The sequence below is a fragment of the Zingiber officinale genome, chromosome 5A (genome assembly GCF_018446385.1).
Source record: "Zingiber officinale cultivar Zhangliang chromosome 5A, Zo_v1.1, whole genome shotgun sequence".
Classification (NCBI taxonomy): Eukaryota; Viridiplantae; Streptophyta; class Magnoliopsida; order Zingiberales; family Zingiberaceae; genus Zingiber; species Zingiber officinale.
Genome location: NC_055994.1, coordinates 18,500,445 through 18,572,533, shown reverse-complemented (window position 1 = coordinate 18,572,533; position 72,089 = coordinate 18,500,445).

Genomic DNA, 72,089 nt, shown 5'->3' with positions numbered 1-72,089 from the left:
GTGCCTCCATGGAGCTTGGAGTCGCCTCGGGTGCAAAACCTGAGCTGGCTGCGAAGCAAGCTTGGAGGCGCCTTGAAGGAAGCCAAGGCGCCTTGGACAGCTTGATGAAGGCGCCTTGGAGAGGCTGGAGGCGCCTTGAACCTAATAAGGTTCGACCAGTTCAGCACTTATCTCCGCGGCTGACTCGGCTCATTCAAGGCGCCTTGGTGAACAGTAGAAGGTGCCTTGAACACCCTTTATAAGGGATCTCGACCAGCAGCTCATAACAAGAATTCCAAGCGATCCCTATACGCGATTAGCTGCTAACGAAAGGTTCCCGAAGTGCTGCGACTACTTTCCGACGACCCTGAGCTCCAGAATTCTTATTCTCTAAGTGTTGTCGGTATTTTTAATTACTATTTTAATTTGTACGTAGATTGTAATAATTCTCGTGCTTATAGTTGTTGTCTAAGGAAAGCGATCAAGGATCACGGACATTCGAGTAGGAGTCGATCAAGGCTCCGAACGAAGTAAATCCTCTTGTCTCTGTGTGCTTGTTTTCTTTATTCCGCTGCGGTCTTACTCGAGTGTTTTACGAATCGAACGAAATAGCCGCGAGCGCTATTCACCCCCCCTCTAGCGCGTCTCGATCCAACAAAAATGACCAAAACCCAAATATGCATCACAATCCTTAGAGCAAAAACCCAATCATCAATTCAAGATCTGAACCAAAAATTCCAACTATAGCCAACACAAGAAATTAAAGCACAATGGAAAATCATTTAACCACTTCATATCTGTCCGAAAATCCAGCATTAACACCAGGAATAAGATCGTGATAAAGGAACAAATCCCCATGAAGACGCACTAAAATCTACCGGATCCATTCTCAAAATCCACTCAAGACCACAGCAGTTCTGTGAAACAAAACAAGATCGAGTTGAGTCCACACAATTCCGCTGCATTTCAGTGAAACAGAATCACATCGAATGGAATCTATACCAACCCATGGCAATTCAGTAAACAGAACAGCATGAAATCGGACTCTTACCTTCCCAAATCAGTCTAGCATTTTCATAAATGATAGGTAAACCAAGCCATCAACATTATGTCCAAAACATTATGAAACAACCGGAAAGAGCACAACATCAACAAGCCTAGCTATAACAAAACATCATAGCGATCACAATTCGTAGTGCAATCACCACGATAATCGTAGACCGAATCAAGAACCTCACAGAAATCTCAAAATCGACTCGAAGGCATCGCAAGAACCTCAAACCAAATCTAGACTTCACAGGAAGCTCAAATCACAACTCATTCCACCAATCAGCATCTCAGTCAAGCATTTAAACAAACAAGTGTCACACAGAAAACTCAAAACATCAACATCATGGGAGAAATCAAGTCCAAACTCATTCGCAGCCAATTGAACACCACAAGAACCACGAGAAGAAAACTCCGAAGGAAATCAAGCTCCATCAAAAATAGAATGCACTGGCAAAAATCTAGGAACAATGCAAACCAAGCAAGAACATCAATGAAACCTCAAGCTGAATTAAAACTCAACAGGATAGAAACCAATCGCAAACCATTCCACCATCCGCTCACATAGATGAACATTTCACACCCCCTTAAGTTCCTACCCCTTACCTCACGATCTCGCACAATCATAAGGATATGAACTTACCTTCCCTTCCTCATTCCTCTGTCGGAGCCCTCGCCCCAGACGTAGCCATGTCGCCGATGTGGTGGTCGATGGCCTCCACGCCCACTTGCAGAAGTTTTCTCAAAATTAAAACCTCCTTTCAATCTACAAATAAGGAAAGATTTCAAATCTTTTCTTAATCTTTTGTAGAAAGCTATAAAAGGAAAGATTTAAATTTTAAACTCTCTTTTAAAATCATGATATCCACATAAGAAATAATTTTAATAAAAATCCTTTTTAATATTCTAGTGGCCGGCCACCTAAGCTTGGGACCCAAGCTTTGGCCGGCCACCAACTTGACTCATCCACTTGGTCATGGCCGGCCCTAGCTTGGGTTCCAAGCTAGCTTGGCCGGCGCCATTAGGATGGGTAAGAAGGTGGGAATAAATCTCTATATACAAGAGGGTACGATAGGGACCGAGAGGAGGAATTGGTTTTGGTCTCCCGATGAAATTAAGCTTCCTGTGTTCGCCCCGAACACACAACTTAATTTCATCAATAATAATTCATTCCACTAAAGAACTATTATTGAACTACCGCACCAATCCCAAATTACATTTTTGGGCTCCTTATTATGAGTGTGTTAGTCTCCCTGTGTTTAAGATGTCGAATGTCCACTAATTAAATGAGTTACTGACAACTCACTTAATTAATATCTTAGTCCAAGAGTAGTACTACTCAACCTTATCGTCATGTCGAACTAAATCCACCTACAGGGTTTAACATGACAATCCTTATGAGCTCCTCTTGGGGACATTATCAACCTAGATCACTAGGACACAGTTTCCTTCTATAATCAACAACACACACTATAAGTGATAGCATTTCCCAACTTATCGGGCTTATTGATTTATCGAACTAAATCTCACCCATTGATAAATTAAAGAAATAAATATCAAATATATGTGCTTGTTATTATATTAGGATTAAGAGCACACACTTCCATAATAACTGAGGTCTTTGTTTCTTTATAAAGTCAGTATAAAAGAAACGACCTCAAATGGTCCTACTCAATACACGCTAAGTGTACTAGTGTAATTAAATAGTTAAGATAAACTAATACCTAATTACACTACGACCTTCCAATGGTTTGTTCCTTTCCATCTTGGTCGTGAGCTACTGTTTTTAATTTATAAGGTACTAATAACATGATCCTCTATGTGTGACACCACATACCATGTTATCTACAATATAAATTAATTGAACAATTACATTTATCATAAATGTAGACATTTGACCAATATGATTCTTATTTCTAGATAAATGTTTATACCAAAAGCTAGGCTTTTAGTATACATCCTAACAATCTCCCACTTATACTAAAAGACTAAGCTGTCATTTCTGCTGCCATACATCTGATTCCCAACCCTTCAACATGCCCATCAAAAGCTCTTGCCTTAAGGACCTTAGTGAAAGGATCTATAGGTCATCACCTGATGCAATCTAAGCGACAACAACTTCTCCTCGTTATACGATTTCTCGTATTGGGTAGTACTTGCGCTCTATTGTGTTTACTTGCCTTATGGACTTATGGTTTCTTTGAGTTTGCTACTGCACCAAATTATTTTGGGCAAACTAGAAATCATATCTAAGTCTATCTTAAAGTATCTGAGCCATACAACTTTTATGGCTACCTCAGAGGCTGCCATATACTCAGCTTCTATGGTGGAGTCCGAAAAAGCACCTATGCTTATCACTCTTCCATAGTTATGACTTCACCTCCTAAAGTAAACACAAAACCCTGAGGTCGACTTACTATTGTCCCTATCTGATTGGAAGTCAAAATCCGTGCAACCCACAGGGACCAAATTAACTGCCTTGTAAGCTATTATATAATCTCAAGTGCCTCTATGGTACTTCAATATATGCTTTACCACAGTCCATTGTCCTTATTCAGAGTTACTTTGATATCTGCTAACTATGCCCTTGGCAAAATAGATTCTTGATCTCGTGCATAGCATACATTAGGCTTCCGACAGCCGAAGCATAAGGAACTGCCTTCATTTACTTTATCTCCTTTGATGTCTTCGGAGACATATCTTTAGATAAAGCTACTTCATGCTGAAAAGGTAAAAAACCTTTCTTGGAGTTTTGCATGCTTAAAACGAGCAAGGATTGTATGAAGCTCGGGATAGACACAACATTCTTTTCTTGCGATCCCTTATGTCTTTGATCCCAAGAATGTGTGCACATTCTCCTAAGTTCTTCATATCGAATTGTTTGGATGACCATACCCTTACCTCCGACAACACTTTGATGTTGTTTCCAACTATCAAAAATGTCATCTACGTATAGTACAAGAAATACCACCACGTTTCCATCACACTTCTTATATACACAAAACTCATTCGGTTATAAAATAAATCCATAGGTCTGGATTACTTTATTAAACCGGATGCACCAAGATCTTGGAGCTTCACTTCAGTCCATAGACTGATTGAGCTTATACACAAGATACTCTTTGCTCTTTACAATGAACCTTTCTGGTTGCTTTATATAGATGTTTTCTTCAAGACTTCCGTTAAGGAAAACTATCTTGACATCCTCTCACCAAATCTCATAATCCATATGAGCAACAATAGATAAAGGAATCCAGATAGACTTTAAGCATGGCTACCGGTAAAAGGTTTCCCTTTTTCAACAAGCCTTGCTTTGAAAGTATACACCTTCTTGTCTGTCCTTCCTTTTCTATTGTAGACCTAATGGCTTTTACACCATTTGGTGATTTCTCAAGTTCCCAGACTTTATTAGAATACATATATTCTAATTCTTTATTCATTGCTCTTTGCCAAGATGCTGCATCTTTATCTTGGAGCGTTTCGTCGTATGTCCGGGGATCAGGTTGATGTCCACCAGGGATCAAATCCAAAGACTCTCCCAAAGCATGAATCTTTTAGGTTGCCTAACAACCCTCCCACTACAACGAGACACTTTCTGTAATTGTGTATCATTTGTGATACGTGTTGCAGTTTCTTGTTGTAAGACCGTTGGGCCGGCTAGGAGGGGGTTGTTGGATATCCTGCTAACACAAAAGAGAAAACAAACCCTCCTCGAACTCTTTAGGCTAACACTTGCATAATTAAGTTAAGCAGATAAATTAAAAGCATAAAGAAAAGTGAGGCACAAAAGATTTACTTGGTTACAACCGATGTGGTTGTTAATCCAAGGAAGATTAAGCTCAATAAAACTCCTTCGGGCGGAGAAGCCTCGTACAGCGTTGAAGTGCAGAAAACAGAAGCTTAGACTAAAAGAGAGTGTGCAAGCACTGGATTTACAATCAGTGAGTTTTGTCTAAGCTTTTGGACCAAGGCTATATTTATAGTCTTGGTCCGGGCGCCTGGAAGAGTTCCGGGCGCCCTGGGGGGGATAAATTTTATCCCCCAACGATCGGATCGAGTCAAAACTCGATCCTGTTAAAAAGTCGATTCCGGGCGCCCCGGTCGGTTCCGGGCGCCCGGAATGGTTCCCAGCGCCCGGAGCCCTAAGGTCAACATAAGTTGACTTTTCGACTCCGGTTCAGCTTGTCTCGATCCGGGTCTGTTCGCTCCGGCTCCATTTGCTTGGGTGATCTCGGCCTTCCGGAATAGGGCTCACCTGAACCCATGTTCCGGCCTTCTTGAGCGTGCTTCCTCCCGTCCCTCGGAATTGCTGCGTGTTCCTTCTCGTCCACCGGCCACTCATCCGCAGTCTTCGCCCCTCGGTCCACGTGCCGACCTTCGCGCTAGCTGCGTCTTTTGCTCCCCGAGCAATCTTCCGCCCGGCCCCTAACCACCGCTTCCTTCTCGTCCCGGTACTCTTCCAGACTCGTCCCCTCGACGCACCGCGTGTCGTCCTTCTCGCTAGCTGCGTCTTTCGCTCGAGTACCTGTGCTCCTAAGCTCCTGCACACTTAGACACAAGGTTAAATACAACGCAAGACCTAACTTGACTTGTTGATCATACCAAAACAACCTTGGGGTTCCAACAATCTCCCCCTTTTTGGTGTGATCAACCCAAGTTAAGCTAGGGACAAAAATAGATATGAAATTAAATAGTTTATTGCAATAACATGCAACATGATAGATAAAATTAAATTTTAACAAAATTTAACAGAAAATTTCAATTTTCTCTACCTCCCCCTAGACTTGAATTTAACAGAAAATTTCAATTTTCTCTACCTCCCCCTAGACTTATACTTTCTCTTCTCCCCCTTTGATCACAATAAAAATGGGGTTTCAAGGAAAACAATCTAAGGGTTAAAGACTTAGAAAAAAAATACCTCTAAATAAAAGAATTTCTAAGTCATTAAGATCCTTTTAGAGCAATTTCGAGAACTTTGAAAATTTTGCAATAATTTTCACAAAAAAAATCATTCTAAGAAAATTTAGCAAAATTGATAACTTAAAAAAAATTTTCTTTGCATTTATTTAATTGTTGTTCTAATGCTCTTTATCAACAGAATTTAAATTTCCATTTTAATTTATCAAAACTTCTTAAATCACACTGTTTCAAATTTGAAGCCACAAATATTAAACATGCAACAATTTGTATCATGTTAATTTCTATTATTTTTTGAATTTCAACTTCACAAAAATATTCAAATAGCATAAATTCTAACTTGATAAAATTCCTCAATAATATAAAAAAATCTTTCGGCAATGTGCAAAATTCGTTTGAAAGAATATTTTGTAATTTGCCAGAATTTTTTAACAATAAGAATTTGCAGGAATCTATTAATAATAGGTTTAATCCGAAAATATGTTTCGATGAATCAATTTCTAATTCATAAAACTTTTTCAATAAAGTAATTTGTAATTCCAAATTTTTAGGACCAGAAAAAGTTTTCGATAATATTTCTAAGTTGCATAATTCTTTCGAAAAACTTCTTTGTGATTCACAAAAGTTTTTTAGCAAAGTTTCCAACTTGCAAAATTCTTTTGTTAAGATATTTTGAAATTCGAAGAACTCTTTCGATAATATTTCAAATTTACAGGATAAGTTTGACAATTGATTTTCTAATATAAAAGACTCTTTCGATGATTCGCAAAAATTTTCAGGCAATTCTTCGATTGAATCATTCAATTGATCAGAGGTTCGAGTCCATACCTGACTTACCTTGTGAGTAATTGATTCTCCCCCTATCGAGTTGCTTTCTTCCGAAGATTCTCCCCTTTCATCGATCTCGGGATGTACTTCGGCTGTTGTAGTACTTACCTCGATTTCAGACTCTTCTGTCGGTGGCTCGGTGTCTATTGAGGTGTCAGCTTCTGAAGGTTCTTCGTAGAGCTGCAAGAACTTTTCCCAAAGTTCTTTTGCGCTTTCATAATCTGCGACCTTTTTGAAATCTTCCTTTGGTATTACATTCAGAAGATAATATTTTGCCCGCCCATTTGCCATAGACTCCTTACGTTGCTTTTCGTTCCAGAGGCGTAGATCGAGTCCTTCTCCGTTCGTGTTCTTTGGTTCTTCATAACCAAATTTCATTATTAAAGAAATGTCAGAATCTGAGTTAAGGTATACCTCCATGTTTTGTTTCCAGATGGAAAACTCCCCCTCGAATGCAGGTGGGTAGTCGCTAGCTCCGGCCATCGTTTTTGTTGCGTCAGACGGCGGTTAGTCCTTCTGAGGTGTACTCGTCTCTGATACCACTTGTAAGACCGTTGGGCCGGCTAGGAGGGGGTTGTTGGATATCCTGCTAACACAAAAGAGAAAACAAACCCTCTTCGAACTCTTTAGGCTAACACTTGCATAATTAAGTTAAGCAGATAAATTAAAAGCATAAAGAAAAGTGAGGCACAAAAGATTTACTTGGTTACAACCGATGTGGTTGTTAATCCAAGGAAGATTAAGCTCAATAAAACTCCTTCGGGCGGAGAAGCCTCGTACAGCGTTGAAGTGCAGAAAACAGAAGCTTAGACTAAAAGAGAGTGTGCAAGCACTGGATTTACAATCAGTGAGTTCTGTCTAAGCTTTTGGACCAAGGCTATATTTATAGTCTTGGTCCGGGCGCCTAGAAGAGTTCCGGGCGCCCTGGGGGGGATAAATTTTATCCCCCAACGGTCGGATCGAGTCAAAACTCGATCCTGTTGAAAAGTCGATTCCGGGCGCCCGGAAGGGTTCCGGGCGCCCCGGTCGGTTCCGGGCGTACTCATCCGCAGTCTTCGTCCCTCAGTCGCACCCCGTGCCGACCTTCGCGCTAGCTGCGTCTCTTGCTCCCCGAGCAATCTTCCACTCCGGCTTTCGTCCCTCGGAACCACCGCACGCTTCCTTCTCGGACGCACCGCGTGCCGTCCTTCTCGTTAGCTGCGTCTTCCGCTTGAGTACCTGTGCTCCTAAGCTCCTGCACACTTAGACACAAGGTTAAATACAACGCAGGACCTAACTTGACTTGTTGATCACACCAAAACAACCTTGGGGTTCCAACACTTGTGATATTTCATCTTGTACAGTTGGTACTAGGTTAGACGTGTCCTTTAATTTCCTTAAAATAATTTTTACTCATGGGCTTGTGGTTCATAGTATAGTCTAAAATCGGGCATTGGTACCAATAATGAACTTTTGATTTTAAGGACTATAAACCTCTTCTCGTTTTTCTAGGATGACTCTCAAACAAGTGAACTCATGTTCAACTTATCAGTGTCTCTCATGTGCTAGACTGCCCAAATCCGAATATGCTTCAGACTAGGCTTATGCCCATTCTGCAATTCTGTGGGAGTAGAGAGTTCTGACTTTAGAAGGTACTATGTTCACTTCCATTTCCAGTGTATATCCTTAAAATGAATTTGGTAATTTTTCTGAATAACTCATCATCGATCTAATTATTCCATAAGAGCCTTCTACCTTCTTTCTACTACACCATTCTGTTGGGGTGTACCAGGTGTAGTTAGTTGAGATTGAATCCCGACTTCTGATAAGTGACTCCTAAATTTTCCCAAGAGGTACTCGCCACTATGATCTTACCATAGTGACTTGATACTTTTACTTTGACGTTTCTCCGTATCAGCCTTGTATTCTTTGAACTAATCAAGCACTTAGACTTACGGTGTATCAAGTAAATCTATCTGTGTCTCGAATAGTTGTCTATAAAATAGACGAAATATTCAAAACTACCTCTTGTCTGGATAGTCATAGGACCACACAAATCAGAATGAACCAATTCCAATGTATCTTTGGCTCCATACCCCTTATACTTAAAAGCTTCTCGGTTATTTTTCCTTCCAAGTAAGACTCGCAGGTTGGAAAGATTTCCACTACCAATGAACCCAAAAGTTCATCAGCTACCAATAAATCCTACTCAAGTTAATATAACCTAGCCTTAGATGCCAAAGATATAATTGGTTCATTTCTGAAGGTTGCTTTCTCTTAAAGTTAGAAGATGTGTTATTTATTTCCATTTATTGCATCGTGGGAGTTATTGGATTTATAAATTGTCAACCATCGTACCAGAACAGATATCTTTCCTATTTTCTTGATAATAAGTTTGTTATCAAAATAGATAGAGTATCTATTCTTTGATAGTTTAGAAACCGAAATCAAATTCTTTCTAAACTTGGTACGTAAAGATAATTTCTTAAAATCCATATTTTATTCCTATTAGAGGATAAGCGTCTCCCACTGCAACAGCTACCACTTTTGCAGTAGTGCCCATGTAGACGGTGACTTCCCCTTCATATAGTTATCAGGTTTCCTGGAACCTCTGCAATAAATTACAGACATGATTAGTGGCTCCCGTATCTACACACCAGGAACCGGCAGATAACACCACTAATCATGTATTAACTAATGAATGAAATACACCTATTTTGTTCTTAGTTCTAAGAGGACAGTCTACCTTAATGTCGAAGTCCTATTTCCAATCAATACAATTGGGACTACTAAGTCTATTCTATAGTATAACAACTAGGGGATTGACAAACATTTTAAATCCTAAGAATCACAAAAATATTTGGTCAAGACCAACACCTTAAAATCCCCATGAATTTTGTATGTCACGATAGTGTGGACGTATACAAAATCAAAGAGGAGATTTTATCCATTAATTTTATTATCTTGTCATCCTAACTTTATGACAAATAAAATTAGTAGTTGGTCTATCAAATATTTGGTCAAAAACTTTGAATTTGAAATAATATTGATTCCTCAAAACAATATCATTTAAATTCACCAACACCTCAAACACCGTGAATTTTGCATGCCACGATAGTGTGGATGTATACAAATTCAAACATTTGTAAGAGGAGGGTTTTACCCATTAATTATCTTGTCAATAAGTCTTTATGACAAATAAAATTACCTCAAATACCGTGAATTTTATATGCCACGATAGTGTGGACGTATACAAAATCAAACATTTGTTAGAGGGGTTTTTCCCATTTTATTTCCTTGTCAAACTGACAAATAAAATTACCTCATACACCATGAATTTTGTATGCCACGATAGTGTGGACGTAAACAAAATCTCAACATTTGTAAGAGGGGGTTTTAATTTTATTTTCTTGTCAACTTATCCTTTTGACAAATTAATAGTTGGTTTTCCTTTGGTCACACAAATAATAGCAGTGACTCCGATGGGGAGGATACTATTAGACGTGCCTAAGTGTATACCATTACTTGACATTAAGTCCATTAATAAGATTATGCCCCTTCCGATGGGGAAGATCACACGCTCTTAATTAATTTCCTATAGTCATCCAAAATGAAAGTTTGATCTAGTGATCCGCAAACAAGCTCATCCGATATGGAGGAAGGCACTCAGAGCCAACGCGCAAGCTTATTGCATCACTTACAAACCAGTAATGGAGATCGTGGAATTTATTTAAAATAAATCCCTCTCCCACTTAATTATTTAAAGTGAGGAATTTTAAACTATCCTAGCATACATCACATGCATACACACACATCACAGTAAATAAAAGCAATATATATGGAAATTATTTTCCAACTATTATGGCCTTTTCCTGTTACTGTCCTCCATGTGCTCCAACCCTAGCTGCTGCCATCTTTAGCCATCGCCATCGGGTCGAGTCGTCACATCCATCTTGCTTCTTATTCCACTGCGCCTCTGGTGCTCCAAAAGTACCATGCCTCACAAGAATCCGATCCACGACAAAAATAGAATTTTACATATATCGATCCTATATTCCACGAGAGAATATACATGTATTCTAGATCGAACAAAAAATAAAATTCTAAAAATAATCCAGCTCCTGCTGTATTTGATACATACAATCATGCACACAAAATAATGCCCTTGACATGTCCAAGGGTCCAATCACACACAATATCTAAAAGCCATAATAGTTGGTGTTGGGTTTTTCGGGCCGCGAAAACCGTGTTTTCACGTCGTCGAAACCCCGAATCACCCATGCCACTGGATCTCGTGCGAAGGATAGATTTCAAAAATAAATTTACATGTACGAGTTTCTACTTAGATCTACACTTAGATCTATATGAAGAAAAGGTTATACCTTTGAAGCGCGCCCTTCGCGAATCCCGCTCGTCCAAGGTGCCGGATCTCTAGACCGTCAAGCGTACGGTCCTCTAGAAGTATCCACACGAACAATCCTTGATGGAGAAGATCAAACAAAGGTGTGCTAGCACCTTGTCTTGTTCGGCCAAGAGAGGAGGAGAGGGAGAAGAGAGAGCTCCAAGAGGAAGAAGATGTGAATGCACTTTTTTTGAGAAAAAAAAATTCTCTTCACATTCAAAAGTGGCCGGCCACTTCCCAAGTGTAACCCCCAAATTTTGCATTAAGTGCAATTAATGTGAAGCCATTAAAGAGAATGACTTTGTAACTTCCATGAGGTGGCGCCCCATGATGATGTGGAGTAACATCATTAGTCCACATCAATGCCAATTCACCAATGAGGTGGCATAAAGTCAAGTCAAACTTGACTTTTTATCTTCCTCTCAAGTCAAGTCAAACTTGACCAAATCTCTTCCATGGTTGATCTAATCTAACCATTTGATTCAAGCCAACTTAATATAATGAATTTAATTCATTAAATTAAGTTGATCTAATGAGTCATAATCTAAATTAGACTCATTGAATACATGAATCAACTTGAGTCCAACTCAAGTTAGCCCAATTAGAATTACTCTTAATCCAATTTGATTCATCAAATGAATCTAATCCTCTTGGTCCATCATATGAACCTAATCTCCATCTAATTGTCCTTAGTGTGTGACCCTATAGGTTCTTGTTGTTGGCGCGGGAAGCATCCGACGATCGAACCTAAGTTTTGATAATGGCAAAGGATTCAAAGTTAAAGTTTGTGATGATCTAACATGTTGAATAAGTGTTTCAGAAAAGTCCTAGCAGCGGTTAGGCAAAGGGAAAATCCTAAGGGGTGGTAACCTTAGGTCCTAGGGGGCGGTAACCCTAGGTGAGGGAAAACCCTAAGGGGCGGCAACCTTAGGTTCTAGGGGGCGGTAACCCTAGGTGAAGGAAAACCCTAAGGGGCGAAAACCTTAGGTCCTAGGGGGTGGCAACCCTAGGTGGAGAAAAACCCTAGTTGGCGGTAACCCTAGGTCCTAGGGGGTGGTAACCCTAGGCGGAAAGTCCAGTTGGTCTGGAGGACCGGACTAGCATCAGGTAATCTCTCCTGAGGGGAGTAGGTGAGGACGCGTTGCTCGTAGAGGGAATAGTAGGCGTCGGGTCGACCTATTCCGGTTGGGAATCCGAAGTCGGACTCGGACAGTCCGAAGACTGTCAGTTCTTCTTTACTATGTTTTATCAGGTTCTAACACTATCTTGTAGGGTATTTGCTCGGACTAATCTTGTTTTGCAGGAGAGGAACCTGCTGGAAAAAGGTGGTCCGGGCGCCCGGAGGTCCAGGCGCCCGGAACAGGTCCAGGCGCCCGAGACCAAGTTTTATCCCTGCCGCGACTTCGCCACATGGAGCATCCTGGTTGGTTGGCCACGTCACACTCCAGGCGCCCGGAAGGGATCCAGGCGCCCGGAATGTCATATAAAAAGAGGGTCAAGGGAGCAACCAAAGAACAACAACACATTCTAAGCTTTCTTCTGTGAAGTGCTGCCAACAAGACGACCTTGAAGTGCTACTACTCGACGTCGATGACCCGAAGCTCAGACTCTTCGATCTTTTGTTGTCGGTATTAGTTTACTTATTGCATTAATTGTAATTCAAATTGTAATCTTTCCGATATTATAGTTGTTGCCCACCGAAAGCGGTCAAGGACCGCGGGCCTTCGAGTAGGAGTCGCCATAGGCTCCGAACGAAGTAAAACATCTGCGTCGTTCTGTGCTTGCTTTACTTTTTCCGCTGCGTTACTTAATTTTACGATTCTGATATTTCGAAAAATGAAATAGCCACGAGCGCTATTCACCCCCCCTATAGCGCTTTCGATCCATCAATTGGTATCAGAGCGAGGTCATTTTGAATCGGTGCAACCACCATTCAAAATACTTTTCGTGGTATTTTCAGATTTTTCGGAGTCAATTAGAATTTAGCCTCATAGCTAGATTCTAATTTTTTTTTTCGAATCGGCTTTCTGCTCGGAGTTGGTGCAACACCATCCGAGTTCGTGATCCATTTTCTTCCTTCCGCACTACTAAGCCAGGACCAAGTCCTGGAACATTTTTTTCCAGTTGTTTTCTTTTTTAGGTTGATCTGAAATGGCCCTTCAAGAAGGCTACAGCACAGCCCGCCCTCTGCTATTCACCGGAGACGACTTCAGGTACTGGAAGGGTCGGATGGAGGCATATCTCCAGACTCACTTTGAAGTCTGGATGATTGTCAAAATCAGACTCCAACTACCAACTGATAACGCCGGCAAACCACTACTATACGAGGATTGGGACGCATCTCTGATTAAAAAGGTGGAAGCTAATGCCAAGGCAACCTGCACCCTCCAGTACGGCCTATCAAAAGAAGAACTCAACCGCGTCGGCCCCTTCAACAGTGCCAAAGAGTTGTGGGAGAAGCTCATTGAACTTCACGAAGGGACATCCGACACCAAAGTAAGTAAAAGAGACTTGATTTTCAATAAATTATTTAACATCAAATTGCAGGAAGGTGAATCAGCTGCCCAACTCCATGCTCGGATTCAAGATCTGCTCAATGGTCTTTGTGCAATTGGACAGAAGGTAGACAACCGGGACATCATAAGGTATTCTTTAAATGCGTTTCCAAGGAACACCTTGTGGGCATCCATGGTAGATGCCTACAAGGTCTCCAAGGACTTATCTACCATTAAGTTAGATGAACTTTTTGCAGAATTTGAACTTCACGAACAGACTAATGCACGCCCGACCGAGAAAGGGTTGGCTTTGGTTGCAGGAACAGGGAGAACGCGCGAATCAAAAATCAAGCGTAGAACCGAACCTGAGTCAGAAGAAGAACCAGAATCGGAAGACGACGATGAACTTACAACCGAAATAGTCAACTTAGTAAAGAAGCTCTGCAAAAAGAAGGGCTTCAACAAAAAGGATGTCAGAAAGGCCATCCAATCTAAAGAAGCCCAACCAAGCTTGAAGGTTAAATTCGAAGTGACCTGCTACGGGTGCAATAAAAAAGGGCACATCAAGGCTAACTGCCCGAACCAGAAGGATCCAAAGAAACCAAAGAGAAAGAAGGCATTGAAGGCAACATGGGACGAGTCTTCCTCCGAGGAATCCGACGACGAAGAACTAGAGCATACTAACTTTCTCGCATTGACAGCCCGGGACTACACCAACGAATCCGGAAGCGAGGACAAATCGGAAGCCGAGTCCGAGAGAAGCCACGGATCCGCATCCGTTTCCGAAGGGCCAAACCTCTCTGTAAGTCAAAATAGGTTATATTGCATAATTAATTATTTAATGCATAAAGTAGCTAAGTCCAAAATTCGAATTAAGTCGCTTCTAAAGGAGGTAACACTCCTTAAAGAGACGACTAATAACGAATCCTTGACTGATCCAGTTCAGACTGGAACCTCAACTCAAGTTCAAAAACTTGAGGAAGAGAATTCCAACCTGAAAAGTCAAGTCAAGGATTTGAAGACAACCTTAGAACGATTTTCCTTGGGATCCAAGAATCTTAACTTGATTCTTGGAACACAAAGGGCAATCTACAATCGAACTGGACTAGGATACAAAACGAAAAACAAATATAGGTCATACCTATCTCTCATACAAAGAACAAATAGAAAAATGGTCCAAGCATGAGTTGCCAAGTCCAACCTGATCAATCAAGTTGGACTTGGACAGTATTGGGTCCCTAAGGATCAAATACATTACCTCAATAGACCTTATCGAGGCTATGATCCAGGGGGAGCTAAAACAATAAAAATTCGTAATTAATTATTAAAATTCAAAATTCAAATTCGAAATTAATTATTAAAACTCAAAATTAAAATTCATGATTAATTATTAAAATTCAAAATTCAAATTCGTGATTAATTATTTCAAATTTGTGATTAATTATTAAAATTCAAAATTATTAAAATTCGAAATTAATTATTAAAATTCAAAATTAAAATTCGTGATTAATTATTAAAATTCAAAATTCAAAATTTGAAATTAATTATTATTATTCAAAATTCAAATTCGAAATTAATTATTAATTATTTAAAATTCAAATTCGAAATTAATTATTAAAATTCATAATTCAAATTCAAAATTAATTATTAAAATTCAAAATTAAAATTCGTAATTAATTATTAAAATTCAAAATTCAAATTCGTAATTAATTATTAATTATTCAAAATTCAAATTCGTGATTAATTATTAAAATTCAAATTTCAAATTCGTGATTAATTATTCATTTGAAATTAATTATTAAACTTAAAATTCAAAATTATTAAAATTTGAAATTAATTATTAAACTTAAAATTATTAAAATTCGAAATTAATTATTAAACTTAAAATTCAAAATTATCAAAATTTGAAATTAATTATTCAAAATTCAAAATTCGAAATCAATTATTAAAATTCAATTTCAAAAATTTGAAATTAATTCAAAAATTCGAAATTAATTCAAAAATCCAAAAATTAAAATAGAAGGAGGGTCCAGAATAACTGGCAACTCCGAAATCTATTTACCCGACTGGGTAACCGAACTTAATCTACCCGAAATGGGTAAACAAGAGTAGATTACCCGACAGGGTAAGTAAGGATAGATTAAAAGGGTTAGATTTAACTTGAAACACAATACTGGTGAAGTTTTTGGATGATAGTACGTTGGGGAAGCTTGAGCATCGCATGTCTAGGAAGATATGACTTCGACCTGGTGCATTTGGCCAAGTGGAACTAACCGAAGCTACCCTTAAATGGATCCTAACTAGTTATACCAAGGTTCAGTATTAAGTTCAATAGGTAGGACTATTTGGAAAACCTCAAAGGCATGGTTACTTTAATGAGCTCCTTGTGACTCACCATAGCCCAGAAGTTTATCCAAAGAATGCTTACTTGTTGAACCCAAAGCTGAACCCGAATCTAACATAAAGTTAAACTAAACCCTAAAAATTGAACAAATTCATCTCAGAAAATGATAGGATCCCCTAATTGAAAACATACATCGGGTGAGATGACTAAGCAAATTAAAATTTAAATATTTTTCCAAATTAATTAACTTAATTATTTTTCAAAATCAAGTAACTTAGAAATTTATTCTTAAAATTAAACTCCTTTTTTTAAAAAAAAAACCGACCAAAACAGGGGTAAAAAACCAGGGGCGGGCGCCCCCGGTATCTGGGCGCCCGGACTCCCTTATAAATAGGGGGCAGGGGGCGCCCCCTACCCTTGCACCTCCAAGTTTTTCTTAAGCTTTTCAGGCTTCACTGCGAAAACTTTCAAAATTAAAATTTTTCCGCGGTTGATACGGAGTTGCGACTCAACCGAGGTCGTCAGTTCTATAATTTCTTACGATGGCTCCTCGGTAAAATTTCTATCCCTCCTTAAATTTTATTCCAAAACTTATAATGCTTGTTTATTTCTTAGTATAATATTAGTTTGAAATTTAGGAAGCGTTCTAAATCTGGTGCTGGGCCCTCTACACCTAGCATTGACCCAAGGTTTCCCACCGACGAACTTAGGCTTAAGTTTGAGTCAACGATTTACATGGCCATTAGAACCAAATGTATAGATAGAGCGTTCTTTCTACGCTCTTGTGTTCCAGCCGTCGAGGCTATAAACCACTATAGGTTGCGGAACCTTGTTGAGTATACCAGCTCGGTAAACATAAGTTTGTGTGCCGAATTTTACAACAACCTAGTAAAAATAGACGACTTTACCTATACCACTAGGGCAGCTGGGACGGATATCCCACTATCCCCCACTACCATTCGTGAGTTTCTAGGTTTACGAGAGTCACCCTGCACCTTTTTGTGCTATCCTCCCAGGGAGCTACCTTTTGGAGATCCCTACTCACATATTACCCTTGATACAATCTATTCATATTTTTTTGAGGACCAGCGTGATCCCACTGTGACCCAGTTTAGGTCAGTTACCCTTAGAGTTCAGGACTACGCCCTTTATAGGGTCCTAGTGTGTTGCATTCTACCGCTAACCACCCGCGACATTGCGGTGATGCGTCCATTCCACTCCTTTCTTCTTTATGCCTTGTGTCATAGGTTAGACATAGACATCAGCCTACACATCTTTTCAACTATTATCTACGCAGCTGGATACGTGACCAGCGGATGGATACATATGCCCTACTGTAACATTCTGACAGCTTACATGTCCTCCTTGCACATTGATGTCACCAGAGGTGACATCCGCTACATGACCGAGTTTGACATTATAGGAGCCAGGAACTTCTCCCTAGCTAGTATCCATATAGACGATGAGGGTACCATGTCCTGGCAGAGGGGGGCACAACACCAGCAGGAGGAGGAGGCAGAGCAGGATGAGTTCATGTTGGCACTATTTCCTGAGGACGCCGCTCCTGTCCCACCACCAGCTCGAGCACCACGCCCAGCTCCCCGCACTCTAGCCGAGCGAGTATCTTACGACGAGACGTACGACAGGAGATCTCCGACCTGCGCCGCGATCTACAAGAGGATGATCGGGCTCGTCACACTGAGCTCCTGACACTACTTCGGTCGCTGGGTTCCGGACCATCTCCCTCCTCATCTCAGTAGCTCGACTGTAGCTCTATTATGACAGCATGTAGCAACACCTTTTATCTATGTTGATTATTACTTCAGACTTGATTGATTTTGCCTTAATTTAAGAGATCAGGGAAGAATAGGTATCTTCAAATTAGTCCTCTTAATGTTTTTTGGTTTAACATTACATTTCTAAAATTCTAGGCAAAATTTTTCAAAATCCCCACTTTACTAGACTTTCTAACTTTGGACTTAGCCTAGGCTTTTCCCCTAGAAATCATGTTCCCCCAGGACTCAGCCAGAGCATCTCACAAACACCTAGGTTTACCTTGATTGTGTTTGTAAAACATAGAACGGTGTGAGATGCATAGGGTAAAGCTTGGATTCAAGAATGCTTATTTCTGTGCATCAATATGAGTCTGGGCGTTAAATACTTTATTAACAGTAATCAAATCAAGTCTTCCAGCCCTAGTCAAATCTAACTGGATCAATTGACTTGACTTGACTAACCAAGTGAACACTGTTGCTGTATAGGCAATCAGCAAGTAGCTAAAGGTTAGACAGTTGGTGAAGGAAATAATAACTTTAAGCATGTTTGTACTTAAGGGATCTTATACCTGATCAAAACAAATCTTAACTCATGCTTGGACCTTAGGGCTCTGATACCTTATTAAAACAAAATTTGCAAACTATTAAACACTAAGGTTAACGCTTCTCCTTTACCATAAGTATCTTTGAAATTCATTTATCTTAAACAGCTTTTCAAAAACTTTTTCAAATTTAAGACTTTCAAGTCTCTTCTAGTTAAAATTTTTTTAATTCTGTTAGAAAATTCACTAGGTCAAAAAGAGCTGAATATATCACAAAGAAAAATCTCCTCTAGCAAACTCAATGGTTTAAAGTTCTTTTTGCACTTAAACTATTTTCCTTAGCAAAATTTTCTTTCAAAAATGTCGCTATTAAAACCAATTCTAAGATGTTGCTTTTCACTTACCTTGATTTACCTCTTGCCTAAGTTAAGATTTTTAAACAAATGCTGCTAAGTTTTTTCTTGAAAATGTTAAGTTTGTTTTCAAAACTAGCTTATTTTTGATATATGGCAAAGGGGGAGAGTAGAGAAATTCAAAGAGAACAAAAATCCAAAGGGGAGGTTATATTAAGGGGGAGTTTGTAATGCTATTTTTTTCCCCTTGTACTTATACCTTACTGCATATTATTACTTAACTTTGATTTTCGATTGTCATAATAAAAAAGGGGGAGATTGTTGGTGCGGGAAGCATCCGACGATCGAACCTAAGTTTTGATAATGGCAAAGGATTCAAAGTTAAGGTTTGTGATGATCTAACATGTTGAATAAGTGTTTAGAAAAGTCCTAGCTGTGGTTAGGCAAAGGGAAAATCCTAAGGGGTGGTAACCTTAGGTCCTAGGGGGCGGTAACCCTAGGTGAAGGAAAACCCTAAGGGGTGGAAACCTTAGGTCCTAGGGGGTGGCAACCCTAGGTGGAGAAAAACCCTAGGGGGCGGTAACCCTAGGTCCTAGGGGGTGGTAACCCTAGGCGGAAAGTCTAGTTGGTCTGGAGGACCGGACTGGCATCAGGTAATCTCTCCTGAGGGGAGTAGGTGAGGACGCGTTCCCCGTAGAGGGAACAGTAGGCGTCGGGTCGACCTAGGGTTTCCGGTTGGGAATCCGAAGTCAGACTCGGACAGTCCGAAGACTGTCAGTTCTTCTTTACTATGTTTTATCAGATTCTAACATTGTCTTGCAGGGTATTTGCTCGGACTAACCTTGTTTTGCAGGAGAGGAACCTGCTGGAAAAAGGTGGTCCGGGCGCCCGGAGGTTTAGGCGCCCGGAACAGGTCCGGGCGCCCGGGACCAAGTTTTATCCCTGCCGCGACTTCGCCACGTGGAGCATCCTGGTTGGTTGGCCACGTCACACTCCAGGCGCCCGGAATGTCATATAAAAAGAGGGTCAAGGGAGCAGCCAAAGAACAACAACACATTCTAAGCTTTCTTCTGTGAAGTGCTGCCAACAAGACGACCTTGAAGTGCTACTACTCGACGTCGACGACCCGAAGCTCAGACTCTTCGATCTTTTGTTGTCGGTATTAGTTTACTTATTGCATTAATTGTAATTCAAATTGTAATCTTTCCGATATTATAGTTGTTGCCCACCGAAAGCGGTCAAGGACTGCGGGCCTTCGAGTAGGAGTCGTCATAAGCTCTGAACGAAGTAAAACATCTGCGTCATTCTGTGCTTGCTTTACTTTTTCTGCTGCGTTACTTAATTTTACGATTCCGATATTTCGAAAAACGAAATAGCCACGAGCGCTATTCACCCCCCCTCTAGCGCTTTCGATCCATCACTTGTAACATTGGCAATGCCCCTAAACCCATTTAGGAGCATAAGTAATGAGCGGTATCTAGCAATACATCATTACTACCCAAGTTACAAGAATGTTGAGATCCAACATCACCTTGTGACTACTAATTGTGACTCCTCACAATATATGACAAGTGTCCTTCTATCCTAGACATCTAGATTGATCAATGTGAGGCATAGACCGTGTCATCCTCTGATCAAACTAAATCTTGAACTCCAAGTAGACTCACTAAATCAAATGAGCTCAATATCTCATATTGACTCATTTGGGCATGGCCATGCACTTCGTGGTCTTACTCTATCAAGAATACCGATGTCTCTCCCGTCATATAGGAGGGATAGATCCCATCTACATCACTCACATCCATCTGCATAATTCGTTACATACCCAGTAATCGCCTTTATAGTCCACCGAGTTACGGGTGATGTTAGACGAAACCAAAGTACATAACTCCTTATGTAGGGATCCATGGTGACTTCAGATCTAAGGACTAGTAGTCATACTAATAGCCACATGAGAAAGTATATGACACTCATATAAAGATCCATGATACTTTCTCATGGCGGGTCATTCAGTATACATTCTCTAATGCATATCTATGTGTCAACTTGATATCTCTATATCTATGACTTGTGAGATCAAGTCATCGAGTTGACCTACATGCTAGTCTTATTGCATTAACATTGTCTCTGAATGTTAATACTCGACTAGGAATGATTAAGAGTAGTGTTCCCTATATCATCTCACTATCGGTTCAACTAACCGATTGATATAGGTGAGAACCGTCTACTCAAGGACGTTATTATACTTAGTTTCTTTGACACCAATACAAGTAAGTATAATAAACAAAACTAAATGCCTTTATTTATATAGAATATGATACAACAAGTCCAAAATACAATCATCAAATGATTGGCTCTAGGGCTCTAGCTAACAATCTCCCACTAGCACTAGTGCCAATCAGTGTAGGCTCTAAGCCCCAATGACCTAGTGTGACCATCATGCTTCCTCTATGACAAAGCCTTGGTCAAGGGATCTGCGATATTAGCCTCTGTAGGTACTCTGCAAATCTTCACATCTCCTCTCTCGATGATCTCTCGAATGAGATGGAAGCGCCGTAGTATATGTTTGGTCTGCTGGTGTGAGCGAGGTTCCTTCGCCTGTGCTATAGCTCCATTGTTGTCACAATAGAGCTCAATGGGGTCAGCAATGCTAGGAACTTGCGGATCCAAACTGCCTCCTTTGCCTCGATGCGAATGTACTCGGTCAGAATCGCCATCGTGTCCGCTTGAACTCTTCCAGCTCACAGCACCACCATTAATGCAAAACACGAACCCCGACTGTGATCTATAGTCATCCTGGTCGGTCTGGAAGCTCGCATCACTGTAACCCTTTACAGCTAGCTCATCACTGCCTCCATATATCAAGAAATATTCTTTAGTCCTTCTTAAGTACTTAAGAATATTCTTGATCGCTATCCAGTGACTTTCACCTGGATCTGACTGGTATCTGCTCGTCATGCTCAAAGCATACGAGACATCAGGTCGAGTACATAGCATGGCGTACATGATCGATCCTATGGCTGAGGTATAAGGAATCTGATCCATGCGGTCTCTCTCCTCTTTAGAAGAGGAACCTTGAGTCTTCGTAAGACTCACACCACGTGACATCGACAAAAATCCCTTCTTGGAGTTCTGCATGGAAAACCGAAGGAGTACCTTGTCTATGTATGTACTCTGACTTAGGCCAAGTAATCTCTTAGATCTATCTCTATAGATCTGTATCCCTAGAATGCGGGATGCCTCACCTAAGTCCTTCATTGAGAAGCAACTCCCTAGCCAGGTCTTCACAGACTGAAGCATAGGGATGCCCTTCCTAATGAGTAGTATGTCATCCACATACAATATGAGGAAGACAACTATATCCCCAACAACCTTCTTGTAGACACAAGGCTCATCTTCGTTCGTGATGAAACCAAATTGTTTGATTGCATCATCGAATCGAAGATTCCATCTCCGAGAAGCTTGCTTTAGTCCATAAATGGACCTATGCAGCTTACATACTCTGCTAGTATGCTGTGGATCTACAAAACCCTCATGTTGTGTCATGTACACATCCTCGAGTAGGTTTCCATTCAGAAACATGATTTTGACATCCATCTATCATATCTCATAGTCATGGTAGGCTGTAATAGCAAGCATGATCCGAATGAACTTAAACATCGCTACTGGAGAAAAGGTTTCATCATAGTCAATACCATGAATCTGCTTGAAACCTTTAGCTACCAAGCGACCCTTATAGATAAGTCCATCCATGTCAGTCTTTCTCTTAAAGACCCACTTACACCCAATGGGTTTTACCCCTTCAGGTGGATCAACCAAAGTCCATACTTGGTTGGTGGTGTACATGGATTCTATCTCAGATCTCATGGCTTCTAGCCATTTCTCGGAATCTGGTCTCATCACAGCTTCCTGATAGGTGGTAGGCTCATCCTCTATGAGCACAACGTCATCATGGTCAGATAAGAGAAATGAGTATCTCTCAGGCTGACGACGTACCCTGTCAGACCTGCGAAGAGATATGTCTACTTGAACTGGTTGTTGTTCCTCAACTCTTTGTGGAACAACATCATCCACAACATTTTGTGGTTCCAGTTCAACTTCCATCGAGGCTTCAGTGCTATTGTTCGCATCTTGAACTTCTTCAAGATCGAACGCGCTCCCACTAGTCTTTTTAGAAATAAAGTCCCTTTCTAGAAAGACCCCAGTCTTTGCCACAACTACCTTGTGCTGACTGGGAATGTAGAAGTAATATCCCTTAGTTTCCTTGGGATATCCTATAAAGTAGCACTTGTCGGATTTGGGTCCTAATTTGTTTGAGACTTGACGTCTAACGTAAGCCTCACAACCCCAAATCCTCATGAAAGACACCTGGGCATATTTCCCAGTCCATATCCTATATGGTGTCTTTATCATGGCCTTTGATGGAACTCGGTTGAGTATAAAAGCTGCCATGTCTAGAGTGTAGCACCAAAGGTATGTCGGAAGATCTGTGTGACTCATCATAGATCGTACCATATCTAATAGGGTACAATTCCTCCTTTCGGATACACCATTCCACTGTGGTGTTCTAGGAGGAGTGAGTTGGGATAGAATCCCACACTCAGCTAGGTTGTCACAAAACTCATGGCTAAGATATTCTCTACCTCGATCTGATCGAAGTATCTTAATACTCTTGCCATGCTGGTTCTGTACTTCATTCTTGAATTCTTTGAACTTTTCAAAGGATTCAGACTTATGTGTCATCAAGTACACATAACCATATCTACTGAAGTCATCAGTAAATGTGATGAAGTACCTATAACCGCCTCTAGCAGCGACATTGAAAGGGCCACATACATCACTGTGTATGAGTCCTAACAAATCAGTCGCTCTTTCGCTGTGCCCACTAAAGGGAGTCTTGGTCATCTTGCCTAGTAGGCATGACTCGCACGTCTCATAAGATTCAAAATCAAATGAGTCCAGCAAACCATCCTTATGGAGCTGGGATAAGCGCTTGTCATTTATATGACCTAAGCGACAATGCCAGAGGTAGGTTTGGTTCAGGTCATTTGACTTGAACCTCTTGGTATTTATGTTATAGATGGGGCTTTCAAGGTCTAGAATATAGAGTCCGTTTATCAGAGGTGCACTATAATAGAACATATCATTTAAATAGATAGAACAACATTTGTTCTTTATTATAAACGAGAAACCTTTCTTGTCCAAACAAGAAACTGATATAATGTTCTTAGTTAATGCAGGCACATAACAACAATCGACTAACTCTAGTACAAGCCTAGAGGGCAGAGATAGAAAGTAAGTCCCTACAACAACAACAGCAACTCGTGCTCCATTGCCTACTCGTAGGTCCACCTCGCCCTTTGTCAATGCCCTGCTATTTCTCAGCGCCTGCACATCAGTACAAATGTGAGAAGCACATCCAGTATCTAATACCCATGATGTAGAAATAGATAAATTGACTTCTATAACATATATACCTGAAGTGGAAGTCTCACATCGCTTCTTCTTAAGATCCTCCAACTATACCTTGCAGTTCCTCTTCCAGTGCCCGGTCTGACCGCAGTGGAAGCAGGTAGCATCCTTGGAGACCCCTCCTTTAGGCTTCAGTGCCTTGCCTTTTCCCTTGGCTTGGGACTTTCCCTTGCCTTTGGGCTTGCCCTTGCCCTTATGTTTCTGAACCATCAGAACAGTGTTGGGCTTAGCCTTCTTAAGGTTCAGCTCAACAGTTCGCAACATACTAAGCAGCTCGGGCAGTGGCTTGTCAATCTCGTAGAACGAATTGACTGTAGCTATCCGGCAAGGATTGCAAGATCAGGTCAGTGGCCTGCTCTTGGCCAAGTGGGAACCCCAACCTTTGTAGGTTCTCTATGTACCCAATCATTTTGAGTACATATGGGCCTACAGGAGCCCCGTCTGACATCTTGCACCGAAACAGTGCCCTTGAGATCTCAAATCTCTCATGTCTCGCTTGATCTTGATACAGTTGACGAAGATGTTCAACCATATTGTAAGCGCACATTAACTCGTGTTGCTTTTGAAGCTCAGAGTTCATGGTCGCGAGCATTAGACATGACACATCTAATGCGTCATCTTGATGCTTCTTGTAAGCATCTTTGTCAGCTCGCGGGGCATTGGCAGGAGGAGCCTCTGGAATGGGCTGCTCCAGAACGTACAGTTTACGTTCCTGAGTGAGAACTATTCTCAGGTTCCTGTACCAGTCCAGGAAGTTTGCTCCGTTTAGCTTGTCCTTCTCGAGGACAGATCGCAGGGAGAAGGTGTTCGTGTTCGACGTCATGGTAATCTACAACAGAAATAAAAGCAGAAATAAATATCATATTCTTAATCATTTAATTAGGCCTTTAACTAAATGATGCTCCCATTGAATTCTATAATTCATGTGGGACAAGATCCACATCATACTAACCCTTGAGTTAGCTTTGGCTAATACGCCCAAGACTTAGTATGATCGGTAGGTAACGATTACCAATTACATCTCTATGCAACTCTTGTTTATAGGATCAAAATCCGCATTTATATTAAAACTCGAGTTAGCTTTGGCTAATACGCCCGAGAGTTAATATAAACGTGATTTTGACTTCTCTACCAACCATTGGATAATGCATATAATTTAAACTCGATCCAATTGAGTTAACTAGTTACTCAATCTAATTGAGTTGTACTCACCCATGCGTTGATAGGTGGGACCAAGATTGACCCTCCGTACCCTACCAAGATAGTATGTGTTGCTCTGCTTTGGCAGATACAACAACAACATGCGATCGAGGTAGTGGTAGGTATCACGACATGGTAGACATTACGAGTTGACGTGATTTATATCTAATCTAAATGATGATGCGTATCAAATACTTGATTTAGATCTAATCTAATCGTAGGGTGCATCATGTGCATGATTTAGATCTAATCTAATCGCTAGACACTAATTAACTACTTAATTAAACATGCATCACATACATATAAGCAATTAATAAAATTATTTTGTGATTGTGTCATGGCCCTACTACGATCTTCTCAAGCCAATGAGAAGATCGGATGGTCAACCTAAGGTCAACAGCTTCTCAAGCTTCTTCAATTGACCACCTTGTGTTGCTCGCGCCCTCCTCGTAACTCCGTCTCGTGTGGACCTTCCACCGCTTCAAAATTTACATTACAATTTTGAAACTCGAGTTACATTCGAGTCTAAATCTAATTTACAACCAGAATATAAGAGAAAGGCACGACGCACAGGTCGTGAAAATAAAAATAAAAAAAATAAATACAGCACGCACATCACATAATGGCACGCAGGCCGTATTATGAATTACAACACATTTCCAAATCCAATTTGGGTCGTTTGGGCCATGACTATCACAAAATTAATATATAATTCAAAATTATATATTTCTATAATTTTCTGTAATTTTTTTTTATAATTTTACAATTTTTACGAGTACAATTTCCCGGCAGTTCCGTTTAGCGGTTTTCGGACGCAATCGCAGAACGAATCCCCTTGCGGGGCCAGGGGCAGCGCCCCTACCCGTGATTTAACCATCGCGAGGGTTCCTTTGCGATCTAACAGTGCCTTAGCCCACTGTCCCAAAAAGATTTGGGGCGAAACCAAGCCGTTTTGGAAAAATCTTCCCGGTAGCGGAAGCCTACAAGTGCCGAAACACTTGTGCTTCGCTTCTACGAGAAAATTACCCATAAAAACTATAAAAAAACTAAATTTATAGAAAATCACAGAAGCTATTTTTTCATAAAAAATCAAAAACAAACTCGTACACGCCTTCACACGTGGCTCTGATACCACTGTTGGATTTTTCGGGCCGTGAAAACCGCGTTTTCGCGTCGCAGAAACCCCGAATCACCCATGCCACTGGATCTCGTGCGAATGATAGATTTCAAAAATAAATTTACATGTACGAGTTTCTACTTAGATCTACACTTAGATCTAACCATTTGATTCAAGCCAACTTAATATAATGAATTTAATTCATTAAATTAAGTTGATCTAATGAGTCATAATCTAAATTAGACTCATTGAATACATGAATCAACTTGAGTCCAACTCAAGTTAGCCCAATTAGGATTACTCTTAATCCAATTTGATTCATCAAATGAATCTAATCCTCTTGGTCCATCATATGAACCTAATCTCCATCTAATTGTCCTTAGTATGTGACCCTATAGGTTCTTGTAACGTTGGCAATGCCCCTAAACCCATTTAGGAGCATAAGTAATGAGCGGTATCTAGCAATACATCATTACTACCCAAGTTACAAGAATGTTGAGATCCAACATCACCTTGTGACTACTAATTGTGACTCCTCACAATATATGACAAGTGTCCTTCTATCCTAGACATCTAGATTGATCAATGTGAGACATAGACCGTGTCATCCTCTGATCAAACTAAATCTTGAACTCCAAGTAGACTCACTAAATCAAATGAGCTCAATATCTCATATTGACTCATTTGGGCATGACCATGCACTTCGTGGTCTCACTCTATCAAGAATACCGATATCTCTCCCGTCATATAGGAGGGATAGATCCCATCTACATCACTCACATCCCTCTGCATAATTCGTTACATACCCAGTAATCGCCTTTATAGTCCACCCAGTTACGGGTGACGTTTGACGAAACCAAAGTACATAACTCCTTATGTAGGGATCCATGGTGACTTCAGGTCTAAGGACTAGTAGTCATACTAATAGCCACATGAGAAAGTATATGACACTCATATAACGATTCATGATACTTTCTCATGGCGGGTCATTCAGTATACATTCTCCAATGCATACTCATGTGTCAACTTGATATCTCTATATCCATGACTTGTGAGATCAAGTCATCGAGTTGACCTACATGCTAGTCTTATTGCATTAACATTGTCCCTGAATGTTAATACTCGACTAGGAATGATTAAGAGTAGTGTTCCCTATATCATCTCACTATCGGTTCAACTAACCGATTGATATAGGTGAGAATCGTCTACTCAAGGACATTATTATACTTAGTTTATTTAGCACCAATACAAGTAAGTATAATAACAAAAACCAAATGCCTTTATTTATATAGAATATGATACAACAAGTCCAAAATACAATCATCAAATGATTGGCTCTAGGCCTCTAGCTAATAAAAGGAGCCTACAACCAAAGAGTTAGCACATCCTACTATTATCCTGCCTAAATTATGTATGACATGTGCATAACCTAATTTGAAAACCAAACATACAGAGGCAAACCCTAGCTCTGATACCAATTGTTGGTTAGTCCTAGGAAAATCATATTGGTTCTATTGTACAAAAATTTTTGTACAAGTGTCAAACCTTTCCTTAAATATCCTATTGTGTTCTTTAGAAGTTAAATTAGGAATCGCAGACGGAACTTAATATCATTAATTCCAAATTTAACTTATCTGTTCTTAATGGTTTAGATTTGAATCGCAAACGGAACTTAACACTATTGATTCAAATCTACCTAAGTTATTAATTCCATAAATATTAATTTCCAAAATTGGCTTCCAGGACTACATGGCGAGGCACATGGCCTTCTTGAATATGGGAGCAACCACCACCGCCTAGGCAAAGCCTTTTAAGGAAAGCTAATATTTATTTCCTTAAATAACTCTAGGTTAACCAAAAAGAACAATTGAATCACAAATTCGAAAAAGAAAAAAACACAAACTCGAAAAAAAAACTATTTCGAAAACTCTAAAATCATATGCCTCTTGTGTTTGGTATTTCCATAAATAAATATACAAAGAAAAATAGTATGATGCGGAAAACAATTACTAGTTATACCTTTCTTTGTAAGCAAAATAACCTCTTGATCTTCTACCGTATTCCTCTTCTTATCCCGGACGTTGTGTGGGCAATGATCTACCGAGATGAGAATCCACCTAAGCCATCTTTCTTCTCCAAGCAAGATTCGGCCACCACATAAACTCCAAGAAATATGAGGTTCGGCCACCACCACCAAGCTCCAAGGTATGCTAGAAACAAAAACTCCTTTCTCTCCTTCTTGTCCTAGCTAGAACCGGCCACCATCAAGAGCTCCAAGAGGGGTTGCCGCCGGCCACAAGAAGAAGAGAAGAGGGAGAAGCTAGGGCCGACCACCAAGGAGGAAAAGAGAGGAAGAATAGAATAGAGTCGTTCACCATGAAGGCACCTCTACCCCCTCTTTTATAATCCTTGGTCTTGGCAAATAAGGAAATTTAAATAAAAATTTCCTTAATTCCTTTGCCATGAAAAACAAAAATTATTTTAATTAAAACAATTTTCTTTTTTCAATTACAATGGCCGGCCACCACTTTCCCCAAAACAAGGAGAGTTTTAATTAAAACAAAAATTAAAACTTCCTAATTTGTTTCCATAAATTTATAAAAAATTTCTCCAATAATTTTTCCCTTCATGGTGGGTTATAAAAAGGAAATTTTATAAATTAAAATCTTTCTTTTAAATATGTGGATAATTTCCCAAAAGGAAGTTATCTCTAAAAATTAAAATCTCTTTTCAATCTACAAATAAGGAAAGATATCAAATCTTTTCTTAATCTTTTGTAGAAACTAATAAAGAGAATATTTAATTTTTAAAACTCTCTTTTAAATTATAATCATGGTTAAAAGGAAAGTTTTCTCAAAATTAAAACCTCCTTTCAATCTACAAATAAGGAAAGATTTCAAATCTTTTCTTAATCTTTTGTAGAAAGCTATAAAAGGAAAGATTTAAATTTTAAACTCTCTTTTAAAACCATGATATCCACATAAGAAATAATTTTAATAAAAATCATTTTTAATATTCTAGTGGCCGGCCACCTAAGCTTGGGACCCAAGCTTTGGCCGGCCACCAACTTGACTCATCCACTTGGTGTTGGCCGGCCCTAGCTTGGGTTCCAAGCTAGCTTGGCCGGCCCTATTAGGATGGGTAAGAAGGTGAGTATGTGGTGGGTATAAATCTCTGTATATAAGAGGGTACGATAGGGACCGAGAGGAGAAATTGGTTTTGGTCTCCCGATGAAATTAAGCTTCCCGTGTTCGCCCCGAACACACAACTTAATTTCATCAATAATAATTCATTCCACTAAAGAACTATTATTGAACTACCACACCAATCCCAAATTACATTTTTGGGCTCCTTCTTATTATGAGTGTGTTAGTCTCCCTGTGTTTAAGATGTCGAATATCCACTAATTAAATGAGTTACTAACAACTCACTTAATTAATATCTTAGTCCAAGAGTAGTACCACTCAACCTTATCGTCATGTCGGACTAAATCCACCTGCAGGGTTTAACATGACAATCCTTATGAGCTCCTCTTGGGGACATTATCAACCTAGATCACTAGGACATAGTTTCCTTCTATAATCAACAACATACACTATAAGTGATATCATTTCCCAACTTATCGGGTTTATTGATTTATCGAACTAAATCTCACCCATTGATAAATTAAAGAAATAAATATCAAATATATGTGCTTGTTATTATATTAGGATTAAGAGCACACACTTCGATAATAACTGAGGTCTTTGTTTTTTATAAAGTCAGTATAAAAGAAACGACCTCTAATGGTCCTACTCAATACACTCTAAGTGTGCTAGTGTAATTATATAGTTAAGATAAACTAATACCTAATTACACTACGACCTTCCAATGGTTTATTCATTTTCATCTTGGTCGTGAGCTACTGTTTATAATTTATAAGGTACTGATAACATGATCCTCTGTGTGTGACACCACACACCATGTTATCTACAATATAAATTAATTGAACAACTACATTTATCATAAATGTAGACATTTGACCAATGTGATTCTTATTTCTAGATAAATGTTTATACCAAAAGCTAGGCTTTTAGTATCCATCCTAACAGCAGTGCCCCCGCGCGCTCACTGAGATGGTGCGATGGCTGATCGAAAATCAAAGCTCAGTGGAGAGCCTGATAAAAACCAATGAAGGTGAAGAGGAAGAGGTGAGACGACGATTTTGGAGAGGCACAATTACTGTGAGTGAGGGAAATCGAAGCTAGGTTTTTATACCTAGGTCTCTGTTCTTCAACTTAGGGCAATTAACCCTAACCTAGGATAACTATAATCAATCAATTCCCAACTTAATTAGGTATTATATGTTTCCCTCAAATTAAATAGGTCTATCACCCTAACATATGTTGTACAAGTTCATTTAAAATCCCTAAAATTCGTAGGAAATTTAGTTAATAAATTCCTATATTAACGCTCATGAGACCTTAATTTATCATTATTATATATTTTTTAATTAAATACCTTAATTAACACTTGGGAGACCTTATAGATCTCATTAGTCCAATCATCACCTCAGAGGCAGCCCTTGTCGCGGGCGTCCTCCAAGGCTAAAACTCCAGCTCGGGTGAGCACTCCACTTTCATCAAAGTTTGCTGCCTCTTCTTCTTTTCCATCCCCCGCCCAGGTGCAAACAACCACCCAGACGGAAGGCCTGCCCGGAACTTCTATGCTTTCTGCTCCTCCGTCCTTGAGCCAGCAACTGCCTCTAGCTCCTTCTTCTTCTTCTCGCCCCAAGGAGCATCTCAAAGGATGGTACGCCTTTACTTCTTCATTCTAACTGCCATCCCTCCAGGTGTTGGGCTCCATTCCGTCTACTAGCACCTCTCCCAACTGCGGTCAAGTGCAACTTCATAGAGCTTTGGCCGATTCATGGAAAAGCGTGGGCAACCAGATTTTGAAATGCCCCAACTGGACTTGGCCGACCAGTTCTCCCAACGACTAGTGTCGGTAAGTTTTATTTGCTTCCCTTTGGCATCCTTGAAATACTGCTAATCCTGCCCTTGCTTTCTACAGACCTGTGTCACGGGGTTGAGCCTATCCCAGTTCGTGTCACGGAGAATGAGTCATTGAGGTCTCGCATTTAGGAGATGGCGTCTCCTACAACCACTAGCCATGCTTTTTACCTGACAACCACTAAGAGCTTGATCCAATCTAACCTGCAGGTGGCTGAGGAGCAAACTCGAACTGCCAGGAACATGTCTCATGCAGAGTCAGAGAAGGTGCAGTCCTTGCAGACCGCCTTGAATACCAGTGAGTCCAAGCTCAAGTCTAAGGGCCTGAGGCACGTCCAGATCTTAGCTGATTTGGAGGAGAAGGACACAGAGGTGACCACCCTCTCTTCGCAACTACGAGAGCTCCAAGAGACATATGCCTCTCTGAAGATAGACTTGGTGGATAAAATGGCAGAACTATCTACCAACATTGATGGAGAGGTTGCCCTTCAGAAGCAGTTGGATGCGGCTCAGGCTGCTCTTAAATTTGCACAGGTGGAGCTTTCGGTGGCTAGGGCGGAGATAGTGACCTCACGCCAGGAGTTAGCCAAGGCATGGGCTGCTGCAGACAAAGCTGGGGAAGAACTGAAGGATTATTAGGAGGGCGAGAGCTTTCATCTAGCAGGTCACAAGACCTCCTTCCTAGCCTCCAAAGAGTTTGGATTGAAGATAAGCAACCTCATCGACCAAATGCTCTGTTATGGAGGTGCAGGGGCCTTATAGTAGTTGCAGGAGAAAGGCTTGCTCCGGTCGACTCCCCCTGAGAACTTCTGGGACCGAACCCATCTCCTGAACGAGCTTCCTGGCGAAGTCTTTCCTTCCTTTGAATAGTTTGTGTTCCCCTATAACTGCCTTTATTTTGTTTTTGAATGATGTAAAGCTTCAAACTTCTATGTGGCCCTAATCTTCAAATTTCTTTAAGAAGTTGTGTATGGGTTACGTAGATGGACAGTGTGACATGATGTGCTAGAGTGCCTAAAGGAGTTCGTCCAAGACCTTAAGGAATTCATCAAGTGTCTGACCCCTTTGTGGATGCCTAGTCGCTTGTCACCCAGGCAGGCCTCTATAAAGCTCATTCTACCTACTCGAGCACTTAATCCTTACTGACCGCTCCATCTCCACAACCAAGTTACTAGTATAACTACTCGATCGGTCGTCAGCCCCAGTGATCTCTGAGCCCTCCTACTAGCCCGGGTGAGGTTCACTGTAGCTTTGCCTATTTCCAATGTCATATAGACCTCCACTCTAATTTTACCATGTGTCTTTTTATCCAACCTTTTCTGACAAGACTACTTCCGCACCAAATTCCAAGATGATTTGATTGCCAACATTACTTCCACACTTATGATTGATGTTAGCTACCTCGTCTATGGATCACATGATTGGCGTTGATGTCGAGGCATTCTTCCAAGCATCTCCCTTGACTACTATAAATAGTCTACTTCTCTCATTTGGCCTTCCCTCTAATAGCTGAAGTTGCCTTCCCTTCTCTTCTTCCTTCCGTGCTTTTACTTTGTGGCCTTCTGTTTGTGACCTTAACCTTTCCATGGATTCCCCCCTACCCAAGTATGCCCCTGGCATCTCAACCTTCGACGGTGTAGATCTGGATGATCTCTGCTTTGTGTACAAAGTGTCCACAACCATGCACATTATCATATCGTCCGAGGTTCATCGACTTTTCCTACCACTTCAAGGCTACGTGACTTTTTTCAAAGAACAAGTTTTGGTCGGTCTTTATTTCCCTATCCACCCCTTATTTTCCAATGTGAGCCACTATTTTCATATTTCACTTTGTCAACTCACTCCCAACTCCATTCAGATCCTGTGCGAGTTCATTCTCATCTATGACTTGTGCAATATTCATTGGACTCCTTGCCTATTTCACTACTTCTTCACTCCCTGGTGTCATAGTTTGAGTCTTTTCCGCTTTCAGGCTTGCACCTAAACCAACCTTTTTGTACCCTTACCCCCTTCCAGAATGGAGTGGAAAGATAAATACTTTTTTCTTTGCTTCCTCTCTACTGTGGAGTTACCTACTGAGTGACGCTTCTACGTCCCTTTGGCGTCTCCTCTAGGAGACTACCGCTCAGACCCCATTTTTGTGGAGGTGTCATCGCAACTAGAGGGTTGGCGCTTCTATCTGAGCGTCTTGTTAACGAAAGATGTGTTGTATTTATTCAAGCCAAGTCTCATTCCTTCAGATTTATCGCTCTTTTGGTAAACATTATCTTCACCTTACCTGTCTCTTACCTTTCGTGTTAACACTCATTTTGTTGCAGTCGACACTCTCGCCCAATCATCTTTGACTAGACCCCTTCCCCTAAGTACTTTGGAAATAAATCACCGAGAGCGCATAATCTTGGGTAGGTGGAACTTTCCACATTCTACTTCAGCCGCTCCCGGGACGGATGCCACTACTATCTCTCGTTCTGCTGCCCCTGAGGTGACACCTCCTGTATACTCTACTCCAGATCCTATGAGGTGGACTCATCCTACTCCTCTCGCTCGTCGCCCCCGGACTTCAAAAGGGGGGGGTCCGACTCAGACGATCAACCACTCTTGCATTGATCGAGGCGCAGACCTGTTGGATCCCATCCGGTAACCAAGGCACATGCTACAACCTCCTTGCCTTGGGTAGTGCCATCTTCCATTCCCGATCCACATCACCCGCACGACCCTATTATTCCTCTAGAAGCTCGGTCAGGAGCCGATAGAGGGAAGGCCACGATCGTTAAAGAAGAGATTGATCCGGAGCAACAATTTACACCGTCACCCTGACCTGGCCTTCTTCTCCCCGACCATCCTCTTCTACTCAACCTGGCCTCTCCGCTCAACCTGGGCCTACTTCCTCTCAACCTGGCCCCAGCGGTACTACTCCCGGATCATCCCGATCCTGGCGTTCCTGCTTCCGTGCTACTATACCCTTTGAGTGGGGATTGCGTCCCAACCCCACCGCCCAGGCTATCTCTATCCTACTACGAGGACAAGTAGTGGCTCATTGGGAGCAGACTATGAAACAAATGGATATCCTCTCACTGCCTACCCAGGTGGACCTGTTCTCTGAAAGTGCCACCATTGTATGTCTTCACTTTCTCTTACTGCTCCTATCTTCCTATCCTAACTACCTGTTCACATGAATAGATATTTGCCAAGTTGTTGTGCTTGAGTTAGATGTTCTCGCATATACATCGGCTGATTAAGATCTTAAAGAATTGTGTTGCCGACATGGAGTCTTAACTTTCTGATCCTTTTGCGATCGTGTTTCAACTAAAGGCAGAGGTGGAGGCCTTAAGAAAAGTAAATGCATCTCAGGAACATACCCTAGGCCAAGTCCAACTGGAGACTGACTGGCTCAGGGATGACAAGAAGAGACTAGAAGCTCTCTGCCAGTCATATGAGTCTAAATACTAAGAGGAGTTGACCCTCAAAGAGAAGGCACAGTCAGAGCTGGCCTAACAAATGGCAGCCTTAGAGGACTTCAGACTCATGTATAGGCAATTGATGGACCGCCTGACCAAGGAACTTAACTCTAAGGATATGCTCCTCATAGACCATAGAAGGGATCTGGAATCTTAGACAACAGAGCTGGACTCCTTGCGAGCAGAGCTATCTCAAGCTTGATCGGCATTGTCTCAGTCAACTCAGGCCTTCAAAACCTACAAGACGGGAGAAAACGAGCGTCGGTTAACTGATCAGATAGAATACCTTCGTTAAATCAATAGGCCTGATAAGTTGGGAAATAATATCATTTATATGGTGTGTTGTTGATTATATAAGGAAACTGTGTCCTATTTATTACGATGATGATGCCCCCTTGAGGAGCTCATAAGGATTGTCATGTAAACCCTACAAGTGGACTTAGTTCTTCAAGCAGCAGAAGGGTTATTTCGTCAAAGTTATCAAATTCACATTGCTGAAAATATTTCTGCTTCTAAGCCAAAAGATAGAAAGAAGAAAAAGAAACAAGTTGGTGTTAGTTAGAGCCCTAGAGCCAATCATATGATGATTGTTGTATGGACTCGATGTATCATATTCCTATATACTTATAAAGACATTTCTTTATGGTTATTATACTTACTTGTATTTTTGCCAAATAACTAAGTATAATAGTGTCCTTGAGTAGAAGGTTCTTATCTATATCAATCGATTGGTTGAATTGATAATGAGCTGATATAGAGAACACTACTCTTAATCATTCCTAGTCAAGTATTAACATTCATGGGCAATGTTAATGTGATGAGACTAGCATGTAGGTCAACTCGATGACTTGATCTCACAAGTCATGGATATAGAGATATCAAGTTGACACATGGGTATACATTGGAGAATGTATACTGAATGACCCGCCATGAGAAAGTATCATAGATCGTTATATGAGTGGCATATACTTTCTCATGTGACTATTAGTATGACTATGAGTCCTTGGACCTGAAGTCACCATGGTTCCCTACATAAGGAGTTGCATGCTTGGGCTTCGTCAAACGTCACCCGTAACTGGGTGGACTATAAAGGCGATTACTGGGTATGTAATAAATTATGCAGAGGGATGTGAGTGATGTAGATGGGATCTATCCCTCCTATATGACGGGAGTGACATCATGATTCTTGATAGAGTGAGACCACTAAGTGCATGGCCATGCCCAAATGAGTCAATATGAGATATTGAGCTCATTTGTTTAGAGTGAGTCTACTTGGAGTTCAAGATTTAGATTGATTAGAGGATGACACGATCTATGCCTCAATTGATCAATCTAGATGTCAAGGATAGAAGGACATTGTCACATATTGTGAGAGTCACAGTTAGGAGTCACAAAGGTGATGTTGGATCTCAACATTCTTGTAACTTGGGTAGTAATGATGTGTTGCTAGATACCGTTCATTACTTATGTTTCTAAATGGGTTTAGGAGCATTGTGTTCACTCTCCATAAGTGTAGGGAAATGTCGCAAGTAATATAAAAGATTATCTTATCCACAGGGACTGGAATAAGCACTAGAAATGTTTCAACGCGAGTTAGCTAAACAACTAATCAATTGGTTTCCAAAAGCTAAATGTAACTAATGAAAAGTAAACATAGAAATGAAAGATCAACAAACAAAATTATGGGCTATGATAAAGGAATGTTCTAGGAGTTTTGGTTTCTTTGTAAGATTCCTCAATGTAAATGATCTACCAAATCCTATTTCTCAATTGTTCAACATTTATAGAAGGTTGCCGGTTCTCTCTTACAATAGACAACCGGCCTATGACTGAAATCTATACCTAAATGTGATCGATTAGATATGAACTTATGTTGTCCTTACACGGGCATGTTCCTGTCACGAAGATCCCTTTGAAAATCAACACAAAGATCATACTTCTCAACCCATAAGATATAAAGATTAATTCCTAATTATATCCTACCCTCTTGAATTACCCTATTTTTCCCTAAATCTTATCCCTCAAACGTCCTTACACGGGCTTGCACCTTTCGCGTGCTTTCCTCGAAAAATCGAGTAGGAGATAATCTTTATAAGATCCATAGGACATTCAAACAATCAATCTAAAATGAGAATTAGATCCACAACACAACAATTCATTCAAGATTGAATTGATACAAACAAGACAATATCATAGAAGCAAGAAAATGGCAAATCCACAAGAGTTTACATCAATTCATCATACAAATACTCCCTCATCCTAAAACAAACAGATCTACTCCATGAATCGAAGAGAGAAATCCGAAAATACAAAGATTACAAGCATTTCTTGATCCCCCAATCTAAGAAGAGGAGAGAAAGAAAACTTATCTAAGATGAAGCTTGGTCTTCGGATCCAATCCAAACTTCCAGAGTCGAATCCGTTGAAGATCCGCCTTTAGATCGCCCAGAAATCCTCCCAAGATTGGAAGGAAAGACCCAAATCTCGCTCTCTCCCAAGAGGGAGAAGATCCCCTTTTAAATCTTGAAGAAGGGTTTAAATAGAGGTGAAGTTTGGGCGCCACATGGCCCCGTGGTATGGCCGTGTAAGGTTCACACGACCCTGCCCACTCTCCTCTCTACCAGCCTTGCATGACCGTGTGTGAGACACGCCCGTGGCAAACATCCACCAATGGCCCCTTTACATGGCCGTGTAGATCTACACGGCTTGAACTACCTTAGCCTCTGGAAATCTGGCACGACCGTGTGATGCACACGGCCTGCTTCCTTCCCTGCCACTGAGAACCTCACACGGCCGTGTGAGACACACGACCGAGGCTTCTCCTGTCTCTGGAAAACTCACATGGCCGTGTAATGTTCACGACCTAGGCTTCTTCTCATGTTTGGATTCTTCAGATCTTTGCACGGTCGTGTGAGGTTCACACGGCCATGACCACTTCATTTCCTCCTGCAACCTTCTGGCCCGTGATCTCCACACGGCCTAGGCAATCCCCCAGAGTAGGGTAGTGCATGGTTCAGGTAGGGCACCTTCTTCCCTTGCTTTGCTCACAGATTTGGCTTCGAACATGAAATCTTCACCAATTTTGACTCCTGTGTACATAAAATGCACAAAAGTATATCTTCGAATAAAGAGAGTAAATATGCTAAAAAGGAAAGCTAAAAGTACGAAAATGCATAGATCAAGCATGCTCAAAGTATGTGAATGTGCTTCAAAACATGCCAATAAGTGTATACAATCTACGCACATCACACCCCCAAACTTAAACCTTTGCTTGTCCTCAAGCAAAATGCTGCAATCTACATTCATATGTTCTACAACACATTCATAAACCATAATGTATTTTCCTAACTCTATCAAAAAGTTTCACTAACAAGCATAATCATGAAAACAAAGTCAAGTATGGCTCAAGCATAAGTATCTTGTGCTCAGTGTAAAAAGTACTTAAACCCTTCAAGTTTCAATCTATGTTCTAGTCAAGTCGTCATCAAATTTGAATTCCTAATGTTTCCAGTGATAGACAAGTAACCAGTGATAGACACTTACTTGCCACACACTTGGTTCATATTTCTCAATCAACCTAAGGTCTCAAAGGTGTGCTCAATCTCAAGAGAAGCTAAGCAGTCATTTCCCTAGTAACCTAACTCGGTCTCAAAGGGGTGACTTGCTAGATTCCACTCACGACGACTATTTTTTATATCCCATATTCATTTTTTTTTTCATTGTTTTTTTTTCAATTTTTTTTCATAAGCATTTGCATTGTGCAAATCTTATTTCACAAGTGTACTTTTAGCACAAATGTTGGGATATTTTGATTTTTCCAAATGAGCTTCCATGAGTTGAGCCTCATCCAGTAACCAAAATGAAGTTTGAAAAATCACCATGGAAACCAAGTACTAAACAAACAAGATGAATCATGACTATTTCAATGATATTAACCATTCAAGCATCAAGTCAAAGTGTAGTGAAATTAAGATCGTTAAGGTCAAGCCAAAACTAAAACTCATCTCCATAAGATACTTAGCTTATTTCATGCTACTCAAGATAGAGAAAAGAGGTACACTAGGCATACTACTAGCATCATTTACAACATCATGAATCTAGATAATAAACGTGCTAACATTTTATCTTGAAGACAAGAAAGCATATAAGTGAAGTTTTGATGTTCTCAAGATGTATGTCACAAGATTTCAAAAGATAGTTAAATGACTATCAAAACAAGCACTCAAGCAAAACAATCAAAATAGAATGCAAAACAAAATCTAGACATGCAGAAAACAAGAAAACAAGCAAAAACTAGAAACTAGAACGCAAAAAGAAATCAGGTTTGACACCCCCCCCCCAGACTCAAACTTTTCATCATCCCGATGAAATCAATATGGTGGAGGTGGAGATGGACGAGGAAAAGGGTGCCTACGACGTGGTTGGCTAATGGAAAAACTAGGGAAACCTGGAGTTTCGCTCAGGATTATATGATACTCAAACAAAGCATCTACTTGTTGACTAGTAACACTCATGCTTTGCATAAAATCCCTCATTCTATCTTGATCCGTATCATAATCTTGGATAAATTCGGCCACTTGACCCTGAAAGTTCCTCATGAACTGAAAGTGCTCTGTACCTCTCTAAATTGATTATTTGATAAAGAGAAGCGACCTTCCAACATTCTTCGTTGGGCATCATGCTTCTCGTGAAGCGATTTTAGAGAAGTATGAAAATCAGAAAAGTCAAATCTGGAGAGACCCGTACTATAGGCAAAAGAATGCCTAACAGGATCCGGATGTTCGGAAGGCTGCAGGTGTCCAAATATCGAGGGCTCAATGTGCGGCTCTGTGTCTCCGGATATAGAGGGAAAATTTTCGGGGTCGGCATCGGTGATTACCCAATTAGCAGGGTTGCGAATTGAAGTTCGATCGAGACAAGGAAGAGGTAGAGGAAAACCATTCCTCCTAGGAAATGCAAACCCATTTTCATCCCGAACAATCATCTTCATGGCAAGACATGCATTCATGTCAATCATATCATTGCCATGAATAACTTCCAACCCTTCTAAATCAAGTTCTAAGTTAATGGCTAATTGGGTAATCAAACCACTAAGCACTATTGATCCCGAAGATGCCCTCGCAGTTCTCATTAAGGTTTGTAGGAAATGAAAACCGGAATCAAAATCAACCTTATATAGAATAGCCCATAGAGAATAAAGTTCTACCTTTTTGACGACTCCATCACTATCACCCCTACCAAAAATAGTTTTTCTCATAATTCTATGTAGATATCTAAAAACAAGGTTTTGCATGTGAGAAGCCTTGGCTCTAGAGGGCTCATAAGGATGATCTAATCCAGTAATTGAATTCCAAAAATGGTTCCAATTAAACCGAGAATCAAACCTTCGAGAACTACCGGAAGACAATCCAAAACAAGTATTAAAGTCACTAAATGTCCATTGAAATTCTTGATTCATTAATCTAAAAGTTATTTTACCAACATAATCGTCCTCATTGGTAAAATGGACATCTAACGAACTTAGAAACTCCAGAACAAGGCGAGGATAAGTTGGTAGATGTGAGTGCAACATATCACTCCAATCTAAGAACCCTATCATCCAATCTACATCGTTCCTAATTCCCATCATATCTAAAACAGTTGGGTCCATATACCTAGTACACACAATCTTTCTATTGACAAGAATTACAAATCTAGTTATATGTGTTGGTGCAACCTTAGGTCAAGGTTGACCTGGTTGACCTGGTTGACCAGACTCGAGTTGACTTGACTCGAGTTGTGTTTTGATGTTTGACGAGTTATGTTTGACGTGAACAGAAAAGTTGTATCTTGATGTTTTACAAGGATACAAGCTTGGGAGATTGTGAGTGCAACCCGTGGTCAAGGTTGACCTGGTTGACCCGAGGTGAGTTGACCTGACTTGGAAAAGTCCAAGCAGGGAGCTTGGCACGGGAAAAGTCCAAGCAGGGAGTTTGGCATGGTGAAAAGTCCAAGCAGGGAGTTTGGCATGGTGAAAAGTCCAAGCAGGAAGCTTGGCACGGGAAAAGTCCAAGTATGGAGACATGGCACGGAGAAGTCCAAGTATGGAAGCTTGGCACATGGGAAGTCGGAGAGGGCTCGGTAGCTCGTTCTCTGGACTGTGGTCAGAGAGGGCTCAGGAGCTCGTTCTCTGGACCGGATGGAAATCGGAGAGGGCTCGGTAGCTCGTTCTCCGAACTGTGTTCAAAGAGGGCTCGGTAGCTCGTTCTCTGGACCGGATGTGGAAAGTCCTGGTGAGTGAAACCAGGCAAACGGATAAGTCCTGGTGAGTGAAGCCAGGCAGTGGGAAAGTCCTGGTGAATAAAGCCAGGCAGTGGGAAAGTCCTGGTGAGTGAAGCCAGGCAGTTGGAAAGTCCTAGTGAGTGAAGCTAGGTGAAAGTCCTGGTGAGTGAAGCCGGGCAAGGGAAAATCTAAGTGGGTCAAAGGGATTGACCGGACACTTGGTGGGGAGTCTTAGCAGGTCAAGGGAGTGACCGGATGCTAAGCATGATGTACCAATAGGTCAAGGTTGACCGGATGTTGGTTTGGAAGGCTTGGGACTTGGTTTGGGCAAAAACCAAGCTCTGGATCGATCAGTGGATCGATCCAGTGATACATTGGGTATCTGGATCGGTCTGGTGACCGATCAGTAACCAAACAGTAGCCTACTGAGTGTTATATGATCAGTCTGTAGACCGATCAGGAAACAACGATCAGAAGGCAAGAAGTTTGGGAGAAAAAGGAAGGGACATGCATGCTGATCGGTCCCTGGACCGATCAGAGGAAGCTCTGATCGGTCCCCAAGACCGATCAGGGTCTTCCTGGACCGATCAGGACTTAGCCTGATCGGTCCAGGCTTAGCCTGATCGGTCCCCAAGACCGATCAGGGACAGTGTGGACCGATCAGGGTGGAGCCTGATCGGTCCAGGTATATCCGTTGAGATTCAACGGGTATCTCCGTCTTCTTCGCTGTCTGCTTTACAGGTGCAGTTGCAGGCTATATAAAGGAGATCGAGGCTGCTACAGCACAACTCTTCTTCTTCTCCGAAGCTTCTGCTTCTTCTTGATCTTCTTCTTGCTTCTGCAAGTTATTGCTTCTGCTGTTCTAGAGCTTTGTTAAGCTCGCTTCCGAAGCTTTGCGTGAGCTTCCTCGACTTCTTCAACTGGTTTCAGCTGCTGCTGTGATTCTGTGAAGTTGGTGCTTCATCTACAGATTTCAGTCGACGACGAGAAGGCAAGCAAGAGTTGTTACATTCATCTTTATATTTGTATCTTGCTATGCTTCTTGTACTTGTACTCTGATCTTGCTGTTGCAAGAGTTTGTGGTGAGGTTTCTCCACCCAGAAGGAGTTCTTATTAGCCGGTTTTCCGGGGACTCATCCACCGACGGATTGATAGGCTTCGTCTACCTTACGGACACGCCGAGGAGTAGGAGTTTCATCTCCAAACCTCGTTACATCGTCAAGTTCGAGTTTGAGGTTTGATTTTTCCTTTTTGCGTTTCTATTTAGTTATTTCCGCTGTGCTAACCCTAATCGTAGGAAGAAACGAGCAATTTGGGGCGGCTATTCACACCCCCCTCTCTAGCCGCGACCATCGATCCTAACAAGTGGTATCAGAGCAAGGTTGCTCTTCGACGGATTAACACCCAAGGGAGCACAAGCTAGAGAATGGATCTACTTGGAGAAGACATCACGATTCCACCCTTCTACGATCGCGACGACTTCGCGTTTTGGAAGGTAAGAATGAAATACTTTCTTATGACTAACCTTGAAAATTGGAGTTGTGTTCAATTAGGTTTCAAGCCTCCGATGGACAAGAAAGGAGAAACCCTAGAGAAGAAGGAGTGGACCAAGGAACAAGTCCACCAATCCCTAGTCAACGATGAGGTATTGAAAATTTTTGAATTTTCTTTACCTAATGATGTTTTGTGTAGGATAGGTGGATATAACGATGCCAAGGAGTTGTGGAACAACTTGGCAAAGTTCCATGAGGAGAACTCCACTTCAAGTCATGAAGAGGAGTCAAGTGAGCCAAGTAGCTCACTTCATGGAGGAATGGATTTAGAAGTTGAGGCCCACTCAATATCTAAAGAAGAAGAGGAGGAGAGTTCCTCTTCAAGTTCGGAGCAAGGAGAAGAAGCTTCTACCTCCGGAAGGGATGAAAGAGAGAGCTTACATCCCACCTCAACCCTAGGTAACTCAAGCAATTTAAGTTCTAGTAAATTACATATATTATGCTTTGAGTGTAGGAAACTTGGACATTACAAGAGTAAATGTCCAAAGAGGGTTAGGAAGACTCCACCGGCGCCAAAGATCAAGGAAGCCGGAGTCCCGATACGCAAGAGCAAGGAGCACGTGGTGTGCTTCCAATGCAAGCGAAGGGGACATTATCGGAGCCAATGTCCGAGGGGGAGGCAACCTCACAAGGACAAGAAGACGAGCACATCGATAGGGGGAGCTAAGGCAAACCCTAAGGTAATCTCTAAGGCACATTATTGCAATAATAATAAGACACATGCTAGTAGCCTTATTGCCATTGTTAATAATGGTAAGCATGATAACATTAGAAATCGATACACATGCTTAGGTGCCAAACATGTGAGCCTAGATAAAGATAACACTAGGAAAGTCAATCCTAGGATTAACTCATCTAAGGTTAGGGAGAACCTAGGTAGAAATCCCAAATCAACTAGACACATGCCTAGGAATACCTCAAAGAAAAATGAAAAATTAAAAATTGAGGTATTAGAGAAGGAGAATCAAGTCTTGAGGTCAAGACTTGATACTTTGGAAAAGGCTCTTAAGAACTTGGAGAAGTCATCTCTAGGGTTTAAGGGTCAAAAATCAATGTCCAAGGACAAGAAAGGTTTGGGTCACAAACCTAAGTCCCAAGTGGTCAAGCCCACTTATCATAATGTTCCATTCGATTATGGAACAAAATCTAGGGCTAGGAAGACCATTACCAAGGTCACAAGGGGAGTCACCCCTAGAGTGGATCTTGATGAGTCCCAAATGACCAAGGCTTTAAAGACTAGGAGGGTCATTAGGAGGGTTGCTAGGGAAGTCATCCCTAGTGAATATTTAGTGAACCCAATGAGCTCCAATAGGTATTGGGTTCCTAGGAGCGTGATTTCATCACGCTAGATGAGTTAGGGTGTGCCAACCTTACTTGAATAGGTAGTTAACCTAATCATGGCAAAAGGTGGCACTTTAGGAATTTTCAAGGTGTAATCAAGCCTTGGAAATGAAATGGAAAATTATTCCTAAGGTGTTTAGGATGTGCCAATCACATTCGAGGAGTTTTCTAGAGTCAATCTAATTGGCACATAGTGATCTAAAAACCTTTGGTATATGATTTTAGGTCTATTACACTTAGGAATATAGAACCTATGGTAAAATGATCAAAACTATCAAAAATGACAACTAAGGCTAGAATTAGGTATCTTCTATACCTTTACATGTTATTTGCCATATATTGTTTGCCATATGTCATGTCATGACATCATACTTAATTTATTATTATTTGAAATGTCATGATGATGCTTAGGTTAGTTAAATGTCATACTCTATTTAAGTTTCATACTTTATGACATGACATCATGACATTGACACATGTTTCCATTTATGATACTATTTTATGCCATGTCATCATCTCTTGCATGTATAATCAATTAATTTGATTTAAGGATAAAAAAAAAAACTCAATTTGATATGGAAATCAAATTGTTGTTTAGAAAATGCATGAGAACTTAGCTTAAGATGACCTAAACACATATCTCACATCAAAATTGACTTGGATGTGTTTGATACACCTTAGATGTGTGTGAGATATTAGGATTATGAGTTAGGATCAAGGTGTATAGTTCTTGTACCTAGATGAGCCTAAATCGAAATTGAGGATCATAGGGAAAGCTTGTGTACAAGTCATGTACATTTAGCCCTAAGATTGTGGTCCTAAATTAAATGGTTTAAAATCATTTCAAAAGTTATTTAAAAAACCTTGATGAAGCTTTTCTAGTGATAGCATTCATCATTGAGCAAGTTGATACAAAGTTTTGAGACTTTGAGCTATTTCAAAACTTTTGGAACTTTGTATCAAGATTTGAAAATGGAAGTTATTTTCATAGAAAACTATTTTTTCTTGATAGTATATGTTATGAGGAATGTATCCTCAAAGTTTTATAATTTCTGAAATTTTCTGGAATTTTGTAGGGGTTTCTGAATTTCAGAAGGAAATTCAGAAACTGATATCAGAGGTTGTGGACCGATCAGAAGGGAGTCTGATCGGTCCAGGCAGTTGTGGATCGGTCACTGTGACCGATCCAGGGAAGACCTGATCGGTCTAGTGACCGATTAGGGCGTGCCAGTTTCAACTGTGCTGTCTGAAATTTCTGAAATTTCAGCAATGAAGTTGGTGTTTTGGATTTCTAAAGGGTTGAAACTCTCCAAGACATTGTTGGTGCAATGGTCAAGGGGGAGTTGACCTTTAGGGGGAGTTTTACCTATTAGTCAAGGGGGAGTTGGCTTTTAGGGGGAGTTTTTACTCCTAAAAGACTTGAGTGATATGGGATTATCACTAAGTTAATTGTTGACCTTAGTATCAAGGGGGAAATTAAGGGTTTCAATGAAAGGTATGGGAGCTTCATTAGAAAGAAACTCTTGACCTTGATTCACTCTTTTTGATGTGTGTCAAAAAGGGGGAGAGTGTAGGTTTGGGGAGAATGTTCAAGGAAGAACATTAGAAAACCTAAGTTTGATTATGAGTTTTGTCAAACATCAAAAAGGGGGAGATTGTTGGTGCAACCTTAGGTCAAGGTTGACCTGGTTGACCAGACTCGAGTTGACTTGACTCGAGTTGTGTTTTGATGTTTGACGAGTTATGTTTGACATGAACAGAAAAGTTGTATCTTGATGTTTTACAAGGATACAAGCTTGGGAGATTGTGGATGCAACCTGTGGTCAAGGTTGACCTGGTTGACCCGAGGTGAGTTGACCTGACTCGGAAAAGTCCAAGCAGGAAGCTTGGCACGGGAAAAGTCCAAGTAGGGAGCTTGGCATGGGAAAAGTCCAAGCAGGGAGTTTGGTATGGTGAAAAGTCCAAGCAGGGAGTTTGGCATGGTGAAAAGTTCAAGCAGGGAGCTTGGCACGGGAAAAGTCCAAGTATGGAGACTTGGCACGTAGAAGTCCAAGTATAGAAGCTTGGCACAAGGGAAGTCGGAGAGGGCTCGGTAGTTCGTTCTCTGGACTGTGGTCAGAGAGGGCTCGAGAGCTCGTTCTCTGGACCGGATGGAAGTCGGAGAGGGCTCGGTAGCTCGTTCTCCGAACTGTGGTCAGAGAGAGCTCAGTAGCTCGTTCTCTGGACCGGATGTGGAAAGTCCTGGTGAGTGAAGCCAGGCAGACGGATAAGTCCTGGTGAGTGAAGCCAGGCAGTGGGAAAGTCCTGGTGAGTAAAGCCAGACATTGGGAAAGTCCTGGTGAGTGAAGCCAGGCAGTTGGAAAGTCCTAGTGAGTGAAGCTAGGTGAAAGTCCTGGTGAGTGAAGCCGGGCAAGGGAAAATCCAAGTGGGTCAAAGGGATTGACCGGACACTTGGTGGGGAGTCTTAGCAGGTCAAGGGAGTGACCGGATGCTAAGCATGATGTACCAACAGGTGAAGGTTGACCGGATGTTGGTTTGGAAGGCTTGGGACTTGGTTTGGGCAAAAACCAAGCTCTGGATTGATCAGTGGATCGATCCAGTGATACATTGGGTATCTGGATCGGTCTGGTGACCGATCAGTAACCAAACAGTAGCCTAATTTTCTGATCGGTCTGCAGACCGATCGGAAACAACGATCAGAAGGCAAGAAGTTCGGGAGAAAAGGAAGGGACATGCATGTTGATCGGTCCCTGGACCGATCGAGGAAGCTCCGATCGGTCCCCGGGACCGATCAGTACCTCCTGGACCGATCAGGACTTAGCTTGATCGGTCCAGGCTTAGCCTGATCGGTCCCCAAGACCGATCAGGGACAGTGTGGACCGATCAGGGTGGAGCCTGATCGGTCCAGGTATATCCGTTGAGATTCAACGGGTATCTCCGTCTTCTTCGCTGTCTGCTTTGCAGGTGCAGTTGCAGGCTATATAAAGGAGATCAAGGCTGCTACAGCACAACTCTTCTTCTTCTCCGAAGCTTCTGCTTCTTCTTGATCTTCTTCTTGCTTCTGCAAGTTATTGCTTCTGCTGTTCTAGAGCTTTGTTAAGCTCGCTTCCAAAGCTTCGCGTGAGCTTCCTCGACTTCTTCGACTAGTTTCAGCTGCTGCTATGATTCTGTGAAGTTGGTGCTTCATCTACAGATTTCAGTCGACGACGAGAAGGCAAGCAAGAGTTGTTACATTCATCTTTATATTTGTATTCTGCTGTGCTTCTTGTACTTGTACTCTGATCTTGCTGTTGCAAGAGTTTGTGGTGAGGTTTCTCCACCCAGAAGGAGTTCTTATTAGCCAGTTTTCCGGGGACTCATCCACTGACGGATTGATAGTCTTCGTCCACCTTACGGACACGCCGAGGAGTAGGAGTTTCATCTCCGAACCTCGTTACATCGTCGAGTTCGAGTTTGAGGTTTGATCTTTCCTTTTTTCATTTCTATTTAGTTATTTCCGCTGCGCTAACCCTAATCGTAGGAAGAAACGAGCAATTTGGGGCGGCTATTCACACCGCCCCCCTCTCTAGCCGCGACCATCGATTCTAACAATATGATCATCATTTCTAAATACAATATTGAATTCATTGTCATTACCTTCGTCGCGTAATGTCCTCTTCCCCTTGCCTTTGACTGGTTGTTTCCCCTTATCCTTTCTTGGCTCCTTTCCTTTGTCTCCACTTGAACCACCACCTCCCTTGCATAGTTTCTTTAAAAGATTGGACATAATATCTAGCTTAAGTAGGTGTGGATACTATTTATGCTTAAAGGAATTAGATCTTGATGAAATGGGTCTCAAAGAACAAGATCTTAGGTTAAGGAAATGGAGATCTTAGATCTAGGAGAAGAGAAGGATCTAGATCTAGATGAAATTTATAAAGAAAAGAAGGGTTTAGAACTAGATCTGAGAGAACTTGGAGGAGAGGTTTGAGGGAAAAGGAGTTTTGGAGAGAAGGGGGTGCAAAGATGAAGGGGGTGTGTGGGGGACACGACCTGAATCTGGCCGTGTATAGCAGACACGGCTTGGCAGAGTTTCCCCACACGGGCCGTGTAGATCTACACGGCCCTATCCCTCTCCTTCTCGGGTTGAGTCACACGGTCGTGCCAATTGGCACGACCATCTCCTTCTTCTTCACTGGTATCCATGCACGGCCGTGTCTAGGACACGGCCCCAACAACTTCCTCCTATGGATTCTTCACACGGCCGTGTCAGATGGCACGGCCAGTGCAGGCTTTTGCACCGATTCCCTCACACGGCCGTGTGTGAGACACCACCGAGAAGCTTTCCTCCTCTGGATTCTTCACACGGCTGTGTCTGGGACATGGTCATACTCCTTCCCTTCTCTGGAAACTCCCCATGGTCGTGTCGTGTAGACACGGCCCAGGCATCTCCCTTTTATACACCGTAAGCCTGGCCGTGTGCAGCACACGACCATGCTATGTTTTGCTCTAATTGACACTTCTCCTCCTTTCTAGCTCCTTCCACACTTCCATGCCCATGAAGAAATCATAGTCAGCTCATGGAAGTGAAATTTCAACCTGAAAACAAAACAAAAGCCAAGTAAAAAAAAAACACTACCAAAGAATAATAGAGACATGAAATGAAATTAACTAAAAAGAAATCCTTGGGTTGCCTCCCAAGAAGCGCTTGTTTAAGGTCTTTAGCTCGACCAATCTAATTACTCCCCTCTTTTCTTTACCCTTGGAGGGCAGACATATTTGTCATTTTTGTTGGGAGATCTCCTCCCAACATCTTCTACCACACAATTTTCTTCATTAGGTGGCCTCCCTTGAGGATGGAAATTCCATTCCTCCAATTTGTAAATGCTTGTCCTTCTACAAGCATTCAAGAGAGAAGAGACATGGTTAGATTTTTTAGATAAATCATATTCCAACCGTTCCTTACCGATCACCAAAGAAAGTTTATGTTTTTTATCTATAATAGCTCCTGCTGTAGCAAGGAATGGTCTTCCCAATATGATAAGGATTTTTGGGTCCTCCTCCATGTCTAGCATAACGGAATCAGTGGGAATTATACTCCCACCTACTTCTACCGGCACATCTTCCACAATGCCCATAGGGTACCTGCAGGAGTGATCAGCAAGTTGTAGTGCCATGGTAGTAAGTTTAAAGTTTTTGAGACCTAACTTATTACAAATAGAATAAGGAATGAGGCTAACACTTGCCCCCAAATCACAAAAAGCTTTTTCAATAAACTCAATTCATATATTGCAAGGAATACAAAAGCTTTCAGGGTCCTTCAACTTTGGGGAAGTGTTCTTTCCCAAAAGAGAGTTGCATTCCTCTGTAAGTGCAATGGTCTCAATATCTCCTTTCTTCCTCTTACTTGACATGATGTCCTTCAAGAATTTGGCAAACTTGGGCATCTGAAGGATTGCATCAATGAGTGGTACTTCAACACATATTTCTTTCACCTTCTCCAAGAATTTACCTGTAAAATACCGAAAAATGGCGAATAATGATAAGGAAATTTTTCGGAATTTTTAGAAATTTTTCAGGAATTTTTCGGAGCTCGTAGGGACGAATTTACGGGGATGAAAACAGGATCCGGGAAAGCCTGTTTAGGCTACCTATTTAAGCGAGGAAAAGTTGTATTTCTTTTCCTTTTTATTTTCTTTTCTTTTATTCTTTTTCCCCGTTTCTTTTTCCCCCGAATTCCCTAATCAACTCGCGAGCCTTCCTTCTTCCCCCGTGAATTTTGTGTTGTGCCAAAACTGCTCCGAGGCAGTTCCTTCCTCTCCTCCTCATCCATGCCAAGCTGCGCGCTGATCACCGGCCATAGGAATCCAGCGCTGTCGCCGTGCCCTAGCGCCCGCCGACGGCCTCTTCCTCTCCTCTGGCCGACGCGACGCCACTGCCTTTCTTTTCCTACCCTAGCCGGCCGACCGCCGCCTTGTTCCTTGCTTGAGCAGCCAACTATCGCCAGGGATTCTCCTCACGGTGTCGTGCCCTAGAACTGATGCCTCCACCGCCGTCTTCACAGCAGCCGAGAGCCTCGTGTCTCTGCCCTATAGCGCCGTCGCTTCCTCTCTACCCTCTTCCGATCCGGAGGGTTTCCTTCGTGCCGGCACAGAGCCACCACAGCGAACTTTGGGCCGATTGCTACAGCCAACACCCACCACTTCTCTGGATTTTCTTCGATTCGTGCCCTGGCACTGTTGCCGATTTCATTTCTTTCCTCTGGTTGCCGGTGGTTTGGGAGGTAGGTGCGCTACCTTTGTTGATTCGGTGAATTATTAGTTCATCATGTGGTGATCCTTTTCCAGTTCTAGTTTGGGAAATGAATCGGATCTTGGAGTTCCTTGCTGTTGATTGGGGTTACGGGATTGAAGAGAAGGAGGGAGAGGTTGGATCCAATTGCTTGCTGTTCTGTGAAGGTGATCTTGAATTCCAGCAGCAGTTGACACTCCGGTGATTTCCAGCTGTGGGCTACACTCTGATCACGAGGCATCAGTGATTATCATCAGATTTGGTGAGTTTTAAGGTTGAAGTTATTACTAGGAGTAAAATGACGGATTGTTGTTTATTGGATTGATTATTAGATGTATAGTGTTTTGGAAAGATTAAGGGATTAAAGGGTTATTTGATTAGGGTTTTCCCTAATTAGGTTGAGTTGAAATTTAGCTAATTGTTGCATATATAATTAGCTAAATTATAATCATGTGATTTGCAGGACGTTGATTTCGGGACGAGCACTTCGACATAGATGTTGATTAGCTCAGTCTACATTGGAGGCGAGTACCTCTTGACTTATCTTTTATGATATTGTCTTTGGATATGCATAGTATTTTATAACTACAAGCAATGAACATGTTTGTCTTTGGTATGTCACTGTTTGATATCCATAGCATGTTAGGTTTATCTCCTGTGACGTATTCGTGCTTATATCATGTGATTTATTGCCATGAGTACTGTATTACCATAAGTATCTTAGTTTCTAGAATAAGTGACATACCATGTTTTACTGAGGTTAGGACTAGGTTCTGGACTTTTGGTTTCAGTCATGTGTATCGAGATTATCTGATACTTAGGTTTTATGCCATGACTGGCTTGTGTACCTCTATTTGTATATCATATATGATTCGTGTACCTAGACCTTGATTCTTGATATGTGCATATTGTTGGCACATATGTTATGGAAGGAGATATGTTTAGGATCTAGGTTGCTATACCATAGAGGACCTGTATGCCCTAGATCCGTGGATTTGACCTACTGATACTATGGTACCCATATTATGTATATATGGATTTTTCTATGCTGATCAGGATATTCCATACTTATTATGTTCAGGACATAGGTTTTTTTTTGATATTCTATCTGACCTGTGTATTCTAGATTTTGGTATGTGACCATCGCTTTTACAGTACCCATTTTGTATATATGGATATGGTTATGTTGATCAGTTTTTGTTATGCATAGTGACATGCATCATGATTGCATGCTGTGCGATTTTCGGCTCCACTATGGTTGGGCCCATCGCCAGTTACATGTACTGCACACACCCCCACTCATGGTTTAGTGGTATATCAGGCAGGTGAGTGGCGGTTCTGCTGTTTGGCTCCGTTGGTCATATGACTCAGCGTGGTAGCCGGATCGATTCCGCTCTGTTGCTCGGCATTTAGTGTAGCGATGTAGTAGCCGTGAGACGGTGGACTCGTTTGGCTCCGTTGGTCGGTGACTCAGCGTGGTAGCCGGAGAGATTTCCTCCCGATCGTGTCTTCGGGAGATGAGAGCATTGAGCTCCCCATTTATGATTTGGGGTCACAGGAGAGGAGTCGACAGCATCCGTCCACTCGGTCACTCATCGGGAGTAGTGACGACAGAGTGCAGGGTGCACTACCCACTCGGTCTCACCATTTGTGTGTGAGATGATCGACTGGTGACCAGGACGCATCATTAGCATCATATGCATTGATGCATTTATATTTTTTTATGATTGTGTTTGCTGCATTTGGTTGCTGCATTTTGGTTGGATACATACTTTTGACCTGCATACAGGATTATTGACACTTTCGATTTGACGACCCTTTTGTCTGGATAGGAGTTCCTAGTGAGTACAGCTTCCTCAGTTACCTTTCAGTTTTACATATTCCCTATATATGATTAGGAAGCTGTATTACATGTTTGTTGCTGTTAGATATATCATACTACTCATGTCCATTGGTATTCGCTGAGTTGTTGAACTCACCCCCGTTGACACTATCTTTTCAGGTACCAGGTTATTTATGATGTCGCTTGGAGCATCCTGTCTGCTGGTCCCCGCGTCACATCAGAAGACATTTCGCTGCCTTTCTGTTGTTTTATCTTGGTATATGAAATCTCTGTATTTTGATTGGTGTTCTGATTTTGTTTTCGGGTGTTATGTTGTTGGTTGTGTAAGCCTAGCCGGCTAGCAGTTTTGTGTTTGGTTGTATTTTGTTTCTGTCAGTTTTTGTTGTGTTTTGGTTTTGGCACAGCCTAGTGGGCTGCTTTACTTTTAACTGCGTGGTTGTGACAGCCAGAGGCTGAATTTGATATTAACTGCGTGGTGTTTGTTTTCTTTTATTGTTATGATTCCAGCCGCATGTGGCTGAGGTATATTATGTCTGTAGAAATGCTTCAGATTGTCACCGGTACAGGGGAGGTGCTGCCGAAATTTCTTCGGACAGGGACTCCTCTGGGGCGTGACAATTTAGTGGTATCAGAGCAGGTATACGATACTTGCTATGTGTTCTGGATTTTCGAGATTTATCTGATATCAATTTATTTGGTATCAGAGATCGGCTTACGAGTCTTATTTTCCTGGTGTTTCAGATTTTCTGTTTTGGTCTTCTCGATGTGACTTTTCGGGTTTTGGGACCTGGCAACAGCAGGACATCTCCAAGCTATAGGAGGTATGTTGGTATACTGTTATCCTACATTTTTGTTAGTATATGCACCGTTGACTATTATAGTTTGTGACATGTATTAGCACTCTTTACTAGTACCTGTCTAGTTGAGATAGTAGATATTTTATGTATTAGGTAAAACCCTGATGATGATCAACCTTGATAGAGATTAAGGGTTACAGTTTCTGGTGATTTATCATATCATACACTAGTAGTTTTTAGCTTATGTTATTACTAGTTGGTTAGCAGATTGAGGCACATACCAGCCTCTGCTTTTAATAGCTGGGTAGTGGATAGTATTTATATCTTTATGTTGACCTAGCCAGTAGTATACCATGTTATCTTAGTTAATTTCATTAGTAGATAATTGATATACTCTTGTGAGATCGGTCAGTAGAAGTTTGATTTACCATAGTTGCTTGAAGGGGATTAATGTAATCTTGATCAGTTGGTAGATGGCCGATTTAGTTTTGTTGGACCGATAAGTAGAGGACCATCATACCCTATTTTTATGGAGATGCTGATCTTTGGGTTGTTTGTGCTTAGTTTGGTATCTAGAGCACATTTGAGTACATGTTTTGTACTGACGTGGAAAAGACTGAGTTGATCGTATATCATTGTCGATTTTGGTCAGTCTTTAGAGGATTGATTTATCCTATTCCGTGGGTACCTTAAATTTAGACTGTTTGTATCTTATAGGATAACTTAAAAGGTGGCGTAGGGTTTGTGTGGTAGATTGGATTTAAAATATGCTGATTATGCATATATATGAAGTGTACATATGATTGTTATGAGTTGAAGGAGTTCTATGATGGATAGTTCATTTGTAAATAGTGTGGGTATTCCCATCTAGATATGGTTATTGTAGGTTCCTTGTGGATTATAGCTATTTAGTTAGCTGTACGTGCCTGATTGACATATTGGAGGTTTCTTATCGATTTAAATCTGTGTCGTGGTATATGCACCTGGGTTTAGTATGCCTTATTGGAAGTATACATTGATTATATTCTTGGCATAGGTGTATGTATGCCATGTGAGTGTTGTTTGAGGGGTATTGTTGATTTTACCTACGATGATATATGCACACGGGTTTGGTATGTATTGTTGGAGATATCACGGTGATTTGCACCTATATTGTGAGTATGTTGGGTGTGCACTAATTAGAGGATTATGTTGATCATACCTATGTTGTGTGTGCACGTGTGTTAGGTGTATGGTTGGTAGCATCATGATGAGTCTACTTATGTGGAATGTAGAATGTTAAATGTCTACGTTATGATATTAGTTGTATTATCCTGTCAACTAATTCTCCTATTAGTGGGTGACCGACCCACTAGGATGATGATATAGTGGACTATGAATTTGATTTGATTACTGGATTGTAATACCCTTGGCTAACCACAGTGATCTGTGGTAGAGAGATCTCGTGCAGTCTCTAGCTAGATAGTTAGGTGCCTTGGACACACATGTTATGGATTGTCTGTGGTGGAGCGTTACTCCCACCTATTACGGATTGCTTATAGCGGAGCATTGCTCCCATATCTATTGCAGATACATTTTCGGATTATTTGTGGTGGAGCGTTGCTCCCACATATGGAGGATTTCTTGTGGTAGAGCATTGCTCCCACATTTGTGGTATTTCGTGTGATGGAGCGTTGCTCTCACACTAGAGGATCTTTTCCTTGGTGATTTATGTTATTAGTGGGTGATCAGATCTGTTTATTGTTGAGGATCTTATGGTTAGGAATGTCTGTGATACAGACATGATGTGTCTTGGTTTTACCATTAGAGCTTACGGAGCCCTAGATGTTATCATGGACTCGATGATTTTAGTATTCCCAGGATGTTTGGATCTGTGCCATTGTCTTTGTTGACGATGTTGTGATTTGTTACGGATCCGAGGTGAGACACGTGCATCACCTTTGCATAGATCTAGAGATGTTTCGACGAGAACATCTATATGCGAAGATCAGTAGTGCGTGTTTTGGGTGTCTTCTGTGAGATGTTTGAGACACACGGTCACCAGGAGTATACCGTAGTTCCACAGGAGATCGAGGTAGTTACCGTTGGGAGTAGACAGAGTCTATAGAAGAGGCTCGCAACTTCCTTTGTTTGGCTGATATTTCCGGAGATACGTTGAGGGTTTCTCACGGATTGCTATGCTACTTACACGCCTGACCAGGAAAGGCGTGAAGTTCACTTGGACTGAGGATTGCAAGACCAGCTTTTAGGAGCTAAGGCGGAGACTAGTGTCGGCTCCGATTTTGGTTTACCTTTCTGGAGAGGACAGATATGTCCTCTACACCGACGCACCTATTCAGGGTTTGAGTACTGTTCTGATGCAGCACGATAGAGTAGTCTCCTATGCTTCTCGACAGTTGTGGGAGCATGAGTAGAACTACCAGTATATGACTTGTGGCTGGCCGTCATTATTTTGTGCCTTGAAGATTTGGCAGCCTTATCTATACGGTGTTATATTTGAGATTCTCACGGACCATAAGAGTCTCAAATATTTGTTCACTTAGAAAGGAATCTAATCTCCGACAGCGAAGATGGATGGAGTTCCTGAAGGATTTTGATTGTACCATTAGCTATCACCCAGGAAAAGCTAATGTGGTTGTCGACGCACTTAGCCGGAAGTCTAGAGTGACTTTGGCTTGCCACCGAGTTGTGGTTACAGACAGAGCAGGGTATTCTTGTTACCATGGCTGCTTAGTCGTCGATCAGGACGAGGATCCGAGAGCCCTAGGCTGCTGATCAGTATTTGCAGTTTATTTGCAGCTAGATAGCTTCCGGGCAGCAGACTGAGTTCACACGAGACGAGGAGGGTGTTATACACTTTCGAGACAGATTTTGCGTATTTCAGTCTCATCCGGTCTTATAGAAGTTACTTCTGGATGCTCATCGCTCATGATTTGCTGTCCACCCTGGCGGTACCGTATGTACCTAGAATTTGAGGTGTTTCTATTGGTGGAACGACATAAAGGGAGACATCGTGGATTTTGTAGCTAGATGTCTTGTCTGTCAGCAAGTGAAGGCAGAGCACCAGAGACCTGTCGGTTTAATTCAGCAGATTCCTATTTCTGAGTGGAAATGGGAACTTATTACCATGGACTTTGTGGTGGGTTTGCCGAGGACACGACGAGGGCATGACGCGATTTGGGTAGTCGTTAATCGATTAACCAAATCTGCACACTCTTTAGCGATCCGAAAGACTGATTCTCTGGATCGATTGGCAGATCTGCATTGCCGAGAGATCATCGGATTACATAGTGTTCCTTTGAGTATTATTTTGGATAGAGACCCCCGGTTCATGACTCGTTTCTGTCAGAGTCTGCAGCCGGTGGTAGGTTTTGTGGGACACCCACCCTCTGGGATGAGGTTGGGGAGGCCCAGTTGTTGGGACTTCATAGAGTTCAGCATGAGGTAGAGTTAGTCCGTATTATCAGACGGAGGATGTCAGAGGCGTATGACTGCCAAAAGAATTATGTTGACCGGAGTCGGAAACCCTTAGAGTTCTTTATTTGCGACAATGTATTTATGTGAGTTTCACCTATGAAAGGAGTGAAGAGATTTGGTTTCAGAGGTAAGCTAGCTCCATGATACATTGAATCTTTCCAGATCTTAGAAAGGATTGGAGCAGTTGCTTACCGGTTGGCACTACCACCGATCCTGGCAGGAGTTATTGTCGTATTCCATGTGTCTATGCTGAGATGATACATGCCCGACCCGACACATGTGCTGATAGATATCTCAGTTCCTATTCAGCCTGATGTCACTTATGAGGAGATTCCGGTACGGATTCTAGACCGGAAAGAGCGTCAGTTCAGGAACAAGACTATCCGGCTGGTTAAAGGCGGATGACGGCAGTATTCCGACGAGGAGGTTACTTGGGAGCTTGAGGATACTATCCGAGCTCGATATCCCTATCTTTTCACTTGAGGTATATGATTTAAATTACCGTTCAGCATCTATACTCTTTGCCTGTTGTTAGTATTTGCTGAAGGTGGATAATGAAATTTGGGGACCAAATTTTTATTAGTGGGGGAGAATGTAAAATACCAAAAAATGGCGAATAATGATAAGAGAATTTTTCGGAATTTTTAGAAATTTTTCAGGAATTTTTCGGAGCTCGTAGGGACGAATTTACGGGGATGAAAACAGGATCCGGGAAAGCCTGTTTAGGCTACCTATTTAAGCGAGGAAAAGTTGTATTTCTTTTCCTTTTTATTTTCTTTTCTTTTATTCTTTTTCCCCGTTTCTTTTTCCCCGAATTCCCTAATCAACTCGCGAGCCTTCCTTCTTCCCCCGTGAATTTTGTGCTGTGCCAAAACTGCTCCGAGGCAGTTCCTTCCTCTCCTCCTCATCCATGCCAAGCTGCGCGCTGATCACCGGCCATAGGAATCCAGCGCTGTCGCCGTGCCGTGACGCCACTGCCTTTCTTTTCCTGCCCTAGCCGGCCGACCGCCGCCTTGTTCCTTGCTTGAGCAGCCAACTATCACCGGGGATTCTCCTCACGGTGTCGTGCCCTAGAGCTGATGCCACCACCGCCGTCTTCACAGCAGCCGAGAGCCTCGTGTCTCTGCCCTATAGCGCCGTCGCTTCCTCTCTACCCTCTTCCGATCCGGAGGGTTTCCTTCGTGCCGGCACAGAGCCACCACAGCGAACTTTGGGCCGATTGCTACAGCCAACACCCACCACTTCTCTGGATTTTCTTCAATTCGTGCCCTGGCACTGTTGCCGATTTCATTTCTTTCCTCTGGTTGCCGGTGGTTTGGGAGGTAGGTGTGCTACCTTTGTTGATTCGGTGAATTATTAGTTCATCATGTGGTGATCCTTTTCCAGTTCTAGTTTGGGAAATGAATCGGATCTTGGAGTTCCTTGCTGTTGATTGGGGTTACGGGATTGAAGAGAAGGAGGGAGAGGTTGGATCCAATTGCTTGCTGTTCTGTGAAGGTGATCTTGAATTCCAGCAGCAGTTGACACTCCGGTGATTTCCAGCTGTGGGCTACACTCTGATCACGAGGCATCAGTGATTATCATCAGATTTGGTGAGTTTTAAGGTTGAAGTTATTGCTAGGAGTAAAATGACGGATTGTTGTTTATTGGATTGATTATTAGATGTATAGTGTTTTGGAAAGATTAAGGGATTAAAGGGTTATTTGATTAGGGTTTTCCCTAATTAGGTTGAGTTGAAATTTAGCTAATTGTTGCATATATAATTAGCTAAATTATAATCATGTGATTTGCAGGTCGTTGATTTCGGGACGAGCACTTCGACATAGATGTTGATTAGCTCAGTCTACATTGGAGGCGGGTACCTCTTGACTTATCTTTTATGATATTGTCTTTGGATATGCATAGTATTTTATAACTACAAGCAATGAACATGTTTGTCTTTGGTATGTCACTGTTTGATATCCATAGCATGTTAGGTTTATCGCCTGTGACGTATCCGTGCTTATATCATGTGATTTATTGCCATGAGTACTGTATTACCATAAGTATCTTAGTTTCTAGAATAAGTGACATACCATGTTTTACTGAGGTTAGGACTAGGTTCTGGACTTTTGGTTTCAGTCATGTGTATCGAGATTATCTGATACTTAGGTTTTATGCCATGACTGGCTTGTGTACCTCTATTTGTATATCATATATGATTCATGTACCTAGACCTTGATTCTTGATATGTGCATATTGTTGGTACATATGTTATGGAAGGAGATATGTTTAGGATCTAGGTTGCTATACCATAGAGGACCTGTATGCCCTAGATCCGTGGATTTGACCTACTGATACTATGGTACCCATATTATGTATATATGGATTTTTCTATGCTGATCAGGATATTCCATACTTATTATGTTCAGGACATAGGTTTTTTTTTGATATTCTATCTAACCTGTGTATTCTAGATTTTGGTAACCATCGCTTTTACAGTACCCATTTTGTATATATGGATATGGTTATGTTGATCAGTTTTTGTTATGCATAGTGACATGCATCATGATTGCATGCTGTGCGATTTTCGGCTCCACTATGGTTGAGCCCATCGCCAGATCTGCACACACCCCACTCATGGTTTAGTGGTATATCGTGCAGGTGTGTGGCGGTTCTGCTGTTTGGCTCCGTTGGTCAGGTGACTGATCAGTTCCGCTCTATTTGGCTCTGCATTTAGTAGCGTAGTAGCCGGCAGACGGTGGACTCTGTTGGCTCCGTTGGTCGGTGACTCAGGTAGCCGTGATTTCCTCCCGTCATCGTGGGGAGATGAGAGCATTGAGCTCCCCATTTATGATTTAGGGTAGGAGGATAGACAACATCCGTCCACTCGGTCACTCATCGGGAGTAGTGACGACTACAGTTGTCACAACCCTACCCACTCGGTCTCACCATTTGTGTGAGATGACTGACTGGCAGGACGCATCATTAGCATCATATGCATTGATGCATTTATATTTTTTTATGATTGTGTTTGCTGCATTTGGTTGCTGCATTTTGGTTGGATACATACTTTTGACCTGCATACAGGATTATTGACACTTTCGGTTTGACGACCCTTTTGTCTGGATAGGAGTTCCTGGTGAGTACAGCTTCCTCAGTTACCTTTCAGTTTTACATATTCCCTATATATGATTAGGAAGCTGTATTCCATGTTTGTTGCTGTTAGATATATCTTACTACTCATGTCCATTGGTATTCGCTGAGTTGTTGAACTCATCCCCGTTGACACTATATTTTCAGGTACCAGGTTATTTATGATGTCGCTTGGAGCATCCTGTCTGCTGGTCCTCGCATCACATCAGAAGACATTTCGCTGCCTTTCTGTTGTTTTATCTTGGTATATGAAATCTCTATATTTCGATTGGTGTTCTGATTTTGTTTTCGGGTGTTATGTTGTTGGTTGTGTAAGCCTAGCCGGCTAGCAGTTTTGTGTTTGGTTGTATTTGGTTTCTGTCAGTTTTTGTTGTGTTTTGGTTTTGGCACAGCCTAGTGGGCTGCTTTACTTTTAACTGCGTGGTTGTGACAGCCAGAGGCTGAATTTGATATTAACTGCGTGGTGTTTGTTTTCTTTTATTGTTATGATTTCAGCCACATGTGGTTGAGGTATATTATGTCTGTAGAAATGCTTCAGATTGTCACCGGTACAGGGGAGGTGCTGCCGAAATTTCTTCGGACAGGGACTCCTCTGGGGCGTGACATTACCAAACTCTTCATCTTTCTTTAACATAATCAATCTTTGAGGAAAAGGGGCTGCTATACTTTGATGGTTGAGTGGAAGAGTCTCTTCAACCTTAGTGGTACTCTCCTCATCAACTTGAATCTGATTTGGTGATGGAGGAGAGAGCTCTTCTTCATTGCGCATCCCTTTTGGAGCAGTGAGTTGGGGATCTCCCAAGGTCCGTCCGCTCCTAAGCTCAATTCTATTACAGTGCTCCATGGAATTAACATCAAGCTTTCCTGGTAATTGTCCTGGTGCTCTAGAAGATGAGGAAGCTAGTTGGGCAATCTAACTTTCCAAAATCTTTTGATGTCTATCAGAATTATCCATTCTCTGAGTAAGCTTCAAAATGTCTTGTTTCATTTCGTTCTGAGCTTGTTTCATTTCATTCTGACTGGACATAATTTCTTCAAACATCTTTTCAATTTTAGACATAGGAAAGTTTGAGAAGATTGTTGCTGAAAATTTTGTTGCCCGGATTGAAAATTAGGCCTTGCCCCCATGGATGGTCCTTGATCTTGGTTATTTCTATGAGAGAAATTTAGGATGACTCTTCCATCCAGGGTTGTAGGTATTTGAGTAGGGGTTGTTCTGCCTCTGATTGAAACCCATGATTGCATCACATTGCTCTAATTGATTGATTTGTGCAGTTATAGCCCCCAATGGACATGAGTCACTTGGATGTTCAGAACTTCCACATACTTCACAAGAAGCAACAATGGCATTGACTATATTTGAGCTACCTCCCATATTCTCAAAAGTTTTTGTAAGAGCATCGATCCAGTTTTGCAGCCAATAAGGTTACTGCATCAACATCGAATTTTCCTAATGCTTTTGTTGTTGGGTTCATACAATAATAGCCACCACTTTTTTCATTAGCTCATTGATGGTGGTTTTGTGCTACGCTCTCGATTATCTCCTCGGCTTCATCTAAACTCTTGTTCATAAGTGCCCCTCCAGCAGCTGAATCAAGGGACACTTTTGTGTGATAGCTGATGCCGTTATAGAACGTGTGTAGCACTAACCATCTTTCCAAACCATGATGTGGACATTGTCTGAGCATGTTATTATATCTATCTCATGCTTCAAATAAAGATTCTGAGTCCGCTTGTTTGAAGCTTGCAATAAGATTCCTCATATGAGCTGTTTTGCTAGGGGGTAGAATTTGTCAAGAAATTGTTGCTCACATTGTTCCCATGTGGTGATGCTATTTGGAGCCAACGAATTCAACCATTGCTTGGCTCTATCTCTCAAAGAGAACCCAAACAATAATAAACACACTGCCTCTGAAGGAACACCATTCATTTTCATTGTACAGCATATTTCATAGAAGACCTCCAAGTGTTGATTTGGGTCTTCATGCGGTCCTCCACCAAATTGATTTTGCTGCACCATAGATATGATTGCAGGTTTGATCTCAAAATTATTAGCCTCAACTGAAGTTCTTGAAATACTAGATCGAAAACCCCTAGCATATGGTGCTCCATAATCCTTTAGTGGTCTGTTCGCCATAATAGAATGTTCTTGTTCTTCTTGTTGTCTTTGTAGAATTTTTCTTCTATGAAATGTTCTATCTATCTCAAGGTCTAGAGGAAGAAGTTCTCCTGCAAAGTTAGATCTTCACATACACAAGAACAAGATGGCAAGATATGTTTACAAAATAAAGAGACAGAGAAAGAGTAAATCAAAAGAAAATAGAGAAAAATTAGATAAAGAAAGTTAGAATCAAAAATGCATAATTAGAATCACAACAGAAAGAAATTGACAAGAATGTTATACAAGAAATGAAAAACTTATATAAACATAATTCTAACAATTAGTTATAACTATGCAATTGAAAAGAAAAGTTATGCCTAGTCTAACTCAATTGATAATCTCTAATGTTATAGCGCAGTCCCCGGCAACGGAGCCAAAAGTGTACGAAAATGTCGCAAGTAATATAAAAGATTATCGTATCCACAGGGACTGGAATAAGCACTAGAAATGTTTCAACGCGAGTTAGCTAAACAACTAATCAATTGGTTTCCAAAAGCTAAATGTAACTAATGAAAAGTAAACATAGAAATGAAAGTTCAACAAACAAAATTATGGGCTATGATAAAGGAATGTTCTAGGAGTTTTGGTTTCTTTGTAAGATTCCTCAATGTAAATAATCTACCAAATCCTATTTCTCAATTGTCCAACATTTATAGAAGGTTGTCGATTCTCTCTTGCAATAGACAACCGGCCTAGGACTGAAATCTATACCTAAATGTGATCGATTAGATATGAACTTATGTTGTCCTTACACGGGCATGTTACTGTCATGAAGATCCCTCGGAAAATCAACACAAAGACCATACTTCTCAACCCATAAGATATAAAGAGTAATTCCTAATTCTATACTACCTTCTTGAATTACCCTATTTTTCCCTAAATCTTATCCCTCAAGCGTCCTTACATGGGCTTGCACCTTTCGCGTGCTTCCCTTGGAAATTCGAGTAGGAGATAATCTTTATAAGATCCATAGGACATTCAAACAATCAATCTAAAATGAGAATTAGATCCACAACACAACAATTCATTCAAGATTGAATTGATACAAACAAGACAATATCATAGAAGCAAGAAAATGGCAAATTCACAAGAGTTTACATCAATTCATCATACAAATACTCCCTCATCCTAAAACAAAGAGATCTACTCCATGAATCAAAGAGAGAAATATGAAAATACAAAGATTACAAGCATTTCTTGATCCCCCAATCCAAGAAGAGGAGAGAAAGAAAACTTATCTAAGATGAAGCTTGGTCTTCAGATCCAATCCACTCTCCCGGAGTCGAATCCGTTGAAGATCCGCCTTTAGATCGCCCAGAAATCCTCCCAAGATTGGAAGGAAAGACCCAAATCTCGCTCTCTCCCAAGAGGGAGAAGATCCCCTTTCAAATCTTAAAGAAGAGTTTAAATAGAGGTGAAGTTTGGGCACCACACGGCCCCGTGGCACGGCCGTGTGAGGTTCACACGGCCCTGCCCACTCTCCTCTCTATCAGCCTTGCATGGTCGTGTGTGAGACACGGTCGTGGCAAACATCCGCCAATGGCCCCTTTACATGGCCATGTAGATCTACACGGCCTGAACTGCCTTAGCCTCTGGAAATCTGGCACGGCCATGTGATGCACACGGCCTGCTTCCTTCCCTGCCACTGAGAACCTCACACGGTCATGTGAGACACATGGCCGTGTGAGACACACGGCCGAGGCTTCTCCTGCCTCTGGAAAACTCACATGGCTGTGTAATGCACACGGCCTAGGCTTCTTCTCATGTTTAGGTTCTTCAGATCTTTGCACGGCCGTGTGAGGTCCACACGGCCATGACAACTTCGTTTCCTACTGCAGCCTTCTGGCCCGTGATCTCCACACGACCTGGGCAACCCCCTAGAGCAGGGCAGTGCGTGGTTTAGGTAGGGCACCTTCTTCCCTTGCTTTGTTCACAGATTTGGCTTCGAACATGAAATCTTCACCAATTTCGACTCCTGTGTACAGAAAATGCACAAAAGCATATCTCCGAACAAAGAGAGTAAATATGCTAAAAAGGAAAGCTGAAAGTACGAAAATGCATAGATCAAGCATGCTCAAAGTATGTGAATGTGCATCAAAACATGCCAATAAGTTTATAGAATCTACACACATCACATTGCCAACGTTACAAGAACCTATAGGGTCACACACAAAGGACAATTAGATGGAGGATAGGTTCATATGATGAACCAAGAGGATTAGGTTCATGTGATGGACCAAATTGGATTAAGAGTAATCCAAATTAGACTAATTGAGTTGGACTCAATTTGATTCATATGTTGAATGAGTCTAATTTAGATTATGACTCATTGAATCAATTTAAGTTAATGGATAGAGATTCACTAAATTAAATTGACTTGAATCAAAGGTTGGATTTGATCAACCATGGGAGAATTTAAGTCAAGTTTGACTTGACTTGAGAGGGAAGATGAAGAGTCAAGTTTGACTTGACCAAATGCCAAATCATTTGTGACTTGGCATGGGCTGGCCAATGATGGTGTTCCACATCATCAAGGCCACATCATTGTGTGTCACCTCATGAGTGAGACCAAGATTCATGACTCTTGGTATTACATAGAGGTTTAAAACATCTCATTGAGTGGCCGACCACTTGAAGTGTGGCATTCACTCTTTCTTCTTCCTCCTCTCTTCTTTCTTGATCTCCCTCTCCTCCATTACCGTGACTCCTTTGGGGTGCTAGCACACTCTAAGGTGTTTTCTCCATTCTCTTGTCCGTGTGGATACATATAGAGAAGTGTACGCTTGACACTCTTGAGATTCGGCAACCTTTTGGACAAGCGGGATAAGCGAAGGGCTTCGCAACAAGGGTAACGCTTCTTGTTCATGTAGATCTAAGGTAGATCTAGGTTAGAAACTTGTACATGATTTATTTTATATATCTTCGCACGGATCCATGGCAAGACTTCGAGGTTTCCGCAACGCAAAAAGCGGGTTTTGCGGCTCGAAAGTCCTAACAGTGGTATCAAAGCCACGTGCGAAACATGTACATGTTTGTATTTTGATTTTATGAAAATATTTCAGATCTATAAGTTTTCTATTTTTATAGATTTTTTGAGTATTTTTCTCCTAGAAGCGAAGCAACAAGTGCTTGGACACTTGTAGGCTTCGACTACCGAGAAAAACCTTCCGAAACGGCAAGGTCTTGCCCAAATTGTTTTGGGATAGCGGCGTAAGGTGCTGTTAGATCAAGATGGGATACTCGCGATATTCATTTCGTGAGAAGGGGTGCTACCCCTAACCCCGCAAGGGGCATTGCCCCACGATCGTGCCCGAAAAACCGCTAAACGGACCACCGGGAAGTTGTGACTCATAAAATCGATAAAATCAGTAGTAAAATTATAGAAATTTATGTAAAATACATAATTTAGAATTATGTGTGATTTTGTGATGGTAATGTCCCAAAAACCCCAATATGATTGGTTAAAATGTGTTGTAATTCATAATATGGTCTGCGCGTCATTTTTGTGTGTTGTGCGTGTTGTATATGTTATATGCGACCTGCGAGTCATGCCTCTCTTTTATATTCTTGTTGTAAATAGATTTTAGACTCGAATGTAACTCGAGTTTCACATTTGTAATGTATAAAATGAAGCGGTGGAAGGTCCACTTAAGAAGGAGTTACGAGGAGGGTGATTTCAACACATGGCGGTCAAAGGGAGGCACTTGAAGAAGTCGTTGACCTAGGTTGACCGTCCGATCTTTTCATTGGCTTGAAAAGATCGTAGTAGGGCCATGACCTCATCACAAAATAATTAATTATCTATCATTTCTTGTGTATGTGATGCATGATAATGTAGGGTAATTAGTGCCTTGATGCGTATATGATACACATTAACGATTAGATTAGATCTTAATCAAGTCAACTCGAAATGCCTACCAAGTTTTGATACCCATCACTACCTCGATCATTTGTTGTTGTTGAATCTGCCAAAGCAGAGCAATGCATATTATCTTGGTAGGGTGCGGAGGGACAATCTTAGTCCCGCCTATCAAATCTTGGGTGAGTACAAACTCAATTAGATTGAGTATAACCAGTTAACTTAATCGGATTGGGTATAACTATAGGCATTTTCCAACAGTTGGAAGATAGGATACAAATCACATTTATACTAAATCTTGGGTGATTTATCCAAAGCTAACTCAAGGTTTTTTATAAATGAGGATTTTGATCCTATAAACAAGAGTTGCATAGAGTTGTAATTGATAATTCGTTATCTACCGATCATACTAAGTCTTGGGCGTTTTAGCAAAAGCTAACTCAAGTCATAGTATGATGTGGATCTTGTCCCACGAGTCAGTGGGAGTATCATTTAGTTAAATGCCTAATTAAATGATAAATGGAATATGATATTTACTTTTTGCATTAATTCTGTTGTAGATTGTCATGTCGACAAACACGAACACTTTCTCCCTGCGTTCTGTCCTTGACAAAGACAAGCTCAATGGAGCTAATTTTCTGAACTGGTACAGGAATCTGAGAATTATTCTCACTCAAGAAAGAAAACTGTACGTCCTGGAGCAGCCCATTCCCGAGGCACCTCCTGCCACTGCCACACGAGCTAACCGAGATACTTATAAGAAGCATCAAGATGACGCATTAGATGTGTCATGCTTCATGCTTGCAACCATGAACTCTGAGCTTCAGAAGCAACATGAGTTGATGTCTGCTTATGATATGGTTGAACATCTTCGCCAACTATATCAAGGACAAGCGAGGCACGAGAGATTCGAGATCTCCAAGGCACTATTTCTGTGCAAGATGCAAGATGGGACTCTCGTAGGTCCATATGTGCTCAAGATGATTGGGTCCATAGAGAACCTACAAATATTGGGATTCCCACTTGGCCAAGAGCTGACCACTGACTTGATCTTACAATCCATGCCAGAGAGCTACAGTCAATTTGTCATGAATTACAACATGAACGAAATTGACAAGCCACTGCCTAAGCTGCTTAGCATGTTGCGAACTGCTGAGCTCAACCTTAAGAAGGTAAAGCCCAACTCCATTTTGATGGTGCAAAAGCATAAAGGCAAGGGCAAGCCTAAAGGTAAGGGAAAGTCCCAAGCCAAGGGCAAAGGAAAGATAATGAAACCTAAAGAAGGGGTTGCCAAGGATGCTACCTGCTTCCACTGTGGTCAGACCAGGCACTGGAAGAGGAACTGTAAAGTATATCTGGAAGATCTTAAGAAGAAGAGAAGTGAGACTTCTACTTTAGGTATATATGTTATAGAAGTCAATCTATCTATTTCTGCATCGTGGGTATTGGATACCGGTTGTGTTTCTCACATTTGTACTAATGTTTAGGCGCTGAGAAATAGCAAGGCATTGACGAAGGGTGAGGTGGACCTACAAGTAGGCAATGGAGCACGGATTGCTGCTGTTGCTGTAGGACCTTACTATTTATCTCTGCCCTCTGGGCTTGTACTAGAATTAGATGAATATTGTTATGTGCCTGCTCTTACTAAGAACATCATTTCAGTCTCTTGTTTGGACAAGAAAGACTTTTCATTTGTAATAAAGAATAAATGTTGTTCTATTTATTTAAAAGATACGTTCTACTGTAGTGCACATTTGATGAACGGACTCTATATTCTAGACTTAGAGAACCTCATCTATAACATAAATACCAAAAGGTTCAAGTTAAATGATATAAACCAAACCTATCTCTGGCATTGTCGCTTAGGTCATATAAATGAGAATCGTTTATCCCAGCTCCATAAAGATGGTTTGCTAGACTCATTTGACTTTGAATCATATGAGACATGCGAGTCATGTCTACTAGGCAAGATGACCAAGACTCCCTTTAGTGGACACAGCGAAAGAGTGACTGACTTGTTAGAACTTATACATAGTGATGTATGTGGCTCTTTCAATGTCGCTGCTAGAGGTGGTTATAAGTACTTTATTACATTTACTGATGACTTCAGTATATATGGTTATGTGTATCTGATGACACATAAATCATAATCCTTTGAAAAGTTCAAAGAATTCAAGAATGAAGTACAAAACTAGCTAGGCAAGAGTATTAAGATACTTCGGTATGATCGAGGTGGAGAATACCTTAGCCATGAGTTTCGTGACTATCTAGCTGAGTGTGGGATTCTATCCCAACTCACTCCTCCTGGAACACCACAGTGGAATGGTATATCCGAAAGGAGGAAACGTACCCTATTAGATATGGTACGGTCTATGATGAGTCACACAGATCTTCCTATGTCTTTTTGGGGATATACTCTAGACACAGCAGCCTTTACACTTAACCGTGTTCCATCCAAAGTTATGATAAAGACACCATATAGGATATGGACTGGGAGAGATGTCCAGATATGAGGATTTGGGGTTGTGAGGCTTACGTTCAACATCAAGTCTCGGACAAATTGGGACCCAAATCCGATAAGTTCTATTTTATAGGATATCCCAAGGAAACGAAGGGATATTACTTCTACATTCCGAGTCAATACAAAGTGTTTGTGGCTAAGATTGGGGTATTTCTAGAAAGGGACTTTATTTCTAGAAAAACTAGTGGGAGTACGTTCAATCTTAAAGAAGTTCAAGATATGAACCATAACATTGAAGCCTTGATGGAAGTTGAACTGGAACCACAAAATGTTGTGGATGATGAGATTGTTCCACAAGGAGTTGAGGAACAACAACCAGTTCAAGTAGACTTACCTCTTCGCAGGTTTGATAGGGTACGTCGTCAGCCTGAGAGATACTCATTTCTCTTGTCTGACCATGATGACGTTATGCTCATTGAGAATGAGCCTACCTCCTATCAGGAAGCTGTGATGAGACCAGATTATGAGTCATGGCTAGAGGTCATGAGATCCGAGATGGAATTCATGTACACCAACCAAGTATGGACTTTGGTTGATCCACCTGAAGGCATCAAACCCATTAAGTGTAAGTGGGTCTTTAAGAGAAAGAATGACATGGATGGACTTATTACCTATAAGGGTCACTTGGTAGCTAAAGGTTTCAAGCAAATTCATGGTATTGACTATGATGAAACTTTTTCTCCAATAGCGATGTTTAAGTCCATTCGGATCATGCTTGCTATTGCAGCATACCACGATTATGAGATCTGGCAGATGGATGTCAAAACCGCATTTCTAAATAGAAACTTGCTCGAGGATGTGTACATGACACAACCTGAGAGTTTTGTAGATCCACAGCATACTGGCAGAGTATGCAAGCTGCATAAGTCCATTTATGGACTAAAGCAAGCTTCTCGGAGCTGGAATCTTCGATTTGATGATGTGATCAAATAGTTTGGTTTCATTAAGAATGAAATGAATCCTGTGTCTACAAGAAGGTTGTTGGGAACACAGTTGTCTTCCTTGTATTGTATGTGGATGACATACTATTGGACCCCGTGGTAGTTTTGATGTGATCAAGCAAGTTGGTTAGGTCCTGCTGTGTTTGATCCCTGTGTCTGAGTGTGCAGGAGCTTAGGAGCACAGGAAGAAAAGCGGAAGACGCAGCTAGCGAGAAGGACGGAACGGGAAGGGAGCCGACGGGCTCGGTGCATCCGAAGGACGAGAGAGCTGCGGAAGAGTACTCCGGTGGGCGTGAAGAGCGTGTGCGGCGTTCGAGGGACGTTAAGCCGGGACAGAAGGCTGCTCGAGGAGAAGGCCGAGAATTGGGTTCGGGTGAGCCCTATTCCGGTTGGCCGCAATCACCCAAAAGAACGGAGCATTGGAAGCTGAAGAAACCAGGCTAGAAAATGAGCTGCCAGCTTGGAGGCGCCTCCAGCAGGCTTGGAGGCGCCTCCAGCTTGAAGGCGCCTTCAACCCTATTGAAGGCGCCTTCAACAGGTCAGTTTTGACCGTTACGCTGCGAATAAAGTTTTATCCGCTGACCGAGTTGGAGGCACCTTGAACGTTGTTGGAGGCGCCTTGGACCCTCGGGATAGACTTTCCAGGAGCTATAAATGTTAGGATCGATGGTCGCGGCTAGAGAGGGGAGGTGTGAATAGCCGACCCCAAATTCGTGTTTCTTTCTACAAATCAAGTTAGCGCAGAGGAAAAATAACAACAAAAACGTAAATGGAGAAATCAAACCTCAAGCACAGCGATGTAACGAGGTTCGGAGATGAAACTCCTACTCCTCGGCGTGTCCGTAAGGTGGACGAATCCTATCAATCCATCGGTGGATGAGACCCCGGAAAACCGGCTAGTAGAAACTCCTTCTGGGTGGAGAAACCTCGCCACAAACTTCTTGCAACAGCAAGATAGGAGTACAAAGATACAGCACAATACAAAGGCAGTAAGAATGTAAAAACACAGCTTGCCTTCTCGTCGACTGGATGAAGCAGCAACTTCACGAACCACCTACAACAGCAGGAACCAGCCGAAGGAAACTTCTTCGAAGCTTCAGGAAAATGAGAGCTCAGCAAAGCTCTGATTGCAGTAAGATCAGAAGGAAAAGAGAGGCAGCCCCTCATCCTGTAGCCCTCGACCTGTTATATAACCTGCGAAGAAGAAGACATATAAACTAGCCGTTGTGTTGCAACGGCTAGGGCCTGGACCGATCAGGCTCCACCCTGATTGGTCCAGACCTTCTCTGATCGGTCTTGGGGACCGATCAGGACCTATGCTGATCGGTCCCCAGACCGATCAGCATGTTAATCACAGAGAGTTGTCGAACTCTCTGATCGGTCTGTGGACCGATCAGGACTCAGGTGGATCGGTCCACAGACCGATCCCCTCTTCTTCTCCGGTCTTCTTGGCGTCATGATTCGATGGTCACCGGACCGATCGGTAATCACTGAAACACACTATTTGTTCGATCGGTTACGGACCGTCGATCAACAACGTATCAACGGATCGGTCACGGACCGATCCGGTTTAAACTCGGCCCTAAACCCTACGGTCACGAGCGAGCTACCGAGCCCTCTCTGACCTAGTCCGGAGAACGAGCTACCGAGCCCTCTCCGACTTCGTCCGGTCCAGAGAACGAGCTACCGAGCCCTCTCTGACCTAGTCCGGAGAACGAGCTACCGAGCCCTCTCCGACTCCATCCGGTCTAGAGAACGAGCTACCGAGCCCTCTCTGACCTAGTTCGGAGAACGAGTTACCGAGCCCTCTCCGACTTCGTCCGGTCCAGAGAACGAGCTACCGAGCCCTCTCTGACCTAGTCCGGAGAACGAGCTACCGAGCCCTCTCTGACTCTATCCGGTCCAGAGAACGAACTACCGAGCCCTCTCTGACCACAGTTCGGAGAATGAGCTCCCAAGCCCTCTCCAACATCCCATGCCAAGTTTCCATACTTGGACTTTTCCGTGCCAAGTCTCCATACTTGGACTTTTCCCGTGCCAAGCTCCCTGCTTGGACATCTCGAAATAGATCAACTCAAGTCGGGTCAACCAGGTCAACCTTGACCAAGGGTTGCACCCACAACCTCCCAAGTTTTCCAATATTCTTGTCAAACATCAAGATACAACTCTTCTATTCTCGTCAAACATCATAATAGAACTTTTCTATTCTCGTCAAACATCAAAATACAACTCGAGTCAGGTCAACTCGAGTCAGGTCAACCTTGACCTAAGGTTGCACCAACAATCTCCTCCTTTTTGATGTTTGACAAAACCCATAATCAAGTTAGGTTAAACCGATAACCTAACTTAGGTTTTCCAATGTTCTTCCTTGAACATTCTTTGGACATTCTCCCATCCTGCCCCTTTTTGACACACATCAAAAAGAGTGAATCAAGGTCAAGAGTTTCTTCCTAATGAAAGTCCCATACCTTTCATTGAAACTCTTAATTTCCCCCTTGATACTAAGGTCAACAATTAACTTAGTGATAATCCCATATCACTCAAGTCTTTAGGAGTAAAAACTCCCCCTAAAGGTCAACTCCTCCTTGACCATTGGGTAAAATTCCCCCTAAAGGTCGACTCCCCCTTGACCATTGCACCTGTTAGAGTGTATACTAAAAGCCTAGCTTTTGGTATAAACATTTATCTAGAAATAAGAATCACATTGGTCAAATGTCTACATTTGTGATAAATGTAGTTGTTCAATTAATTTATATTGTAGATAACATGGTGTGTGGTGTCACACACAGAGGATCATGTTATCAGTACCTTATAAATTATAAACAGTAGCTCACGACCAAAATGGAAAGGAACAAACCATTAGAAGGTCGTAGTGTAATTAGGTATCAGTTTATCTTGACTGTATAATTATACTAGTACACTTAGAGTGTATTGAGTAGGACCATTTGAGGTCGTTTCTTTTATACTGATTTTATAAAGAAACAAAGACCTCGGTTATTATGGAAGTGTGTGCTCTTAATCCTAATATAAT